At 35.9% G+C, this 71,490-nt stretch overlaps 6 protein-coding genes across 8 annotated transcripts; 3 read left to right on the top strand and 3 right to left on the bottom strand.

Moving 5' to 3' along the window:
- Positions 1 to 13,028: 13,028 nt before the first annotated feature.
- LOC104239643 (uncharacterized) lies at positions 13,029 to 22,761 on the bottom strand. The gene is made up of 14 exons (XM_070157812.1): positions 22,401 to 22,761; positions 20,766 to 21,029; positions 19,982 to 20,218; positions 19,567 to 19,602; positions 19,436 to 19,453; positions 19,299 to 19,331; positions 19,116 to 19,197; positions 17,658 to 18,562; positions 17,324 to 17,542; positions 16,332 to 16,850; positions 15,019 to 15,507; positions 14,264 to 14,711; positions 13,846 to 14,215; positions 13,029 to 13,157 (listed from the first exon to the last, which is right to left on the bottom strand). Exons 1-14 carry the CDS (start codon positions 22,759 to 22,761, stop codon positions 13,029 to 13,031), a joined length of 4,110 nt encoding a protein of 1,369 aa, XP_070013913.1.
- Positions 22,762 to 25,740: 2,979 nt separating this feature from the next.
- On the bottom strand, positions 25,741 to 30,886 carry LOC104248262 (uncharacterized). Its single transcript, XM_070157811.1, has 11 exons — positions 30,862 to 30,886; positions 30,449 to 30,560; positions 28,316 to 28,412; positions 27,697 to 27,967; positions 27,524 to 27,620; positions 27,353 to 27,431; positions 26,680 to 26,837; positions 26,588 to 26,600; positions 26,222 to 26,416; positions 26,071 to 26,121; positions 25,741 to 25,989 (listed from the first exon to the last, which is right to left on the bottom strand). Exons 1-11 carry the CDS (start codon positions 30,884 to 30,886, stop codon positions 25,741 to 25,743), a joined length of 1,347 nt encoding a protein of 448 aa, XP_070013912.1.
- On the top strand, positions 29,665 to 36,251 carry LOC104222662 (uncharacterized). 2 transcript variants are annotated; one of them, XM_009773910.2, is made up of 8 exons: positions 29,665 to 29,974; positions 32,163 to 32,637; positions 33,277 to 33,442; positions 33,532 to 33,582; positions 33,692 to 33,874; positions 34,007 to 34,106; positions 34,769 to 35,544; positions 35,637 to 36,251. In XM_009773910.2, the coding sequence occupies exons 2-8, from the start codon at positions 32,171 to 32,173 to the stop codon at positions 35,991 to 35,993; spliced, it is 2,100 nt and encodes a 699-aa protein (XP_009772212.1). In that variant the 5' UTR covers positions 29,665 to 29,974; positions 32,163 to 32,170; the 3' UTR covers positions 35,994 to 36,251. The 2 variants fall into 2 exon arrangements, with proteins under 2 accessions (XP_009772212.1, XP_009772211.1); XM_009773909.2 differs by having other exon boundaries at positions 29,741 to 29,997.
- A 461-nt stretch (positions 36,252 to 36,712) lies between these two features.
- Positions 36,713 to 39,265, top strand: LOC104222661 (G-type lectin S-receptor-like serine/threonine-protein kinase LECRK4). The gene has a single exon (XM_009773908.2). It carries the CDS (start codon positions 36,713 to 36,715, stop codon positions 39,263 to 39,265), a length of 2,553 nt encoding a protein of 850 aa, XP_009772210.2.
- A 1,340-nt stretch (positions 39,266 to 40,605) lies between these two features.
- Positions 40,606 to 41,769, bottom strand: LOC138878148 (uncharacterized). Its single transcript, XM_070157810.1, has one exon. It carries the CDS (start codon positions 41,767 to 41,769, stop codon positions 40,606 to 40,608), a length of 1,164 nt encoding a protein of 387 aa, XP_070013911.1.
- A 5,174-nt stretch (positions 41,770 to 46,943) lies between these two features.
- Positions 46,944 to 53,365, top strand: LOC104222660 (protein EMSY-LIKE 3-like). Of its 2 annotated transcripts, none has more exons than XM_009773907.2 (10): positions 46,944 to 47,298; positions 48,069 to 48,283; positions 48,370 to 48,479; positions 48,609 to 48,861; positions 48,963 to 49,166; positions 49,262 to 49,330; positions 50,584 to 50,823; positions 50,907 to 50,975; positions 51,057 to 51,120; positions 51,526 to 51,792. In XM_009773907.2, the coding sequence occupies exons 1-10, from the start codon at positions 47,271 to 47,273 to the stop codon at positions 51,528 to 51,530; spliced, it is 1,257 nt and encodes a 418-aa protein (XP_009772209.1). In that variant the 5' UTR covers positions 46,944 to 47,270; the 3' UTR covers positions 51,531 to 51,792. The 2 variants fall into 2 exon arrangements, with proteins under 2 accessions (XP_009772209.1, XP_009772208.1); XM_009773906.2 differs by lacking the exon at positions 51,526 to 51,792 and adding an exon at positions 53,194 to 53,365 and having other exon boundaries at positions 46,999 to 47,298.
- The last annotated feature ends 18,125 nt before the right edge of the window (positions 53,366 to 71,490 follow it).

Below are 71,490 nucleotides of genomic sequence, written 5' to 3'. Positions count from 1 at the left end.
AAACACCTGGCTCAAAAGGTGAAAAAACCACGACCTACTACTCAGTAGGATTTTCCCAAACTTCCACTAAAATCACTGAGCCAAAAACTGCATTTACAAAACTCTTTTGTAAACCTAGGATTAACTCTAATCCCGTTGTGGCACACAGCCTCAACTGCTGCGACAACTTCAAGTTAACTCTAACTTGAACACTCTAGGTACCTAATACAATTGCTTCTATAAAAGTTGAAAGGTACAATGTAAAATCACCTACTACAATTGAACTAGAATAAAAGATAGACACTTGGAACTGGTTCTTCTATCTCGTTCAAGTAGCTTCAGGATTGCACACTTGAATCACACATAAATTGCTTGCAAAATAGCCTTGCTCTTTTGCTCTCAATTTAAGTTTAACTTCTGCTTATGTACATTACCTGTAAAAGAGAACAACACTGTTATTTAATGGGTTAGTAATTAGAGATTGACTAGGATTCAAATACTCTTCTATCGTAGAAGAGTTCTAGTTGATCTCATACTCTAACATTATCTTCTTCCTAAACTGTGTTCTCTTCATGTAAGGAGTCTATCTCTCCTTATCCAATATGCAAGCTTTTGATCAAATTAGGAGATATTACTTCTGATAAGTTAGATTTATCTCTTTCACGTGCATCTCACATGTTTGGGTTGATCATAACTATGCTTCACAAGATAGACCTGATCCATGTCTGAGTTCTTTTGTCAGTCTTCAAAACTTTACCTGTACTTGGACCAACATGGATGATTGGAGAAAGAGATGAAGATGGCTAAGGGGAGAAGAAAGAGTGAAGTTCTTTTCTTGAATGAATCGCCACATATTTATAGGAGAGCAATGGCGGTTCGGAGGCACTAGTGGCCGACCAATGCTGGCATGCATTCAATGTTTTTGGGAAAATGGACCGACGGATTCAGTCACTTCGGACGCTTGCATGATGGGGATGAATTCATCACTAATGACTTCGGGAATCCAAATCGTTTCATATCATTTCATTCTAAGAAACGCGGGGACTATCTGTATACGGCCAAAATCAAGGAGCCCGATTTCGAAATCTTAAATTGGGCTATAGAATATTCTACTTTCCTTTTCTTATTTACCGTGCTCAACAATTGTTCTTCAACTTTATTGTTTTTACTTTATTATTCATATTTCATTGATCTTAGCTGACCTCGAGGCCCCCAAGGAAGTCGAGCTCGAGGTCCTTATTATTCTAGCAACACTAGTTTGGTTCATCAATTCCTCTTACTTAAACTTAATATTACTTGTATATTCACTAGTATTGGAATAAATCACATATTTTTAAAACCACAAATCACATTTAATTGTTACTCCCATTTTTCGAGGTAAACACATGTGTAACTAGTTGCTAACCAAACAACCTCTAAGAGATCGCTAACCTATTTGTAAGCTTTTCGTAAGAAGTATGTTGTTGTGAGTAATTTCCTAAATCACCTTTAGACCTTATATAAAAAAACTTCTCGCTGTATTTTTCTTCTCCTCACCAATGCTCAGTTTTTATCCTCTCAAACATTCCCAAATTGCTTCTCATAAACATAAGTTAGAGATTAGAATCTCATAGAGTCGTAGGTCATCCAACATCATTATAACTAGCTAATTTGCATTTCAATTTATGATTATGAAAGGAACGTGTTTACCTCATTTTAATGCATGTTATATCAAAATTACATAAAAGGAAAGGGAGAAAGATGATGTGAAATATTAATGTCACAGTTAAATCAAATGGCCATTGGATACAGCTTTGTATTTTTGTGGCATGCAAGATGAAAAGCTCCAGAATTCCATTTCCTGACCAACATGGAAGAAGGAAAAGCTGTGAATTTTCCATTTTGAAGAAGATTCCATGAAATTTAAGTCAAGCTTGTGTTTCGATTGTGATAAGAGCAGCAGGTCACAGAAAGAGAGAGAGACAATTTGAGAGTAAGAAAAACGGATCCATCAATCAAAGAATGCAACTTTTATTTCTTCAAAGAAAAATAGAATCTACATACTCAAGTTTCACAAGACCTTAAGTAACAAGTTCCACCAAAAAAAGCAATTTCCAAGCATAATTCTTGCCTGAAATGCAAATTGCACAAACACTATTAACCAGGCCTACAGAGTTATGGGTATTTAAGACAATATGAAGAAAGAACTTCAACTACTAATAATGACCTGACAAAGGAACATTAAGCAATTCTAGAGCAAAACAAAAATCTCTTCATCACAAAGCAATAAAAGGGAGAAAAATTTAGCAAGTTCCAAAAATAAAATACCCAGAAAATCAAAATAGCGTACGATTGATTTTAAAAACAATAAAAATAAATCTTTTTCACGAAACGCACGAATTATGCAAAAAACAGTTACTTACACCTATAGTAGTTGTTTAATTGATATTCAACACGCTTCTCAAGTGCAGTACTGTATCTCACTTTTTAGTAGTGCAGTATAAAAGATGACCTGATAAAAGGAGGTTATCATCAAATTGGGAAAGAGGGAGGACGTGAGTGAGGTACCTTTGGCCGTTATAAGCTGATTCTTCTTCCTACTCCATTACAAAAGGCCTAATTCCTTTGCTTTCAGTTTAACAATGAAGTAATTATGATATCTCTATGGACCAAAAACAATCTCAAATTAAAACACTGTGGCTATGATATTACAACTTGAAAACCAACCATTTATTAAAGATAAAAGCAGTTAAAAGCTTAATTAGCTAAGCTAATCAGCCGAAAGCACCCATAAGCATTCTTATCAGCATAAATATCAGTAATAAAAATCAATCAACTAAGCCTCAATTCCAAACTAGTTATCCTTTCAGTTCTCTCGAGCCCATTTCTTTAAAAGATTCATCTCGATTATTTGCTACGCATTGTGAAGCTAATAGAGCCCAAGTATCAGTATCAACTAGGAATACGCCTCATCAAAATTTTGAGCAGTTCAAATTGTATCAAAAATGAAAATGAAATTAAAAAAGGCCTTTTTCTAATTCAAAAGGAGGACTTACGGTTTGAGAGGCAATAGAGAACTTGAATTTGGGTGCTACTATGATGTCCGGTCAACTGATTGCATTGATCTCTTTGATTAGTATACTACTGCGTATCTTATTTTCCGGTTCACTAAGTAAAAATGGGGAATATGATAGTACTTTTTATTTTCTAATATCTCGTGCACTAGATCATCTAACTTATCTTTCGTCGATTGGTTATTAATTATTATCATAATCATATTTTTATAAAGTCCGGGATCCTAGTAATTTATGGATGGTCTATGTGTTATTTAGAAATTGCTCATTTATTTTTTATAATCTTCTAAGTGATCTATAGTTGATTGTATATTAGTTATTATTGGGATATTTTTCTTATAAAGTGGGAGATCCCGGTGAATCATAAATATATATTATCTAGAAATTGCTTATGTATTATTTATAATCCCGGGGTGATCCCCAGTTGATTTAGTTATGATGAGGATCATTTTTTTTTATAAAATGCGATATCATATTGAAATCTTATATCGCCTATGTATTATTTATGATCACTAAATAATTATCGGTTGATCGCTTGTTAGTTATTAGTATGATTGTTTTTTGACAAAATTACAGAATAATGCACTTCATAAGTTGATCTTGCGCTATTTTAGCCTAGGTGCAAGTTTGCAAATGTATAGCCTTAATAAGATCTTTTCTTCTCTCATTCCCTCTAATTATAACAACCTCATTTATTTTTCCGTCACCTACCTACCCCTATTGTAGCTCTCTCCTCATTTTTCACCCATAAATATTTAATTTAATTAATAAAAAAGAATCATATGCAAACAAAAATGAAAACAAAAATCAGGTCCCCATTTTTATTGTAACCATTGATTGAGATATCCAGTCAACACTCATGCCTTCTTCCATAATCAATACTTCTCCGAATTATTATTTTTCTGATTTTGTATATCTTCAGGTTTATACATACCTATTACAACTACAAAACGCAAAAACAGACGCGAGAAACCTAAAATCTCATCTCTTTTAATGCTAATCTTGTTAAATTTCGATTATGATTTTGTGAGAAATTTGGAATGGGTATTGTTTGAACTTATTAGAAATAGTTTAAGTAGGTTGTATACAAAGTTTGAAGTTATTTGTTGGGGACTAGTTTTATACAAGAATTGCAAGTGAAAACCATATAAAAATTTCGTTAGAGATGCTTATACACTTTTATACAAAGAAGTACATTATGTATATAGTTGTATAAAGATGTATAATCACAGAGTGAAAATATTCTTGATACACTATGTATATAGGTGTATAAGAAGAATAAGAAGAAGAAAATGCGAGAAATTCACCAAATATCTGTAAATAATGTATCAACCTTGTATACAATAGTGTGTAAGAGGTGTTTATACACTATTATACACTATTTATTATACATTATTATACAAGTGAATCCTATCTATGGAGTTTCACGTGTTCTTCTTCTTTCTTGGGCATCCTCTGAAATTTAACTCAAATATAACTTAAATCTACTCTAAATCACTTAAAATTTAAGTTTTGAACTCATCTTGATGATTCCAATCAATTACGACAACACTCATTTCAAACAACTAACAAATCGAAAAGCTCAATTTCTGAAATCGAATCTTTGAACCACCTATAATGGTGACTTTTATTTTTCAAATCCTTAGTTAACCATTGGAATTCGGAAAAGAATTGAAGGAGAAGAACAATAGTAGAGAAATTTTGTGGTGTTAAGGCTGACACGGGAAGAAGAAGAAGAAGAAGAAGAAGAAGAAGAAGAAGAAGAAGAAGAAGAAGAAGAAGAAGAAGAAGAAGAAGAAGAAGAACGAAGAACGAAGAAAAAAAGGGGCGGGCTAACTAGTGGAAAGTAATTTTCAGGTTATGTACAACCTGGGCTACACCTGGGTAAGAGCTTCAAATGTGGGCCATTTTATGATGGCTTTTTTTGGGCCAAGTGATAAGGGATGTAATTCTCCCTTGTTTTTTTATAAAGTGAGAGATACCAGTGAAATCATATATCACTTATGTATTATCTATAAATTGCTCATGTATTATTTATCATCACTAGGGGTGACAAATAGGCGGGTCGGTCGGATATAGGCGGGTCGGCTATGGGTAATGCATATATGGATAAATTATTCGACCCGATCCATATTTAATACGGACAAAAAAGGGCTAATCGGGGATAATATGGATATCCACATTATCCATGGTTTCTTGAATATGATCACTTTTTGAGAGAATTCCTAGTCTCCTAAACTTGAGGAACCTCTAATTTGAGGCTTTACAAATATAAAAGTTAAAGGGAATCTTACAAAAATGTTCCAAATAAGTTCAAACTTACCAGCCTCTAGCTATCAATCATAGACTTACCAAAACTAGCCAAGCACATATAAAAATTAAAAACCCAAAAAAATAAGGCTCTTTCTCTCTAAGAATCACACGCAAAAATCTTCTTCCATATTTTAAGCGTAATCAACAATATCAGATGTAAGACAAGAAAAAAAATCATGGATGAGGTAACAAACAAGGTGATAAAATACAAAAAAATATACAAGATTAAAAAAATCTAAGCAAAAAATGACCTTTTTCAATGGGTATGGTTGAAAATCATTGAAAACATATAGATGAGTCAATATACAAATTTTAAAGAAGATTAGAGGTGATTTGGTAATTCGTAGTTAAAATCGAGTACAAAAAATTCTTATGCGACACATGTATCATGCATGTATACATGTGATATAAATATGATACATATGTGACACACATCATGTTTTTTCATGTTTCATCTTCTACTTCAAATTTTCAATTCAAACCACCTCAAAACTCCGCCAAGTCATCTCAAAACTGAGAGTCAAACTTTTTAAGATATACCCAATCTATTCTAATAACATCCACTCAAAAGAAAGTAAAAAAATTAACTTTTTTTTCTTCTTTACTACAAATAGCTAATTGGCTAATATTAGTAATCTTTTATGAATTGGCCAATTTTTGCAATAAGTTACTTATAAATGGACATAGCTGGTAGTTTCCCAAAATTTATTAGTTATCTATTGGTTATCCATTTTCTAAGTGAATAATATTGTTCTAATCCATATTTGACCCGTTTTTAAAAAGTTCATTATCCAACCTACTTTTTATGGATAATGGTGGATACCATTTTTTTTTAACCATTTTGTCATCACTAATCATCACCTAAGTGATCTCCGAGTAATTGTTTATTTATTATTACCTGGATTATTTTTAAAAAAATGAGAAATCCAGGTAAAATCATAGATTGCGTATTTTCTAAAAATCGTTCATGTATTATTTATGTAATCACCTGAGTGATCTCCGGTTGATTTTTTGTTAGTTATTATAGGATTTGTTTTCGTTGTGAAGTGAAAAATTTGGTGTAAAATCATAGATCACATATATGTTACCTAGAAATCACACATGTATTATTTATGATCGACTTAGTGATCTCGGTAGATCACTTATTATTTTATACATAGATCGTTATTTTATAAAGTGTGAGATCCTGGTGAATTAATAGATCGCCTATGTATTACTTAGAAATTGCTCATGTATTAATTCTGATCGCCTAAGTGATCTTCAGTTTGTCACTTGTTAGTTATTATCATGATCCTTTTTAATAATATGAAAGACCCTAATAAAATCATAGATCACTTATGTGTTATCTAGAAGTAGCTTATGTATTATTTATGGTCACCTAAATAATTTTGGTTGATCACCTATTAGTTATTACAAAATTTGTTATTTTATAAAGTAGGAGATCCTGATGAAATTTTAGATTGCCTATGTGTTATCAGAAATTATTAGATACTATTTGTGATCCCCTGAGTAATCTTCGGTTTGCCGCTTATTATTAGTTACCACCATAATTATTTTAATAAGGTGAGAGACCCTAGTGAAATCATAGACTGCCTTTGTGTTACTTATAAATCGTCCATGTATTACTTATGATTGCCTAAGTGATCGTTTGTTGGTTATTACTCGCCCATATATTATTTATGACCGTCTAAGTGCTCTCTGATTGATCGCTTATTGGTTATTACTAAGATTGCATTTTATAGCATGGGAAATCCTTACAAATTATAGATAGCATGTGTATTATCAAAAAATTGCTCATTATTATCTATAATCGCCTAAGTGATCTTCAGTTGATCGCTTACTAGTCACTACCAAGATCGTTTTATAAAGTGAGAAATCCTGGTAAAATCAGAGATCGTCATTGTATTATTTATCGCCTGGTTGATCGCTTTTTAGTTACTAGTAAACGTACCCGCGCGATGCGCGGCTCATTGCAAATAAAAATAATACAATAAGGCATAATAGAAACCGACGTATATTATAGACTAAATTTACTGATCGCATTCAAAAGAATTAATTAAAAAAATAAATAGATGAACTTTCATCTTATGTACTCATGTAAAAGTGAAGTATAAAAATTGTCTGAAATTTAGAAGAAATTCAATATAAATAATATATAAAAAAAATAAAAATAAAAAAGAGCATTCCTATGTTCCCCATAAAGAGTCTCAATCCAAAAAGCAGCAAAACCTTACCAAGGCCTTAAAAGGGTAAAAATAGGTCTTTAAGCACGATAGGTACATGACTTAGAATGGGCAACAACAAAATTTCAGTTAAATCTAATTTCAGTTAAATCTAATTTCAGTTCCAGTCCCAAACGAAGCTTCATCAAGGCGCCCAACTCGAACAAAATTCTATTTTAAGCATTTCCAACACAAACCGCAAAGTTTTTTTAATCTTGATCATTTTTCATCCTTCAAAGCAGGACTGCCCTGCATGTACCAAATAAAACATGTGCAATGACAAATATAATGACCGAAAAATAGCTTGAAAAAGTCATCCTTGAAAGTATGCTTGAGATCCAAAATAGGGTATTCCCATTTTCTTAAGAAATGAAGTAATAATCAACCAAAAAATATTGCATAATTTCTCGATTTTCTTGGGGACAAATCATCAACCAAGTCTTGAGAGAATCAATAAAATCGTAGCTCAACTCCATCATCCTCTTATTGCACTCGAGCTTACCACGCTAGTCCCACCCAATGAAAATCTCTCAACAGAATAGCATCAAGTAGTCTAATACCAATGAGAATAGTCAGTAGAAAAAATATATATAAAATAATGTATAACCAAAAAAAAAGTGTAACTACTAAAAAATACTCCCAACAACTTTTTTAAAGAAAAATAAGTTTTACCCCTACCGACAATTTTTCGTTATCCTCGATAGAAGCACTTCTCTAAAATATGGAAATGTTAAACCACTAAACCTAAAGTATAAATAAAATGTTTTTTGCCTCATTTTTCGTATTTTCCAAAATTATTCAAAGCTTCAAAGTACTGCACTTACTATGACAATGGAGCACAAGTGAAGCTTAAACTTTTGGCTTAGCAAAATAAATGCGATTCATATATAAACACTTTGATTTTATGAGGAGCAAATTATAGAGCTCAGATAAGTGCAAATATATTTTCAACACTTTCCTTCTAGCATAAGTTTCATATCCTTCTAACAAAGGTTTTAAAGTTACAGTACTAACAAAAATATTCATCGTTTATTTTAACACTTAATTGTACAGTAATACTCTACGGCAAGTATACTTTGGATGAATTAATATTTGTAACTACTTAAATATAGCTAGATTCCTCATTAAATTTTGATTTGAAAATAAGCAAAACAGATTGTAAATTATTACTTGACATGAGGAGTATATATAATCAAGTAAACAGCGTAAACTAATCTGTCTTTTTATGTTAATCCTCTTTTTAACACATTGGATATGTCGTTAAAATTGCATTAGTTGAAGGAATAAGTTACTATTATTCCTTTATGTTCTTTATGTAATACTCTTAAGAAAAAATGAAGAGTAAAATGACAGGTAATGTTGCAAACAAATAACAAAGTTTCATTAATTAAAAAAATTACAAATAGTTGTACAAACGGTTCTCCCACTCAGCTTCAAATTTAAGAACATAAACCCAAAAAGGTTCACTTGGCCAAACCTCGTGATAAACATCAGTTAAAATACTACCTAAAGGTTATCCAAGTGAATCTAGTAATATTGCTAAGGCTTTCCAATCAGATAGTTTATTTTGGTCAATAGCATCAATTAGTGCATCTCGGGTAAACTTATAATTTTCAATATATTTAGCTAGTGAAGCCCTAAGCTCTAGGGGTGGGCATCGGTCGGTTCGGTTCGATTTTGAACATTATCGGTTTTGCCTATCGGTTATCGGTTTACAAATATCATAATCCGATAACCAAACCGATAAGATATTGGTTATCAGTTATATATCGTTATCGGTTCGGTTATCGGTTTACCCGATAACATAAAACAACTAAAAAAATATTGCAATATATAAAACAAAGAAATCAAACTGCCAGAACGTGTAAACTGCCAACTTTTGTTGTTTCTTAACAACAGCACGCTCCCATTTCTGTGTAGTATCTATTGATGTCTGGCGGAGAACTGGTGGTGAGTCTTGCGTCTTGACTCTTGGGGGCTGTGACGGAAACAAGAATGAGAACTGAGAGACAAACGACTGAAGACTGAAGAGTGAAGAGGGAATTAGGAAAATAAATAACCCTAGTATATACTTAAGGATAAATTAGTAAATTACATCATTCTTATTGGGTTATCGGTTTTTACCCAATAACAAAAATGCAAACCGAGCCCGAACCGATAACCCAATAAAAAAAAATTTAACCCGTTACCGAACCGTTAACCCAATAACCCAATACCGATAACCCAATAAAGAATTAACGGTTCGGGTTATCGGTTTTACCCGATATATGCCCACCCCTACTAAGCTCTCTAAATTTCTTTTCTCTTTCCCTTCGTTCAGCCCTTCGATCCCTTAACTTATTTTGTATTGGCCTTGGGAGATTCCTAATGACTTCAGCCTTAGAGTCAGAATCATTATACGAATAAATGCTGCGACGACGTACCCTTCTACGTTGTCCCGTTCCTTGACTTCAAGAAGTCGCAGTTGTAGTAATTGGAAGTTCTCCTTGTTTATTATCTGAAATAGGACAAAGGAAACCATAAGAATAGCTAAAACCGATAAATGTGACAACATATATCACAATTAATTGTAAAAGGATATGACTCCATATTGTAAAAAAAAACAATAATTCCAATAGATTACATAAAATTAACTTAACTAATAACTTATGGAAGTCTACGTTGAACATTGATAGAGCTTTTAAGCCATCCAATATCCATGATAATCAAAAAAGAAAGTAAGAAAACTGAACATTAAGAGAAATTGCACAACTTTGATTGTTGGAACCGTTGTAACTATTTTGGAAATTTGAAACTTGTATGACACAAGTTTATGTGAAAAGAAAGAGTAATACCTAAAAGTCCAGTAATTATGTATACGCCAAATGCAATTCCAATAGCAGCCTAATTCAAGTTAAAGAGTGCAAATTGATAGAGCAACTGCATAGCAAATATCACAGCAACTGAACCGTTATAAACTATATTCAACTGCGTAAAAAAAAGTACATTCCTAGGCTGCTTCACCACTACATAACAAAAGAGAATTCTGTTAAAAGCTTGATTGTTTTAAATTTTATAATATCGACGTCGACGCTGCATTTACAACTGCCATTACTCTTCTGCTAATTCTAACTTTTCCTTCCACTCTATGGCCATTCCACTTGTAATAAAGAATGAGGTTTGTTAATTAGCCCAAGGAAAATCAGAGAAAAATAAACAAAGTAGGAAATATGGAGTATTTGTAAGCATTGAACAAAGAGACCATCTGTAAGCAACAATTATGCAAATCGCAAATCTGTAAACAGTGGATTAAAGTTCATACCGTTGTTATCGGGAGAAAATTTAGACTGTTTCTGCTTTTGTATATCCATTCGATTTTTTCTGCCTTGTTTCTTCTCTTCTTCCATGTTAAATTCAGTCGTAACTGGTGTAGTTGTCACAAGTTGTACAACCATCTATTGAACAGAATTTTGTTGATGATAGAGGCTTGTTAAAAAGTATTTGTATACACTATATTGTAGTAAAATAGAGAAGTATAGTGTAGTCAAATTGAGAAGGCTTTGCAAAGATAATTGTTACCTAATATTATGGGACAAAGCTCTCTTTTTGGTTATTCTCTAATGTTTTCTTCATCTGACCCCTCTATATTTGTGTTCTTTATATAGATAGAAGATAGATGATGGGATTATTATAGTGGGAAAATGGGGATGATTGGGAATGGGACGTGAAGGATATGGTTGGGATGTGAGGAGTGTTGTGTGGGAGTGGGAGATCATGGGAGATATGCGTGAGACAGAATTTTCGGAAAACATAGACTGTGTTTATTCCTTAAATCTACTGTTGAAGAATTTCTCAGATTCGCTACTGGATATTATACCAACTGGAGATTTCGATGCTTTCTTCCATGCAGCAAAGCGTGAATACGGTCTGTTAGTTGTCTGCTATATGGTCCGTTAGTTGTCGTGTATCTTGTTACACCCAAGCTTGCCAAATGCTATTTTTGAGCAAAGCAGATTTTGTCAGATTGCGCATAACGTAAAACGGAAAAGACGTAACAAAGAGTTTCTTGAACTGTATGCTACAGGTGAAACAAAAATGATAATATCATTTTGATTAATATCCAAAATAGTACAGCAGCCTGTTATGACAATTTTTACTGTTGAAGAAGCAAAACTTTCTTAACAAACAGGAAATGATAGCACTATAACGCCATTAAGCTTTAATAACTAAAGGGGGTTATAGATCATTTAGACGAAAAAGAGCAACAGGAAGGGAGTAAAACATATTATAACATTATTGATCCAACACTGTCAAACAAAACATAGTGTTTGATTAACCAAAGTGTTCTTAATATCTCATACAATTTGAGGAATGTCCTGCTCTTTTCTCGTAAGGAACTTATAATCGTCGATCAGTAAATCATCATTGAACCCTGACAATTTTTGAACATATGAAACCGCTTAAATTCCCCTTCATATGTGGTCACTTCAAAATTAGTAATTGCCTCCCTTCTGTTGCACTAAGAAAGTGGAAAAAATAAGCTTCCCATTTTTCTTCCATATTTGTGCATCGCTGCTCCCTTGTATTTTGTGGTTGCTGTCGAGAACTAAAGCTTAGACGTCGAACTATTTGCACAAACTCTGCTTTTCTGAAATTAGACATATACTTACCAAGTCACAAAACAATTATACACATCCAAAATTAGTGATAAGTGTCTACAGATTTTTGCAATTTCGGATATTCAAACGAATAAGTGATCATACACAGTATTTATTAATATGCCAAGACGAAGAACATAAAATATATGGTGTTAATATGGTTTATACATGTTCAGATAGTTCATTTATATATATTATAGAAAGAAACTTGATCGTTTCCAATTAGCATATCCAAATGTTTTCAGAGGGAAGAGATTTATTGACTATCTTGAAATGGAAATCTGGAAGAATGTGTATCACATAGACATGATATATTACAAGTTCCAAGATGTCTTTCCTTTAAATTCAGCTTCAAACATATTTTTTCCCTCTCTGGGTAGCTTAGACTTTCACACTTTCCATTGACAGCTTGTTTTCCTACAAATTGTCAAACTAAATCAATATTTTCTTTCCATTTTACTTCTTCCTTCAGCAAGGAAGTAGCTTAAATTTATATGTTTGTAACATGCTAAACTGGAACTCCTTATCTTTGAGGCAGTGTGTGCTATTAAGATCTAATGCAACCAAAACATAACATTACTATTCTGCACTAATCTCTTTCCTTGTTTATTTTCACCATGAATTCAACAATAAAAAGCAAAGCCTTGACTCCCATGCTTTTTAACAGGAACTAATAGAGAAACGTGCTTAGTTCAGCTAGCAGGGAAAGAAGCAGAGACGTGCAAGTAACATTCTTTCCTAGTTTTCCCAGTGAATTTTATACAGTATCAAGATTTCAAGCGACAAAGACATTTTTCCTATACCAGTTTTCGTGTTTCATAACTTCAAAAACTGAAATGGAAACGAATGAGGAGAACCTGTCCAGATTGGCAATCCCACACTCTTACTATCTTATCTGTACTCCCTGAATAAAGCTTATCCGAGCTTGATGGCAAAGCAATCCCTGTAACGACCTGTTTGCAAAAACCATTTAATTGGTATCTGCACAACTCACTCTCATTTATGTGAATCAGTTCAAAGCCGTAAAACTTAAATATGTTTCTAGTTATTCTCCTATCTCACACACACACAGAAACACAAAAGAAATTCACTTCTGGAACTGCAAGTAACATGATAGTCAACTGGATGCCAAGTTACTCCCTTCGTTCCAATGCATCTGCTATGAGAACCAACAATAAAGCTGATTAATTTGTAAAAAAGTGGATGCTTATCACACTAACTATATTTCAAACCAAAATATTAGTAGACCGATTACCAGTACATTGAAACATCCATAAGTTTATTTAATCCAATTACATTTTATGAAATTTCACAATGTCCGGTTGATGAATTAGCATATTAAAACCAAATTCGTATATGAAATTCATTGCCTCTTCAAAAATGCGATGTAAGAAGTCTGTTAATCCATATTATGGCAAATCATGACATATCTATATTTGTAATATTTTTAAAAAAGTTAATTTATATACAGAATAGAGAAATAGAGAAATATATAAGAAAAGAGCAGAAAAGTAAAGCGTACCTATTACATGCTTCAGATATGTTGTCAACATCTATTGTCGCACTTGGTTAATGAATCTCAGTAACAAAAGTTGTACTTAAAGCTCAAAAAAGATATTGATTATCTTTCGAGTGTTGGACTAAATTTCGAAAAACTTCTTTAAATACAACATTTGTAGCTTCAGTAGTTATATTCCCATCGTCATCACAACCCAATATTTTTAATCCCTTTCTACTCGTCACTCGAGAAAGAGCAACATATAGTTGTTCATGTGTAAAAACTGATTTTTTAAAAAATAATCCCACGTGAGACAATAACTGTCCTTGGGTTTTGTTGATTGTCATGGCAAAAGATACAATGATTGGAAATTGTCTTCGCTGGAACTTGAATGGAATTCTAGCATCAGATGGCGTCAATGTCATTCTTGGAATAAACACTTTTTGTCCAGCCATCTGTCCCGCTAAAACCTTTGCTTCAATAACTTGATTTCCAAGTTTAGTTATGATCAACCTTGTTCTATTACATAATCATGTTGACTAATCAATATTTCTTAATAACATTACTGGAATACCAACCTTTAGCGTAAGAGCATGATTTGGAACTCCAGAATATTTAATTGTATTTAAGAATTCAGGAGTGTGTACATGTTCCAGTGCTGAATAAGTACTGTCAGAGTTGCAGATTGTATCGGAACTCAAATATGATTTCTCAGTACTTTCATTAAGGGAAATCATATATTCGTTGATTGATTCCACCATATCAAGAGTTGGAGTCAGAATGGCTCTTTGTTGTAGGTATCCTATATCATTGCAACGACTGTTGAAATTCGGATACGTACTTTCTACAATTGCAGATGTTGGATTAACGGATTGTTTTATCAAAAGATCATCTGGTATTTGGACTTTTTCATTGCCATCAACAGAAGTACCAACTATACCATCGCCAATTGCCAAAATCCAATCTGAAAAAACTCTCAACTCATCTAGATGTGTCCCTATTTCATTACCTTGCAATCTCATGTTCTTTGTTAACTTTAACAGTTGACAGTGAGGCCACAAATAAGAAGAATTGAGAGAAGCATTAACAATATCTTGCCTACTACCTTTTGGAATAACAGGTAATATTTGTCTGAAGTCACCACCAAGAACAATTATTTTACCCCCAAATGGTCAGTGTAAATTAGATGCATCTTTAAACCTAAGAATATCTCTTAAAGTTTTATCAAGAGCTTCAAAACAATATCTATGCATCATGGGTGCCTCATCCCAGATAATCAACTTTGCCTTAATAATTAAATTTTGCTAAAGGAGTACCTTGCTTTATATTACATGTTGAATCTTCAGTTACATTTAGAGGAATCACAAATCTTGAATGAGCTGTTCGACCACCTGGTAACAACAAAGATGCAATCCCGCTAGATGCAACAGTTAAGACAATATCTCCTCTAGATCTTATGGCAGAAGATAGAGTTCTCCAAATAAAAGTCTTGCCCGTTCCTCCAAAACCATATAAAAAGAAAAACCCACCTTTGTCTTCATTCACATCTCTTATTATTTTTTCATAAACTGACTTTTGCTCATCTGTCAAATTCTTTACTAATTGTTGATGTTCCTCTGCCAAAGCGCGTTTATTATAACGCAATTCATCCCGTATTAATCTATTATTGTTATCAACTTCTTCCGTATTATAAACAGGCCTTGGCATTGTTGGAAAATCCAGAAAACTTCTTCCACAACCTTTCAAAAAAGTTTCAAGCTTTTGCAAACAATGATTTTTCAATTCTTCATCTGTTAGGTGAGCTTCTGAAATAACATTAGAATGTAAAATAATTAAATACAATTAATCCGTATTATAAACAGGCCTTGGCATTGTTGGAAAATCCATAAAAATTCTTCGACAACCTTTCAAAAAAGTTTCAAGCTTTTGCAAACAACGATTTTTCAATTATTCATCTGTTAGGTAAGCTTCTGAAATAACATTATAATGTAAAATAATTAAATACAATTAAATGGTAAAGTTTACTTTAGCCACATGAAATTAAAAATAAAATTAACGAAAAAATATATTGTTCAATAGTAGTGTACATTAATTTTAAACACATTTAACGTACATAGAATTTGAACGAATAATATAGTTCAAACCATGTGGTATTTTAATTTGTAAAAATTATTATTAATTTTATGCATATTATTATTCATAACCTATAAATAAAAAGTAGTATTTGCTATCCTAAAAAAATGAATTGAAATTTTTTCAAATAAAGTAGAGAATGCATAAAAGCGATTATAGCCTTTCCCAAAGTTTTAGGGCATTAAACACAATGCATTAATTTTCTATTACTTTTTATGTCTGGAAAATATATTAATTAGTACCAATATTATTCCTATGATGTAAACACAACGTTATATTAAAAATATATGAAAATAAGAAAATATTGCTTAACGAACCTTAAGTTGTGGAGTGAATTTTGTATGATGTTGAAAAACCAAAAAGAAGAAATAAATGAACAATCAGGTTAATATGAATTAAATAATTAAAAATAAAGCTAAGTAACAAAGTTAAGCAAATCAGCCATTATTCAGAATTGTCATATCATAACTGGAAACTTTAACCATTAAATACATACCCGGGTGATCTAATATTCTTCTTTCTTCATAAAGGATATCTTCTGATAGTAAATGCCATGTTGCTTGCCAAACACTTTCTGGACGTGACATTGAATTTGATAAAAGTAGCATAGCAAATAATTGCCTAAGATATGATGTCATTCCCCAATTACTTACTTCCATGATAGCATCCACGTATTCCTTATCATCATCTAATAAACCCAAAGCATAACATGCATCTCTAAATGTCTCATGATCAGAACCGTTGATTTTTTTTAAATCCTCATAGCCTTTTGGACCTTTAACTATATTTAACAACAATCTAAGGTAATATTGCTCGCCAAAGGAAGGTGGAACAAAGAATATTCTCCCAATAGAAAATGCAGAAGTTTTTCTTTTTTCCCATTTTTTTAGGTTTTGTTTCCACACAAACTTTAGAGAGAATTCTGCATAAGTCAATTCTCTTGCTTCAGCAAAAGTCTTATTAGCTTCAAACCAGCTTACAAACATAGATTCCTTAACGGTTGGTCTATTGACAACTGCATCAATTGGATCATCATCCGAAAATATGACCGTCTAATTATTTGGTAGGTGAAAAGATAGCCTTTCTACAGATGGTTCTCTATGGTGTATTGAGAATTTAAAAATTCTCCAAGTAGCTTCACAAGGTGATATATATCGGCAATCACAATACATATTTATTTCATCAACCACCCCCGAGTCTTCATTATTTACAGTTTGAGAAAAAGCTGTCGTGACACGATCATTACCTTTATTAACATACTTAAATAAGTACTTAATGGATCGTGATTGATTACACCACTCCACTTTAATGTGTGCACCATACTTTAATAATAAAAATCTATTGTGTGGTACAACATACCTATTATCCAACGCAATACCTACTCTATTTGCAGTTCTACCATCATCCCTTCTTCTATAAATTGGATACCCATCTTCATCAATTGTGGTTGATAACATAAATTTTTTTGGAAGTGCTTTGTGCATCTACCATTTTGCATGCAAGGAGAAGATTTTCTAACAGTACCACAAGGACCATGCATCATGAAATTTGTAACAGCATTATAATAATAAGGATCTACTTTTTTATCTAGTAATTCTGCTGAAATTATTCCATCAATATCTCCGACAGTTGGGTATTTATTCACAAGAAAAAGCAAGATGTGTGCATGAGGCAAGCCCCGCTTTTGAAATTCAACCGTATATATCACTGAAGAATAAAGATGTAATTAGATTGTTAAGTTTATATATTAGTTATTTTAATATTAGCATATAAGAAAATGAATGTGCAAACATAATAATTTTGTAGAACATAAAAATTTTACCTGCTTTTACTTCTCCAAAAACCTTATTGTCGCGTAGATCCTTTATCATGCGATCGAGCTTGATTTTGAAAACCCTTGTTAAAATGTCGGGACGATCTTCTGGAGATAAGCCCCTACTCTCCACAAATTTAGTAATCTCAGGCCATTTTGGGTTGCAAGTAAATGTGATGAACAAATCAGGATACCCCGCCCATTTGCAAATTGCCATGGCATCTTGATAATTTTGCAACATGTAACGTGCACCTCCCGTAAAGCTAGAAGAGAGTATAACTCTTTGTCCTTGAGAAGAAGGTTCTATGTCCCCATGTAAAACAGCATCTTGTAACCTATTATAAAAGTGTGCTCTCAATTGTTTTTGATGAAGCCTAATGAACCTCAATCGAGAAGATTCCATCATTGTATAACCATCTACCAAGAATTGTTGAAATAATCTTCTAGCTGACACAATTGAAGGAACTTCATCCTTCCTTTCTTGAATTTTATATGATAAGTACTCACGCGTGCTAACACATTTCCTTCCACCGGCTGAATCATCAATATCATTTAAAGGAATATCTTCTCGGTATCCGTCTTCACCATACGGAAATAATAATGGATATTGCAAACCTAAGTATGCCGCATTTAATTCATTTATCCTTTGTAGTTGTCCAGATTGGCTTTTAACTGTGATATCTCTGTCAGACCTTGTTTGTTCAAAATCTCCAACTATCAAAGCAGCTACCTCTGAAACTGTTGGTAAATTGTATCTTCTTCCATCAGAGCCTCTTTTCCCAATCAATCTAAGTCTAACATTTGAGGTCCCGTCTGTTTGAAATTGATCTCTTACCATTCTAAATGACTTTGCAAGAACATTGTTTTCATCAAGCATTTGCCTCAAGTCATTCACAATTTCAGCATGAAGTTGACTGCTCATTTCACCACGGATGTAAAGGAAAATATTGACTTCAACTAAAAATTTATGTCTTAAAAAAATATAATTTTAAAATATTTTGACTTAGCAATTCTCTATGTTAACCTGATAGCATGAATTCTATTTTCCACCTCATTTTTTGTGTCATAGATATACAATTGTGCAAATTTGGGAGAAGATCCTTCCGGAGGCAATAAGCTTCCAATCTGATGATAATTTTGCCCAGACAATCTGAATATTCTAGGTCCCTTTGTTTTGTTGATAGAGAAATCCACCTTCCCTCCCATTGATGTAAATGCATATATAGAATTATATGTTCGAATGTTCTCTTTGAAATATTTGCTTTTTACACCTTCATGAAATTAGGTTTGGTTAAAGAAGATGTATATATGCAAAAATCATAGTATCGTTGTTTTAATGAAATGAATTTATCTATTAACCTGATCCAAACAATAAATCCTTCAAAATCGAAGGAGGCTCCTTTGGATTTGGTAGCTTGATTTTACCACGACCACAACACAAAGTGAAAATTGGGTTTTTTTTTATACTTCTTCTCAACTCTTTTCTCAAACCAGAAATATGCCCCACAATATTCACATTCATAATTGGCATCTCCTATATCCCAGTATTCTGGTTTTATGAGAGTAAAAAAAACAGATAAAGTTAAAGTACTTATTATATAGAAAGTAAAAGTATGTTGTATATGTAACTTTAAGTTATGTCATACTTACCTTCATTGGTCATCCAGCTCTGTACTTCATCATCTAAAAATAATAATAATTAGTTATTAGAATTTAAAATTTAATATATGTGGAACTGTTAATACATTTTGACACTATGGAACGTTGATAAGTTTATATGTGAATACCTTCAAAAACATCATCATCTTCATTTGCATCATGAATTTGAACACTGGATTGCATTTGACGTTGATGAATAAATTAAAAAGTAGTAAAGTTGTATGTATGAGTATGAGTTGTGCTAAATTCGATGGCATACCTGGTATATCAGCATCAATGTTGTCATCTTCAAATTCTAAACAAAAATATTAATTGTTAGCCTTTTCTCAATTTCATATTGAAGAAAAAGTATTTTGCAAAACTCAATTTGAAATTGTAGGAGTGCATTTAAAATAATGAAAATTGCAAAAGTACAACCCAAAAAACAAAACTCATATAAGTATAATTGTAAAATAGCAAATATGTTGTAGTTGAGAAAATAAAGAGAAGCAAATAAATGGAAGAAAATTAAAGTTTAGTTTTATAAATAATTCTGTTCCTCAACTTTTGCATATAAGTTATATGCTTATAAATTACAAACTTCATTATTTATGTGGACATGTACATAGGGGCAGAAAAAATTTACTTCCTCAAATGTCAAAAATAAGTTAAATAAATTAAACATAAATATTTACCTTGAAATAATGGTATCTCATTTAAATCAGGTAGAAGATGTTCTTTCTGCAAATTTGAACTGGACGAACCATATAGCAAACTATGTTGTTGCATTGATTTTGGATATTGTGGCTGAGAATAACATGATGAAACTTGTCCATAACTCTTTATGGGGGTACTATTAAATTGAGGGAAATTTACACGGTGTGTTATATCCGTTAATGATTGTTTCATTTTCCCTTTTTCAGAAGCATTCCCTGTCATAGTAGTATCAACTAATTCAGTAAACAGTAAAATAAAAAGAAAAAAACTAATTGTTAGAAGTGCAAAAACATAGGAAAGCTATCAAATCAATTTTTATATGATAAATTCTATGTAAACAAACTTAATATATAGCATTTAAAAGATGGCTAACAAATATTCATTTAAAAGTATTGTATATATTACGCCTAATCAACCAAAGAAATATATTTATATAAGAACAAAGTTTAACATCGCAAAACAGAAAATAAATCTCTTAATAAAATTTAAAAAGTAGAACGCCTTTTAGAAAATTCATACAAATTAATAATTCTATATGTATAACAAACATGTCTTACTTAACAAAATAAACAAAAGCAAATAATGGCAGTAAATTTACCTTTTAACTTTTAAGTTATTCTATTGGCCAGTCCATTACGCATATGAGAAAAAAGGAAAAAAGTTAAAAATATTGTATTTTTGTTATTTGATAGAATAGCAACACTTTTATTGACTTCCTCAATTTTTCATTTAAGATATAACCAAAGTTACACAAATATTTACCTTGCAACAATGGTTGGTCATTTAAATCCTGTAACAGATGATCGCTTTGCAATTTTGAAGGTGAAAAATCATATCGAAAATGTTGTTGTTCTGTTGAATTTGGATATTGTGGCTGAGACTGAGATGATGAAACTTGTTCAGAGATCTTTATGGATGCACTACATAATTGAGGGGAATTCAGACGATTTGTTATGTCCGTTAATGATTGTTCTGTTTTTCCATTTTCCATAGCATTCCGTCTGATAGTAGTAGAATGGACAAAGTCTGTAAACCATAAATCGCTTAATAGGTAACTGTTATAACTGGAAAAAGGTCGGGAAACTATCAAAATCCATATAATAAAATAATGTATGGATATTTAAGAACAATAACCATGATTAAAGGGTAGTATAAAGATTTGATATGTTGAATTGAAAAAATAAAAATGTAAAAGTTGAGAGACAATGGCAACTGAAATGTCCAAAATTCATAGAATCCAAAACTATAATTGCGCACAATTCAACCTTTAAAGGTTAATATATAACATTTCATATGCTGATTAGAATAGTGAGTTTTATCTACTTGCAACTGAGTAAAGCAGGTATAAAAGCGACTAATAAAGACGATAAACTTGTACGACTAAACATCAAAAGTACCTAGAACAACCACAAAATTAATCATGATATATATAATGTTAAATGTGTTAAAAATGCATAAGATGTATGGATGGTTAAACATATAAAAAATGATAAACATATGACATAATATATTTTACATTTATGCAATGATATATCAAATAATGCATATTCGGACTAAAGACGATATACAGCATAATAAAAACTACAATGATGTCTGGATCAACATAATATATAGGACACATATTTTTAAAACTTATACTTAAATTTGAGCATGTAATGCATATATGAAAGTGAAGAAATAGTAGAACAAAAACATTTAGTAAGACGCCAAATTTACGTCCAATTGTTTAAAGAACTGCAATATTACTCATGATATATATAATGTTAAATGTTAAATTTCATACCGTTCAACGAAAATTTAGCCTGTTTCTGCTTTTGTATGCATATTCTATTTTTTCTTCCGAGATTTTTCTTTTCTTCCATGTCAAAGTGTCGTAAAAAGTGAATTTGTTGCGAGAAGTTGAAGAGTATTTTGCAAACGTAAAGTTGAATTTTGTACAGCTTCTTCGCAACCCCTCACTCCGTTGATTCGGATGCAAAACAAAGTATATAGAATTCTGAAACTGTAGGTCGAAGGGCAGTATTTCCGAAGCAACCACAACAACCTTGACTACAATAATTTTAGAAGAAAAAGTAATGTAAACAAATGTAAAACCATGAAACCAGGACTACGACATACATATCCAAAAAATTTACTGACCTTGAGGCACGCAGGAGTTGAAAAATTGGGGTGAGAAACTGAATTAGATTTGAAAAGTTGAACAGTCTTCAAACAAAACCTAAAATACAGAGCAGTTGACAAAAAGAGGGCATATGTTATGCGCCTCTTTTTTCCTTCACGTTTTTTTTATCTTTTTTACTGCAGTAGTATGTAAGTGTGATGATGAAGAATTTGAGGAATATATATATCTAAAAATTTTGAAGCAACACTACGACAATATTTTAGAAGAAAAATTACTGTAGATAACGTATAAGCATGAAAGCAGTGGATACATATCAAAAAAACTTATAGAAGTTGAGGTATGCGGTCGTCCGAAAATTGGGGTGAGAAACTGAATTTGGTTTGAGAAGTTGAAGTCATCATCTGCTCCTACTGCTGATTGCTTATTAGCGGATGTAGTCTTCTTGTCATATGTCTTCAAAGGGGATATTTTTGCATTGCAAGCATCTCCATCGTCTAACACTGACGATCCACTTTCTGATACACTTTTCTCTATGAAGTTTGCAAAACAGACTTCAGCTGACTTTCGGCCATAAGATCCTTTGATGGGATTAGAACAGGTGTATCTTAAATAGTTTGGGATTGAGGTGCATTCCATTAAAATTTGTTAATATCCATCCTTGTGAATTTGAAAAGGCTGTTTTTTTTGGCTCATTCTCTATTATGGTTAAATTTCTATTAATGGCAAGGCTCGAGAAAAAAAAGGTAAGATCGAGCAGGTGACATACGATTAGTATGCAACATGCCCTTTTACCTTTCACTTGAACATATCTCCTTCTCAAATCCATAAGTGTATATCCTTTTCCAAGAAAGCAGAAATGGGACAATAAAAAATAGTTTACTATTGAATGTTGAAAGGTTTGTGTGTGTCGAAAACCTCAACCTTTCACTGGGTCTTAGTTTGATGAGTCTCGCTAAAAGGTGATTTGCAGTGCTCTTAGTTTCATGAGTCTCGCCAAAAGGTTAGTCTCACCCATGGATGGAAACCATGGGGAGCATATTGTTTTTCCTTTATTTTTAACTGATCTTCTCAATCATCAAATTTGGAGCAACACATGGCAAAATCAAATTTTGAAACGTTAACTCGAGTATCAGGAATCAGGAATAAGGTTGATGAATTCTGAATCAGGTGAAGTTGCAGGAACTAAAAAGTTGTTACCAAACGATCCTCCCTCCCGGAAAAAATAACTCATCATGGCAAACTTAAGTCTTACAAGCTGTTTCTTGAACTCTGTTCTTTCCAGGTTGGCATCCATCCGATAAAGAAACATAGTCATTTTCCGAATTTCCATTTCAACCATGGAGCTGCATATCCAACAGGGTTAACACTATCAGTCTATATAAGTTGTCATGTTGTTGTTGCTTGTAGTTTGATTGCTATTGGATAATTGCCTCTAATTTTCTTCTCATGATGCAAGTTTTTGATTTTTCTTTGTGTTCTTAGTCAAAATTGTTCCATCAGCTCAATCCAGACTTCTCTCTTTTGAAAGTATTACCTGCACACTTAACATTTGTTGAGAAACCACTGTTTATGAATTGTAGAGAAGAAATTCCAATCGTGGGTGGACTTTCTACTAATTACAGTTTGGTGTGGGTGTAGAGTGAAAGGATTGGCCTGCCTGTTAGGCTATTACTTCTGTCAGCAAACAACTCATGTATTTTATTAGTTCTTTCATCAAGATTGTTCTGTTAATAAACCTAGTTTTCATTCGTGTGAAAGCTGCAGCATATGATTGGGCTATTGTTTTTCTACATGTATTATGGGCATAAGAATGATCTCATTCTTGTCCGGAACATAGCTAGCTACTTGCTTCTTACCTGTGGTGCCATTTACATTATATCAGTAAGTTCACAAAACCATCACGCTGCTACATGGCAATGACTTGTCTGCTAGTGTCCATACTGCTGTAGCTTGTAGTTGATAATTGATATGACACAATACCTCAGAGTATGATGTGCCCATCCTTGCTTCTTTCATTCCAACTCATCTCCTATAGAGGCAGATAAATGTCAATATCATTAGGAGATTGTCTTTACCTTCAGACAGGAGAAGTCGTTTCAAGAATGCAAGCAGTGAGCACTTGGTAGGCTATCGGAAGCTATGCCAACTAATATTCATCTAGTGGTGTTAACCATCATTTATTTGCATGTTCAAGTGCGGATTTAAGTGTGTTCACTTGGCCTCCATGACATATATTGTGCTGTTAAAGATTACTGTTTTTTGTTTGAGCATCTTCATTATGTAGCATTGCTTTTAACTTCAATTATGTCATATGTAAGCATGTTGTGGATGCATACCTCCTATTAGAAGAGTAAGAATATTTCTGCATACCTGCTATAAGAAGATTATTTGAGAAATTCTTTTAGCATTGCTTTTAACTTCAATTATGTCATATTTGTTGAACTATATATGTGTTTGTGCAGTAAAAGCAGCGGATGCGGCCAAATACATTATCACTCATCTGCAGAAGCTAAAAGTTTTAGTAGTATAGTGTGAAGAACTTAGGCAGCTTAATTATATGATTCTTTGTTGTGAAGATCTACATTCCTTATATCCTGATAGGAGGATATTTTGCTGCACAGTATCATTAGTTGGAGATGGGTTGGATAATAACATAACATTGGATGACTCTAACTATATCTACAAAGATGAGTTGACAATTCAGTTAACTGGAGTTCTGGCTCACAACACAACAGTTAATCATAAATTTCACTTAATTAGAATTCCATGGCTCATCATAACTCCGAATCATAAAGAACAAAATCTGAAAGTAAAGACTCTAACTACATATACAAAGAGCAAAAACTTAACGAATAATTTGCATTCAACTGCATACTCAATAAGTAGAACAATTCATATATAATGTAATAATTGTACAAATGAACAGATAATTTTAACGAAAAGAAAATTCCAAAAGTTTAACCATACACAACTTATAAACTTTCTAATATACTTTACATGGCAGAACTAATAATATGTAGAGTCAAAAATAGGATGTTAACGAAAACAAAAAGCTGAAAGCTAAGTGCTGCATTTTGATAGAAGACTGATTGCTCGTTCACCAAGTTGAAGCAAATGCTGATCATCAAATATGATTTTGGCTTCTGAATGTCTTAGTAAGCCACATATGATTGAGGAATGAGGACGTTTTATTTTATGGACAAATAACTGCTCCACCTCTACCTCTTAAAATGCAGCTCTAAAGCCAGCATAGTTGCTCCACACCAGCCATGAATCACCTCTAAGCGTCCATTAAAACCATTGTTAAAGTGCATCGACCCACCACGACAACAAATAAAGAGTATGCATATAAAAAAATCACTTAAAACTGCATAAAAGAAATTCACAAGGCAGCAAAAAGTCATTTGTTAAATTCCAAAAGCCCAACCTATAAATTTGCATCTTACCAACTGCAACACTTAGTTTTTTAACAGAATCGCATCATGATTGATAAAGAAAATATGAAGTTGCATAGGTAGAGTCATTTCACCATATAACATATAAAACGCAGAACATTGAAGCGACAGAAGTACAAAATATATAAGTGCAGAGCAAGACGCATTGCAGTAAGACCAATCAGGGATTCTTTTCTTTCTTTACGACTCTGCGAACCTTGTTGCTAGACAGTTGAGAATTGAAGTCATCATCTGCTGCTACTGCTGATGCCTTATTAGCGTATCTAGTCTTCTTGTCATATGTCTTCAAAGGGGATATTTTTACATTGCAAGCATCTCCATCGTCTAACACCGACGATCCACTTTCTGATACACTTTTTTCAATGGGAGTTTGCAAAACATACTTCAGCTGACTTTCGGCCATAAGATCCTTTGAAAAAACAAAATAATTTAATAGTAGTTGCAGAACCAATAAAAAATGGGGTAAAAGTTTTAATTTCATGAAATTTACCCCGAAAAGCTTATCTCCACTTGAGCTTTGTCCATCCAAAAAATGTGAATCCTGTTAAAGAAAAATAAAAAAGAACGATCATCCTATAAGTGGAAAAGTATTTATACATAAATTATATATGATGAGGTTTATATTTTGTCAAAAATTTTACATTCATATTGTCTTCGAATAAAGTATGGTCGTATTCCTTTAGAAGGTCATCATCATCAGTAAACTTAAGAACTTTGTAGACTTCGACCTGCGACTCAATATTCTCTTGCTTAACAATAACCTTGAACATGAATTTTTTATAAAGAATATCGTCCATTTCACTTGGATAAGAACAGTCAGCATCCGCAAGTGAAGTCTGCACCAAATTTCATAAGTTAAAAATATTTTTATGGTTAATCAAATTAAATTTAGTAGTATACCTCAACTAATCTTTCCTTAAGTTCTTTTGCGGACTTCCTATAAGTTGCATAGCTTCGCGATTCCAAAGCAACAATGAGATAAAAGCGGTTCCATCCATAACACGAACTTGAAGCCTATACCTGCAACTCAATTTTTATTAACCTTATGCATATTTTTTGTAGATATAAGATTTTAAAAATTTCACTAAATAGTACTAACCTGTGAGTAACAGAAGACTCTTCTTCATTGCATTTGGCACAAAAGTATTTATTTCCAACTTTTTCCACCTTTCGACTACACTTGTTGCATGCCAAGTATGACCATCCCCGGTCAAGTTCCAAATTAACCAATTTTGCCGCAATCCAATAGCTGGATTCCTATTGAGTAAAAAATAAACAATTATTGTAAATGCAAAACAGATAACATAAGGTAAATATAATTGAGAAAGTAAATTAAACTCACTTGCGTGCACTGAACTAAATCCCTAATAGTTTTAAACAGTACAAATCCTTTGTCTAACTCATCTCTAACAGAGTAACTTTGTTGAGAACTTGTTCGAGTGATTCACTCAATGTTTGATTGACGTGCTGCAAGTAATCTGCATAAGTCAAAAATTGTAATTTATAAATACTATTGTTATATTTTCTGTACATATAGAAAAGGATTATACACTTCACAAACCTGGATTTAAATTCAATAGACTGCGGCAACGTAGAATTTATCCATATCTTTGTCTGATACCAACAGCTACGCACTGAGTAATTACTTGTGTGTCAAATGAAATATGAATAAAAATTTGAAATTTAAAATTATTTATACAGTAAAATAAAAAAATACATGTAATTTATGGTAAACCTCGATATTTTTGAGGTTTCATATGCTAGAAAACAACAATCAAAGGCTCATCGGCAGATTCATTCAAGTGATGTTGAATTTGATCCACAAGTTCACTCCATAATGTTGCCATAATCCTGTTCCTCATATACGTTTCATGGTAAGGTTAATAAACACATATATATGTAATCTATCAATAAAGTATTTTTTCTATTTTAAAAGTACTTACTGATCATCTTCGAGTACAACATTAATAAGGAAACTTTGGTCGTCTCCCTGATTGTAGGTCTTAACATCTTCATAGGTCACAACCTGATCAACAACATCTATAAACATAAAAGTTAGTGACATACTTTAAGAAATAACATTTTTAACTTCATTTAAAATTTTAAAAAATATTACCGAGTAATTCTGTCTCATCGACATCATGTTCATTTGTTAGTTGGTGAAAAGGGCGCAAGTTAAAGATGTTCATATGAAATGAATGATCATTTGTTTCCTCGACAAATGTCTTTTGAGTAAATGTCAGCTTCAACTTGTGTGTCGTAGTCCTCAACTTCAAATTATTTGGTCCGACTACAAAGTAGTTCATACGATATAAGCGAAGATCATGTATCTTGTTCCTAAAAAACTTAAGAACATACTTTCCGATTGTAGCATGTATACGATCACCCTGCAAATTCAGATTCATTATTAGTGCACAATTATGAAGCCAACAATTGTAAGCGCGTATATACTTTCATCACTGTGTAAAGTTGTTAAAAGATGTAATGTCAAAAACCAGAATGCTACAGTTGTTGTATATCAATTATGAAGGCAACATTAGCAGAAACAAAGCTGAAAATTGCATATATAAACGTAGTTTGTATATGTTCATCCAATGATCGTGTAACCAAGGGAAGCAGTAGCTAATAATATTTGCCGAACTTATATATTTTGAACAATACTTCTTTAATAGCAGAACAATTCCTCTGTTATTTTGAACAATAAATCTATTATTATGTACAAAGATGCAACTTACCTGATTGTTAATATAAGGACAATCACTATGTAAAGGTATACTCAACATTCGAAGTGAAAAACGAAATGGCACAATGGATTCCAGATCAGTTAAAGATCTGTTGATATGGAAGTCGAATTATTTAAGTAATGCATCAGAAAGAATTTTCATATGGAATGCGACTACATTAGTAAGTTTAAAACTATGAGAAAGTTGAATATGTTACCTTAGAATCATGTAAAACCAATTCAATTGAAAACGGTATTTGCGGGTTAAAGCGATCCGGAATTATCCACATTCGAACCACTCTAACTTTGAGATTCCATTGCATCGAGTTGGATGATATTTGTTTGATATCATGAATTTGTGTGGTCATACTTGCAAAGTAATTGCAATCAGACTGTAGTAGATGAAATATGAAGTTGAAAAGGTTTTGAAAATATAAAGCACATAAATCATGGAGCTATAGATGTGTATATAAATTTGGGATTTTTCAGTTGGAAGAGCACGTTTGAGACCACGAGCAGTCGTGGGATAATGGAGATTGTTTTGCGTTTGAGATGCCGATTGTTTTGTTGGAATAACTGATATTATTCCTCCTTTTTTTTTAAAAAAATGTAGGTATTAAAAATTTAAAAAAAGTAATTGCAAATTGTGGATGGTAGTTACAGAGTAAAACACGGGAACTTACAAAGTGGAGGAATCTTTTCCTTGATTTTAATAACATCAAGTTTAATTAAAGGGAACAAATTCTGGAAACCAAAAATCGTGGGATGAATGTGGGAGTATTAACTGTTCTGATTTTGCTGATTTATAGAGATGCATGTTGTTTTGTTTTTAATAACAACCACGTTAATTAAGGGGAGGAAATACCGGAAAGCTAAAATCGTGGGAGGATTGGCAAAGATGTGAGTATTGGCTGGTTATTTCGATTTTTTGCTGATTTAGCTGATTTGTAGGTAGAAGAAAAAAACTCCAACTTTTTTGGAGAGTTGTCTTAATTTGTTACATGTGTTACCATGATGGGTGTTCCACTTGGCAGCCTAATATTGTTTTGTTTGTGTTATTCTATATAGATAGATTATTATGACTATTTTTTAAAAGTGGGAGATACTCCTAAAATCATAGATTTCCTTAAATGTCTATTTTTAAATGTCTTTAAAATCATAAATTGAGACAACCAAAATATTTTTAAAATAATAATAAAACCACTTCGATAAAGTGAATAAAAATTACGTAATGATTTGCTCTATCAGTCTACTACTATTTCCTTTTCCCCGCTTTGAATACAAAAAAGATGAGAAAAGGGAAAAACACACGTCTTGATAGAGTAAAAAACAGGAAAAAGAATAGTGATAGGAAGCAGATGAAACATCACCACTGAAAAGAAGGAAAAAAAATAAAAAAGAAGCTCACCACTTATGTGGAAAAACAAATTGTTGCCTTAGAATAAAAAGCCATAGGAGCCTTGGCCAAAAACGCGATCTATCGAAACCCCTCCCGAATATTACTATACACTTTTCTTAGATCTCAATAGCAATCCCAAGAACCCAAATCCTTGTTCCCAGATCTCACCAATTTTACATCAAAAGCTGCTGCTTAAATGCAGTTTCTTTAGGAAATTTTCTCTGTTTTCTTGATCTGGAGTGGCTTGTTTTCTTGATAACATACTTGATCAAGGTAGATTTTTTACACCAATTTTGGTAAGTTCTTGGATTTACTGCAATTGGGTAGTGTTCAGTTTTTTCAGATAAGTTGATTGATTCTTGGACTATCAATGTTTTACTACTGCAGATTATGTTTATTCATTCTCAATTGGTTCGTGTAGAATACTATGAAATCTGCGTTTGATTGTTTATATGAATGGCCTGATTTATTTGCTTGACCAAAATTTGATATCGTGGAGCTGTTCTTGGGTGCAAATGGATCTGCTAGTTTACTATTTTGGTTAAAGATAAAGAATCTTTTTAGGGAAGTTTGGATCCATTGCCTGAGGTGAAGCATACAAGTTATATCTACATTTTTGGTATTTCATGTTGTCAATGAGAAATGTCCCGCAGTTTTGAAAGCATGCAGGGGTTAGTGCTACGAATGTTTTCTTAAGACGTAGTGTGGTGCTAAAGTTTTAGTAGATGGTCAGGATTGAAAGCTTACTGCATCCGAGAGTACACTGAAACAGCATTTATTTTGCCTTGATCTGTAGTTTGTGCAATTAAGCAGGAACCATTAGGATTTAACAGTTTGCAGCAGCTTGAATTCGTTGGACCTGTGAAAAAGAATAAAAATCTAGACAAGCAAAGATTGTATTCTTATGAAAACAAATCTTATGAAATTAATCCTGGAGAAAGTAAAATAACAAAGAAATTCACTAATTGTGAAAAACTTCGATACAAGTGTAGTACTATAACCTTGAAGTTTATCTATGTTTTTATGTGATTGACTTTAATCTGCACGGAAATGGCATGTTTGTGTGTGTTTGGAGGCTAATTGGGTGCTATAGAGGCAAATTTATGCTAGAAATGGCATGTTTGTGTACTCATTAATTTTGATATGTTTCTCTTCATTACTTGCAAAATAATCAGGTTTAGACATCTCTTCTGACAGTTATTGCCATTTAATGACCTTTTTTATCTACTTATTCAGAAAAGAAGAAAGAAGAAAACTACCATTTTGATCACGCTTGGTACATTCAATAGACTACACCTGAACTCCAGAAAAACAAGGACATAGGCAAACCAATCAGGGTGATAATAATAGTAACACATAGGTTATACGGGATAGAGTGGGTGTCATTGTATTTCATGAGTCTCTGTACTGTCTTTAATGTTGGAGTTCCACCATTCATTGTGGCAGTCCAGTGCATTAATTGAACACTAAAAAGCTGCTTGTTTTCTGTCTTTATGTCATAGTGGTCCTAAACAAAATCTTTCAGGCATATGATGGAGCTCAGAATCTATTGGTTGATTAGTGGATAGATTCCTTGATTATCTTTCTATGATAATGTTCTTTTACCATAAATATCTCTTTACATTAAAGTTTATTTTTGGTATTGGATAAACCTTCCGACATTTGTCAGCAATAATACAGTGTAGCAGGGCCTTATAGACAATAGTATATATTAGTGAAGCAGGTCTCTTTTCTGATCGGTTAAGGCTCTTGAGTTTTCCTATGTGTCATCAGAAATTTTTATCTGATTCAAAGACCTGCAGCTCCTGTGCATGCCTATTTCATTTATCTGGTTAGCTTATGAAACATGGTCTAAATTTGTAATTATACTAGTTTGTTATTCCTGATTTTATGGAAGTTTACATTTTGACCACTTTCCTCCCCCTCCTCATGCCAAAAGAAGAAAATATCCATCTCTGGAAAATGTCCAACAACTTTTTGTTGCATTTGTAGGAGTGAAGTTTTTGTGGTAATCTCGTTGTTTGTGCCTCTCTAATGTAAATATCTGCAGTGTTATCGATATCCATTTTAGGATGATCAAAACTTTGTAAGGTGGCGTTTCTTTGAGGTTTTCCAAAACTTGAGTTTGCAAACTCAGCTTAGGCCCTTGAGAAAAGTGTTTGTTTGGGTGCGTTTGCAAAAACTGAGAGATTTTGGAAAACTCAGTTTGGAAATCTTCACATAAAGTTATATTTGTTCTAGAAACAAGTCAAAGGAACACTTTTTCCAAAACTCAACCTGGGTTTGCAAACTCAGTTTTTGGAAGAACTCCAAACACCACCAAAAGTACATGTGCTATTTTGTTTTTCATATTGGTTGTACAGCTGGTTCACTTTACTGCGAAAATTTTTTAATTTGACTGTTTATTTAGCTAAATCTCTTATCTTTTTCATGATTCTTAGTGGTTTTTTCTTTTTGATAGAATTGTTTATGATGTGGAGATTCAAACCTTTTATGCCCAAGGAACAGGCTGGGCTTGAAGGTCGCACCATTGATATTGGCAGTCTCAAAGTTCATGTGCGCAATGCAATTGCAGAGGGCGGATTCTCTTGTGTTTATTTAGCCCGAGATGTACTACATGGTTCAAAGCAGTATGCATTAAAGCATATTATTGTTAATGATGAAGAATCACTTGATCTAGTACTGAAAGAGATTTCAGTGATGAAATCGCTCAAGGGTCATCCTAATATTGTCACACTAAATGCGCATACCTTCTTGGATATGGGTCGTACAAAGGAAGCTCTCCTTGTTATGGAATATTGTGAGAAATCCTTGGTCAGTGTCCTTGAGAACCGAGGAGCTGGCTTCTTTGAGGAGAAACAAGTCCTCTTAATATTCAGGGATGTATGCAATGCTGTCTTTGCTATGCACTGCCAGTCCCCATCCATAGCTCACAGGTAAAGTCGGACACTCTTAGCCCGAATAGTCTTTGAAATTCTGATGATGAATGTTCTTAGTAATTTCAGTTGAGCTTAGGCTTTGTTTATGGTAGTCTTCAAAATGTTTCATCTGTTTAGTGATTTAGGGCTTCATAATTCCTTTCTTTGCTTGTAATACTTCAATAGTTTGTATGTTAAATATGTTGTCATGTAATTCATATTTGCTTCCAGCTTAATTTTGTTCGTGCCTTTGATTTTTCTGCCATTCTATGGTTTCTGTTGATGATACTGATATATTGTCTCTTTTTGTCTTCTTGAGCCGACGGTCTATCTGAAACAACCTCTCTACTCCCTCGGGTAGGGGTAAGGTCTGCGAACACACTACCCTCCCCAAACCCCACTTGTGGGATTTTACCGGGTCGTTGTTGTTGTTGCCTTTGATTTTCTGCCAGTTATGCTTTCCCTTGTTTGTGGTTATAACTACTGAATGACTGCTTTAATGGTTCTGTTGATTTAGAAATTTAAATGCACAAAATGAACAGTTAAGAGATCCAATTCATTGCGAAGTCGTCACCCTTCAACACTGAATTTATTCACATCATTTTCTCTTGTGATTTTGTTGTTTTGTTATTCAGTACTGTGTTTCCTGTTCTACAGAGATTTGAAGGCTGAGAACCTTTTGCTGGGTGCTGATGGATTATGGAAGTTGTGTGATTTTGGCAGTACATCAACCAACCACAAGCGTTTTGAGAAACCTGAGGAAATGGGAATCGAGGAGGACAATATAAGGAAACACACTACACCTGCATACAGAGCTCCTGAGGTTGATTGAGGACTTGTTATTGATTATTGTTATCGTCAGTGGTATTGATTGCTGACTTCTATCTTATCTCACTTCTTTTCTTGCCTTAGATGTGGGATTTGTATCGGAGAGAAATTATAAATGAGAAGGTAGACATATGGGTAAGTTTAGCAGCGTGAAGATACTGTAAGATGATTTTGGAAACAGAAAATTCTTTTACCTAGATTTTAAGAGGTTATCTTAGAACACAGTGACACTTTTGTCTTGCAGGCCCTTGGCTGTCTACTCTTTCGGATATGCTACTTCAAGTCTGCATTTGATGGTGAATCAAAACTTCAAGTTTTAAATGGCAATTACCGGATTCCAGAATTACCAAAATATAGCACTTCCATTGTAGACCTAATAAGAGATATGCTTCAGTCTTCACCAGATGCCAGACCAGATATCACGCAGGCAAGCGCTTTGCTTGATTGGCCATTCATCTGCATAAACTTAGGTTAGTTGTAGAGTGGTGCTGCCCATAGCAATCATAAGGGCTGACCCTACTCTAAAGCTTTCTAACTCATTCATTTTGTTTTATGGCAGGTATGGTTCCGTGTTAATGGTATGCTGCCAGATGAGCTTCAGAAGTCATTACCCGACAGACCCCCTGAAATGAAGCAACAGGGTATTGATGGGCAGGAAGGTGAGGACTTTTTTTTCCAGACCTTTTGTTTTTATTGTGAGCTACTTCCAGGAAAGTTGTGATTGATTAATATTTTATCCATGAAGTTTGTAGGATGATAACTTTGGATAAATTACTGCACTCAGGCAATTTACTCATTTAACCCACTATTTTATACGCAATAAAGAACTAATTTCCCTCATCTGAATTCATTCCATCAGTTTTATAAAATCTGAAGTCTCCTTTTCCGGTTCTGGTTTGAAGTCATCTGAAGTTTTTAGTAGGTGTTGGGGACAATATTTGGTTGAAGTTGAGAAAAAAAAAGGTATTTGAAGTCCAAGATGAAAAAACATTTTTGGAAGTTGTTATAGAATTGGAAAAGCAATGCAACTGATGAAAGGTAAGGAGATGCTTTTGAGGAATGATACCCTCAAATCTATACAAAGAGATTAGCTGTTTATATGCTTCCATATTTACTGTACAATTGAAATATTTGAGTGATGCTTGTAATATAACATGCAAATACACATCTTTCCTCTGTTGGGGGTTTCGGGAGGGGGAGGAGGTGAGGTGAGGAGCTTGTCATATGGATGTGACACCTCTACTACGTTGTGACTGTAGACATTACGAAGACACAAAATTGTGGGCCCACTTCAAGGAATCTAATACCTGCTGATTTTCAGGATTTCCAAGAGCTACAGGTAAGACTAGTCCAATGCCTCGCAGAAATCCTCCACCACCTCCTTCGGCTGCAGAATCTAATCAGAATGTGTCTCCTTCATCACATAATTCAAAAGCTGGTGGAACTACTGGTCCAATCGGTGCATTTTGGAATACTCAGCATGCAGCAACTGCCTCTGGTTCAGAGGAAACATCCAGACCCAAATTTGACGAAGAGATTAGGCACAATTCTTCAAGCCATGATAAGAGTCATCCCAATAAGGTTCCAGCCTCTTATAAAACTAGCCCCTCAAAAGAGGAAAGTCTCAGTTCCCATCCAATACAAAATAATGTGCGAGCAAAACCGGCTAATAGAGCAGGGGAAGCCTCATCAAAGGATTTTGAAATAAACTTTTTCCAGGATGAATGTCAGAGTGTTGGGAGTGATAAATCTTCAAAGTTAGAGGGGTCAACTGTCACCCAGGGTGAAGCACTCAATGCTTTTGTTGCAGAATTCTCTACCAATAAACCTAGCCCTAGAAATAACACGAAACAACCAGAGAAGAAAGAGCTCTTGGAAGCAGAGGTTGAGAAGCTGAAGGAACAACTGTCACGTGCCAACATGGAGAAGGCTGAAATAACGTCAAAATTTGAAAAGCTATCTGCAATATGCCGGTCACAGCGACAAGAGATACAAGAGCTTAAGCAAGCTCTTGCTGTCAGTACTCCATCACCAAATCGAGACACCTCGAGGGATCAAGCTTCTCCTGGAAGTCAACCATCCAGTGTTCCACCACCGGTATATCCTTTGCTATTAAACTCTCATTGTTAGTACTAATATTTATAACTGATTTTCAATAATTTTCAGTTCAAAATAATTTTTTGATGCAGAGAAAAGATAACATTGAGGGAACAGTATGGGAACTTGAGCAAGGATTATTTGGCGGGAGTCAAGTGAGCCCAGATTCAAAGCCCTGGCAAGCATTTGCTGATGATGATCCAAAGCAACAACCTACTTCAGTTAATGCTAATCCTAGATCAGTCAGGACAAAAAATGGCCACCAGAACAGACAGACATCTGAAACAAATACATCAGGATTTGGAACAGATAGCTTTAGGGCTGTGCCAGCTTCCAGCTCTCAGATAAAGGCTACTTTCAACGAGTCCAAAAATTATCAGCGTTTTGGTGAACCAAAGAATGTAAATAGCAAATCAGCTTCCCAACCTGCTGGATGGGCAGGTTTCTAGAAGATGATATAGCTAAAACTTAGACCGGCAAGGTAGTCAGTTTAACGATTTCCTTTACAAGATCCTCTTCCTATTATAGAAGAATGTGTTTCGGGAAGAATGAATACGAGAAAATGAGTTGAGGGGATGTAAAACAAACACTGGTCCGATTGTTTTGCTCTGTTGATTGTTTGTGTAGATTTTGAACCTATTATCATATCCATTAGCTTATTTGTTATCCCCATTTGATTATTATAAATTATTTTGCTGTGTTGCTCATCTTCTTGTTCTGTTACAAAGGAGATTATTGTTTGCTGGAATCAGAGGAAATTCAATCAAGCATGATGCATGCTAGCAGATAAATTTAGAGTTAAGAGAATAAGGCTGTATATGCCACCTAAAGGTAATGGCCTAATGGTCGATGAAGTGGGAGAAAAACACGACCGACCAAGGTTCAAATTCAGTAGATACCAGGTACCCGGTGAACTAGTCGAGGTGCGCGCAAGCTTGCTTGACACCATCATCATTTTTAAAAAAATAAAGGGAATAATGATGTATCAGTCCCTCTTGTAGGTGGAAGGGTATTTCTATAGGGTAGACGTATGTGGATCCTTAATGGAAGACTAGTCAGTTGAAAATTCAAAGGCTTTGTTTTCTTCCCGAAAGAATCATGAGATTAGTCTAGGAGTAATTTCCTGAAAATGACTCCATTTTCTGGAAATAAATAGGAAGACCAACAAATGCCGTGGTTTTTGGTTCGTTCAACCAAATGCTCTGTCAATGTAGGAATAACGCGTTACAAGGCAATACATAATGTAGACTGGGTAAACCTCTATCAGTTACTCACTTGTACTTGTCAAAACTTTGATGATCTAAAACCCCATATGGGAAACCATCTTCTTGGCTTTCTTCTTCTTTTCCTAACAACATCATTGGTTGCATTTGCGCAGGCTTCTAATTCTAGTAGCAATAGAAACATCACTTTTGGGTCGTCCATTGTTGCATCAGTTAATTCTCTAGCATGGCAATCACCTTCTGGTGACTTTGCCTTTGGCTTTCGCCAAATAGAAGGTCAAAAACTTTACTTGCTCGCTATCTGGTTCAACAAAATACCAAACAAAACATTGGTTTGGTATGCAAATGGAGATAAGCTAGCCCCAGAAGGATCTAAACTTGAGCTTAAAACAGATGGTGAACTCATTCTTGAGAATCCAGATGGTAAAGTCCTCTGGAGACCAAGTCTTATTAGCGTTTCTTATGCTTCGTTGTTGGATACAGGGAATTTCATCCTTGCTAGCAGCGATTCTAGTCTTGTGTGGCAAAGTTTTGACCACCCTTGTGATACAATCTTGCCTACACAAATAGTTGACACTAAAAAGTCATTGTCTTCTAGGACAGCAGAGAATAACTTCTCGAGGGGGCATTTTGAGCTTCGTTTGATACCCGATGGCAATCTTGTGCTCAACACCTTTGCATTGCCAACAGGAAATGCATACGAGGCATACTTTTGGAGTGACACGGTTGATACAAAATATCCTAATGTGACAGGAAACAGGCTAATCTTTAATGAGTCTGGTTACCTTTATATTATTATGACCAGCAGTAGGATTGTGAATATAACTTCTGGAAATATTGTTCCAGCAAGAGACTACTATTACAGGCTTATTCTTGAATATGATGGTGTGTTAACCCAATATGCTCATCCCAGGGCGCCAAGAAACGGAAAGTGGGAGGGGAGCTGGTTCAGAGTTTGGTCTAAACCAGATGATATCTGCTCGGCCATTCAGGGTCAATTTGGTATAGGAACTTGTGGTTTCAATAGCTATTGCATGCTTAACTCAAATGGAAGGCCAAATTGTAACTGTCTTCCCGGATTTAACCTTTCTGATCCAAGCAATGAGTTCAGGGGTTGTGAACGCGATCCAATCCAAAGATGCAATTTGGATGATACTAATCCGGAAGATCTGTATGATATGTATCCTTTAGATAACATATTTTGGCCTAATTCTGCAAACTATGAGATAATGGACTCCCTTAATCAAGATGAATGCCAGAAGTTTTGTTTGTATGACTGTAATTGTGTGGTTGCAGTAGAAAAAAAGGGAACCTGTTATAAAAAGAAGATGCCAGTTTCTAATGGAAGGAGGGAAGAGGTTGACGGCAAGGGTTTTGTTAAAGTGTTGATATCTAGTATCCCCTCCGGTGATTTCCCATATTCGCCATCACAAAGGGGAAATGGGAAGAAAGATAAATCAGCATTTTCCATCTTGGGATCAGTTCTCCTTGGCACCTCTGCCTTTTTTAACTTTGCTCTTTTGGCATCCCTCTTTGCGTTATATGTTTACCGTAGAAGACCACGATGTGTTGGTTCATCAAGCATCCCGGAGACAAATTTGAGAAACTTTACTTTCCAAGAGCTTAAGGTAGCAACAAATGGTTTCAAGCTAGAACTTGGGAGGGGTGCTTTCGGCACAGTTTATAAAGGAGAGTTGCCATCTTCTAATTCAAGAACAGTTGTAGCAGTCAAGAAACTAGACAAGCTAGCAAATGATGGTGAGAACGAATTCAAAACAGAAGCCAGTGTAATAGCCAGGACTCATCACAAGAATTTGGTGAGATTGGTTGGATTCTGTGATGAAGGACCAGAAAATAAGCTTTTGGTTTACGAGTTTATGAGCCATAGCTCCTTGGCAGACTTCCTTTTCGGTCAGTCAAGGCAAGAATGGAACAAAAGAATCAGAATTGCATATGGGGTTGCAAGAGGAATCTTGTATTTGCACGAGGAGTGCAGCACACAGATCATCCATTGCGATATAAAGCCTCAAAACATCCTGCTGGATGATTCATTTGAAGCAAGGATCTCTGATTTCGGATTGGCAAAACTTTTGATGAAGGATCAAACTCGGACACTAACGGGGATTAGAGGGACCAGAGGCTATGTTGCACCAGAATGGTTCAGGAACACAGCTGTGACTGCCAAAGTGGATGTTTATAGCTATGGCATTGTTTTGCTAGAAACCATTTGTTGCAGGAGGTGTATGGACATCGCTATGGAGAATGAAGAGGAAATACTACTGATCGAGTGGGTGTATGATTGTATCCACTCGAGAATGCTGCATAAGCTAGTACAAGACGATGAAGAGGCAGTAAGCGACATGAAGCAGCTAGAGAAGCTTGTAAAAGTAGCGATTTGGTGCATTCAAGAGGATCCAAATATCAGGCCCTCCATGAGAGGGGTAGTACATATGTTGGAAGGGGTTGTTGAAATCCCCATGCCTCCATTTCCTAATTGAACTTATGACTAATTGTAAGAGCACTCCCTTATAAGTACTATTCTTGTAGCTTCAATGTGCTTCATGTTGTTTCATTAACTAAAATAACCAATAAATTGTCATAGTTTGCTCAAAAACTTCATATATATTCAGCTGTTAGCTTTGATGATATATGTGTACCTTTTTCTTTTTTAGTTAAATCGAGTAGTTTGGCATGGGCATCTACCAGTATATGTATACAAAAAAGTTAAAACATGAAAGAGGACGTAAAATCTTACCTCCTTATATCCTAATGTAAGGAAATACAGGTCCATCATTTTACATTTTGACATATTAGAAGACTAATAATTTCTCAATGGAACACGCTCCTTATAAGAAACATGCTTCGAAGAAGGATTCCCCTGTATTTGATGTAGTATGAACAAACCTAAGGATTTTTTCTTCTTCTTGATTTTCCTGCAATTCATTCATTAGTTGCTTCAACTTAACTTCATTTTGGAATTGCTACTTGGACAATACTGCCTAATTATGAAATTATTACTGCAGTTTTAAGTGCATGCCATCATTTTATTCTTCGGATCCTTCCATATTGAACTTAAGTATTAAACACATGTTGAAACAGGACATTAAAGTAAGAAAATCAGTTTATTTTTATTTCTCCTGGGGACGAGTATTTGTTGCTTCTTATGTGCTAGCAAAAGTGATGGAACCTTTAAACTTAACCTATTAGGATAAGCAGTGCTAATGTACTACAGTCATATACTTCTTACTCAAAAATCTTGAAGGCTTTCAACTGACCTGAAATTGAAAGGAATGTCTTCTGAGTAGCATGTATGCGTAAAACGACTAGTAAATAGTGCAGCTCTGTGCTTATTTAAGGCTGGAACATTTGAATTTATGTAGCTTAGCAGATTCAAATCTCATCCTGATTGTATGCACCAGTGTAAGTGAAAGCAGGACCAAACTAAGAGTTAGATGATAATGCACATTAAATATTTCTGATTTTTCCACTAATAATCAGTTTAAAAGATGAAAATAATATATTTAAAGCATTAACCCACAACAAAAAAGCCTTTAAAGTAGTAGAAGCATTAATAAAATCCTAGCCATAGTTAGTAACTGAATAATCTGAGCAGGTAATGAATAATAGATCTGTCAAGCATTTTGAACAGCACTATTTTTGAAACTGTAATTAACTATTATTTCATTGATTTGATATTAGTTTACATATATAAAGGGCATATACCTAGGACTACTTGTAAAATAGTCAAGTGAATTATAATTCTGTCTACAATTTAAAGACAAAACAGAAGAAACAAGATTCTCATGATAGGGAATTTACAACAAAACGAATCAGAATCTCAAGACCTCCTCCTCCTATCCCAGCAGCGTTTGGGAGCAGAAGGATCTTTAGCTGGTTTCGGCATATCATGAAAGTCCACCATTATGATCCTTCTCTTGGCATTTTTTTGCTCAGCAACCCTTTCCTCAAATTTTCTTTTACTTGATTCAAACTTCATTCCCGAACTCTTCATATCGTTGATGCTTTGTGTTGTTTTTTCCATTAATGGTCTTGCAACTGTAGTGCTTTGTGTTACTTTTTGCACTGGTCTTCCAACTGTAGAGCTTTGTGTTACTTTTTGCATTGTTCTTCCAACTGTAGAGCTTTGTGCTGGTTTTTCCATTGGTGTTGCAACTGTAGAGCTTTGTGCTGGTTTTTGCATTGGTCTTGCTACTGTAGAGCTGTGTGGTGTTTTCTGATTTGGTCTTGTAATTGCACTGCAGTTTCTCTGTTTCTGTAACTGCCCTCCTCCCTCAATCCTCCTCTTGATCTTCTGTGAGGAACAATCTTGTTTTTCTTCTACGTGGTTGATATCCTTGTTCATCTTCCTTAAACCTCCAGGAGAATTCTTGGTTGCCGATCCCGTGACACAACTCATGTTCTTGCTTTCTGTACTGTCGGACAGACACTTCCCTACTTCTGTCTTCTTTTCTTTATCACTATCAACATGTTTGTGTTGAAGCTTGTCGTCAATGTCCCGAGTCTTGTTTAAACTTAGTCTTACTTTCAATAGAGTAGATTTGGCCTTACTGACGTTGTAGTTCCCTTCTCGCCCAAGAATTTGGCCTGTTTCTTGATCAGTTTCTTGAAACCTAGAAGAAGAATTCTTCTCCGTCTGGTGGAGATCATCAACAGAGAACTCAACACCACCACTGTCGATTTCTTCATCTTCCTTTTCATCGCCAACACTGTCGATTTCTTCATCTTGTTCTTCATCACTAGCACTGTCGATAACTTCATCTTCTTCTTCATCAGTACTAGCACTGTCGATTTCATCACCGATTCCTGGTTTTTCCGGATTCAGCAACATCATCAGTATTTCATCTTTGTGCTTCTTAAACCTTGTAGGGTACTTCCATGTACCAACGTGAATGGCTGCTTTAATCAAGTTAAAAATATTTGGCGTCTTCTCTATGGCAAAATGGTTTAGAAAGAGTGATTCTAAATCCATGCCTAAACTCATCGATAAAAAAGAAACTAAGGAGAACAAAGTCGTGGGCTTGAGTTCTTGAAACTACAAGAGACAGAATATTAACGGCTTAACAAGGAACAACCTGATAAGAGTATAAATATATGGATTTTCGCTGAGGGAAACCCATTTTGTTTTGGAAAAGGTTTTAAGTTGGTAATATTTCCTGAATGCCTTTTGCCCATTTACTATATTGACGTATTTTCTTTTGGAAATCATAATCTAACTAAAGAAAGCGGGTACGCTTTTACTCATTGTTCTTTTAGCACTTTAGATTGGAGCGCAATTTGATATGACAATGTAAAAAAAAAACTATAAGACCACCTACGTAGATTAACTTCACTTCTTCAAAAGTATTATGGTCACTTTAGAATTGATTAAATGTAATGCGCACGTTTGAATTTATTGAAATCTACATTAATATTAAAGATAAACAAAAGAACAAAACAGATAAAATATCCGATATAGAGCTTCTTGGCATAGAAAAACTCTGGACCAATCATAGTCCCACAAATGTACATAGACGGAGACATATGAGATGAAGCTCTTTGGCTATTAAGCATGTATCGATCTCATTCAAGATCACAAATTAGAATATATCTGTTGTATTTTTGTAAAGCTCAACCTCTATTTTTTTTTTTTTTTGCCTCATTTGTTTTTCATTCTAGCCTCGGTGTTTTTGGTCATCTCTTTCTGCACTCAACTTGAATCTCTACCTTGTTGGGTTTTGTTAGAAATAACAAAAGAGGAGTGGATGGAAAATGGTGGGAAAAGAAATAGAGGGAAGTGAAATTTTGAATTAGTTCACTTTACTAATGCACTTTGTCCTTGTAGAAGGAAAGAAAATCTTTGTGTATATATAGTGAAGCTCATCTTTTAGCTCTTAAAGAGTTAAAGAAGAAGGCAAGCCTCGCGCTATCGTCGCTCGGCTTCGGTTTTAATTAATTAATTAACGAAAATTCAATCCAAATAACCCGCGACCCTGGTGTGATCCGTTTTCTTTCCTGAATTATTTTAAATCCAGCAACAACTATGGCTATTCTAAAAGGTTGCAAACCTTTTCAGAATCAATGCCAAATGGTCTATAAATATTCCTTCAATCCCAGAACTTTTACTTACGAAATTTTCTGATCTTCTTCTTCTTCTTCTGCACTTAAAAATTCCAATGTGTTTTACAGTCTTCGAGTGGTTCGCTATTCATCGGCGTTTTTTGGTACCAACACTCCGGTGAGTTAAATTGTTCTATCCTGGGAGGATATATTCCAGAACCACGGGTACTTGAGAGAATAATTTCCTTAATGACACACTGTGTATTCAGTGGGCTCGATTTATTCTTATACTGTTTTTCAGAATTTATTTTGAAGTTCCTATACCGTTTTCAGAATTTATTTTGACGTTCTAGTTCTACTAACTTTCTGACAGAAAATTTATTGTTTTATTAATTTTACAGCAATACAGATTGAATAACATACCTTCTTAGTATTGACACTACTTGTTCCTCTTCATTTCTCTAACGCTTGAAGTTATTTAAACGTTAAGTATAGCTGTTCACGTATTCTCAATTCTTTGATAGCAAGAAAAAATTTATTGCTCGGTGTGAGGAAAAAAATATTTGATAGAATTTATGAAGTGATGTTGTTGGTTATTAATACATAACATAAAAATTGAAGAAATAAGTACAAAGTTAAAATTGAACATGAAAATGGCAAGAAGTGAATGAGATGCAACTGCATTATTAGGAATATATGGAGCGATTTTCCTAACGTTTCTATACATTAGTATATTTGGTTTGAAGGTCATGAAGGAATAACATTATTTTTGAAGGGTATTATTATCACTTAATGTTACAAGGTTTTTTTAGTCTTTAAATTTTATAGTAAAGGCAATATATATATGTGTATGTATGTATGTGTGCGCGCTAATTTCTTTTCTTATTTGATTATGTTTTATCCAATTCACTTTAGTTATATTTGTCACGCAGAGTACATATTCGATAAGGTAATATTGTGGCCTTGAGATCCAATTATACGAATCACACAAGACTATAATGATGTATGGTGATTGGACAAATGTGTAGAAGATCACATATTAACTTCTCGAGTGAGGAATTAAATTATTTCAATTGGACCAAGTTTTCCATTTCTAAAGTATGCTCGGGATAATATTTAAAAACGTTTGATACTGTGGGCATATAAATTTTATTAAAATTAAATCCGTAAAATAATTTGGACTATATTTTAAATTCAAAATACATTGGTCCAAATATATGTTATGAGCTAATATAATTGAATTAAGGAATTTTTACCTCCTATGGCAAATGTTAACACCTTATTTATTTTAAATAAATACCATTTAAAAAAAATTATATTCTATAGATACCTTTTAAGATTTATAGCAAAATATTTAATTTTGGTTTCCTCCTAGCCCTAAGCCACTAAATACGCTAATCAGTTACACTTTTTTCTTTCTCTCTCTAATTTGATACATCCCATTCTCCCAAAATTTCGTGGACCTCTTCCTCTAATATCAACTCTCTTTTCTCCCAAAGTTTCGTGGATCTCTTCCTCTAATTACTCTTTCTTTTTTCCAAAATTCTCATCTTTGATCAAAGAAAGAAGATATGAAGAAGAACAATGCATACGAGAATTCATGGGCTGATCAGTGGGACTACAATAATACAGAACCATATTCCAAAGACACCAAAAAAAGTAATTCCGGTGGCGGCGGAGTACCTCCTCAATATCTCTTTTAGCAGCAGCCATGGTTGAAATTTAACACGACGACTATCTCTGTTCGACAGTATATTAAACAAATTCTTCCCTAACTCAAACGACACAAAAGCATCAATAGCACCATATTCAACTTGTTCATAGGACAAATCCTCTGCATTCCAACTCAAAGTATTATTCAATTGCTTCTCCCTGACTTTCCCAAGTACTGCTTTCGCCATTCTCTTCAAATCCAGTTTTCCATAGATTTCTTCGAATACCCGTTTTCACTACCGGCTTCCGGTGAACGGAGGATTCGCCGGAAATTAGGGTTTGTTCTTGAACAAAGACGATGGAGTTTGGGGCCGAGCAACTTGATTTTGTGTTAATATATTTCAATGTATTCATTGTCTTTTTTTTCATTGTAATTCAATGTATCTCGTTGTATTCCATGTATTTCATTTTATTCACTATCTTTTTTCTCATTGTATTTCAATGTATCCCGATGTATTCTATGTATTTCATTGTATTCACTGTCTCGCTATATGCCATGAATGTATTCATAATTTTTTTAATTAATATAATTTATGTATTCAGATGTATTATATAATTTCTGTGAAAATTGCTATATTTTTTTGGGGTATTTTTCGGTTGAGAATCTTTTTTATAACTGAAAATACAAAATTTGTCCAGTTGAATACAATAATCTGTCCAGTTGTAATCTCATATTTCACTCCATGAATACAGTCGAATACAACAACTGATTAGCTGGACTTCCCTGATTCACGCCTATTTTTGCTACTGTATTCATGAATACAATAGTTTAAATACATTAAATACATCTTATAACTACATAAAAGATATCTATAATCCGTAATATAACAAATGGTATCTATAGATGGCTAATTACTACTAAAAGATAGTGCTTTATGAAAATTTCTCTTGAATTAATTATATAAATCCAATATGAATAGATTAAATAAATAAGTCTTAATCCATTGGGTTAGCCCATTTAATTGGGCTAAAGTGATGAGCCCACTTCATTAAGCCCAGATTGTCATCTTCCTAGAGGCCCAGTTCCATGCCACGTGTCAAATGATGTGGCGCGCCAAGTCAAGCGAAAGAGCCAATAGGACCATGCCACGTGTCAAAATGACAAGGCATGTCCAGTCACACTAAAAGGCCAATGAAATCGCGCCACGTTGCAAGTGACATGTTCTGGCCAATCAAATGTAGCCATGTCATGCTTCAATTTGATTGGTCGGAAAGAGTACGTTCTTATCACAACTCCTCTCTTCCACAACTATAAATAAGGGTCTTCATAACTCAGAAAAGACACCAAAAGTTATAACAAGAAGCAAGAAAGAGCTCGTGGATCAAACGCCGCAAATTTCTCTACAAGTTTCAAGCTTCAAGCAATCAAGTTCAAGTTCAAGAAATCAAGTTCAAGCTCAAGAACGAAGAACAATTCAAGTATTCAAGATCAAGACAATGAAGCTCAAGCTCAAGAACAAGATCATCGTTCGTGGAAACAAATATAGATTCAAGATCAAGTTCAAAGGCCCTTGAGTTTATATTGAAAAGAAGAATCAGAGGATTCATAGAGATTGTACACTCAAATATTCGAAAGAAAATACTACGATTGTTGCGATATTTACGGTCTTGATTTTATTTTCTTGACGCAAATTTATTGTCTACAAATACCATGCCAGACAGTATATTTACATTTATTACTTTGAATTATTGTAATAACGTCAAGATGTTCTTTAACTTATGAACTTAAGCTCATTTGTTGTAGCTAAGTCATTACTAGAGAAAGCAATGTCATTCATATAAAACTTCGAAGGACAATACCGGATCTAATTAAACTATCCAATCTAATTATTAATTTACTAATAAGATCGTTTATATATATACTATCATACCTATATGATTTTTTTCTCTCGATATATTCATATTTAAATTTTTTATCTTCATACACACAGCTACTTTGATCAACATAAGGAAAGCACACAAATAAATATGGAAGCGGAAAAATATTATACGAGCTTAGTTTATACTTTATATACATAAATATTGAAAAGAAATTTGTATGCTATTAGCTCACCCGAAAAATATTTTAAAGTAACTTTTTATTATAAAGTTATCTTCTCTATCATATAACGATACCTTAATAGTTAAAATTTTTCTTTACATTAAAAATGCATTACTCCATAAGTTAAACTCGAAATATTTACTAATAATATTTTTTTTAACTAAACGACATCTCAATTTTCACAGACATGTTATACTTTGTTAGTTCAAGTGGAACAACGACTTTAACTCAAGTTACTTTTAAAGTCAAATTTAAAGAGGTCAAAATGCTTTGAAATTTCAAAGGCAAACAAAAATTCCCAAATCTCTTGTGTCTGTCCGCGACCCGTCCGAGTTAAGACAAACCAGAACGAGTCAACTCAACCCAGGAAGCGGAACTCAAACCTTCCAATAAACCAAAATCTATAGACCTATTTCACGTCCGTTTTCCCCCTTTGCTGGGTTCTCCTCCTCCTTTTCGCCTTCAATTCTTTCATAATCACACAATCGATTCCTTGGTTTTCTAATCGTAACCCTAAAAAGAGTACCCTCACAAACCCAATTGCCTTTTTGGTTTTTGCTTAATTTTCTAAATACCTAGTTCTTTGGGGCTTCAATATTATTGTCCTTATTTGGTTCTCAAAAAGCACCCTCTGAAGCCTTGATTTGGTTTTTTTCCTAATCTGGGGGTTTGGTTAAGTTTGCAAACTGGCTATGGACTACGAACCGTACGACAGCAGTGGTTAGTGTTTTCAAGTTTTCATTTTTTTTCTTTAGTTTTGTGGATTTGTAATTTAATTAGGGTACAAGGCTAGTGAAATTAGCGTCTGCATTGTGAAAGTTGGGATCTTTTTATCTCCTATTTTTGTTAGATTGGAATTTTGAGCTGTTTGCACTTTGTATGTGGGCAATTGCGGTACTTGGTATGTTTAGTTTGAGGCAAAAATTTAATCTTTTTTGCTTTTTCCTTTAGAATTATGGTTTATATGATTATGGGTGGTGTTAATATGTGTTTAATTTTTCAGTGAGAAGTTTAAAGTGATATTATTGTGAGAATTATTGGTTTTATTATGAAATAATGAAAACTTGCCTGCAAAAACTGTTAAGTTGTTATAGAAAAGAAAATGTAAAGTGGAGTTGGTAGTTGAATTGTTGTCCTATGTGCAGCTTTGTGACAGTCTTCGAATGCTTGTAGTTCTGCCACAAGATCTTGATACTGAATAAAAGTTTAAATCTCATTTTGGAACCTTTAAAATTGTTACTCCAGCTGTAGTTTGGCTTTTAGTTTTATACTGGAAATGGTATATTGAGAATTTCTTTTGTTGGATTGAAATCCACACTGCTTCTTGCTCCTTAGCTTGAAGTGAAAGTTCGTGCAATGTAGTTTTCCTCATATGTTCATATGCCTTTATTAATCACACAGTACTGATATGGATAATTCTCATGTGTTGTATTGTATTATGATTACACCTAGTGTTTCAATTTTCTGACAACCTGATGGAATGATTGCAGGAACGGATGATGATCTTCCTCCATCACATCAAAATAGGATTCCAAGAGGTGGTGGCCGCATGAATGGAAATGGGAGATCTGCTGTCATGGCATCTGTACCCTACCAAAGGATGTATGGTGAAACTGACATGGAGGCCCAAATTCACCAGCTCGAGCAAGAAGCATACAGTTCGGTTCTAAGAGCCTTTAAAGCTCAAGCTGATGCCATTACTTGGGTACCTTTTGTCATACTCATGAAATCTAATATGTTCATTTGTTTGATCAGGTTTAAATGACTGCTCAATGAATATATTTTATTCAGGAGAAAGAAAGTTTGATAACGGAGTTAAGAAAAGAGTTAAGATTGTCCAATGAAGAACATCGAGAACTTCTTGGTAGAGTTAATGCTGATGATGTCATCCGAAGAATAAGGTTAGCTCTATTGTTAACTTTGGTAGAGAACTTCTTGGTGTATTTATCGAGAACTTTATTCAGTGAAGTTTCTGTATTCTAGAGTTTGTCACAGTTCTAAAGGCTGGCCTTTGATTATCGCTTTTATAGGGAGTGGAGGCAGTCGGGGGCTCATCAACCTGGTATGCTTGGCACCGCTCAAGCTATTCACGACCCATTACCTAGCCCTTCTGTCTCAGCTTCACGGAAGAAACAGAAGATAGCGCCATCTTTACCGTCACAGTCCTTTGCTGGACCATCTCCTACTTTTCACCCACCTGCTATGGCTGCTGCAAGTCAGCCGTCTTCATCCGCTGCCAAGAGAGGGCCTATAATGGGGCCTAAGGGCAAAAAGAGTAAATCTGTAAGTCTGATACTTTATGCTTTCTTCTGTGCAGTTGAGCAATGCATGGTTTAACTATTCTCTTAGTTCTGAGTATTTTCCTGCTATGCATCTATTCATAGGGCCAGATGATGCCTGGTGCATCTTCAATGAAAATGCTGTACCCTTCCTCTGGTCCTTTTGGAAGAGGCCAACTAGGCAATCGGGTCTCTGAACCTGCTGAAGCAGGATCATTTGATCCATTGATTGGAAGGAAAGTGAGGACTAGATGGCCTGATGACAATAATTTTTATGAGGCAGTCATTACTGACTATAACAAAGCTGAGGTACACCTGATTTTATTGCGCGAAGCTTTGCTTCTTTTTTTTTTCTTTTTCCTTTTTGTGGTTGAATGCGTGAATCTTGTGATGCGCTTTTTCAGGGTAGACATGCCCTTGTTTATGACATTGGCACTACAAATGAGACATGGGAATGGGTCAACCTTAAAGAGGTAATAGATCCTATGTTCTGATGGCATGCTTTGATAAACTGTTTGACTGTCCTGCAGGCAAATCTTTTTCTTATTGGTTTATGTGGTTGGCCATATCAAGAAAAATATCTGTTGTATGATTCAGAAAATTGTATGATCTGTATTCCGTTACTTGTGATGTAACCAAGCATGCTCTAAAGTATTCACTAGAAGTTTCCATTTATTACGGAAGCAAAAAAAAGGGAAAAAAAGGGAATTTTGGATTTCAAGTTCAGGATTCTAAATATAGAGTCTGAACCATTTCCCTTGGGAACTGCTAGGTAGAGGGCAAAAATCTCTGTAAAGGTGACTTCACCATATTTTCTCTTGAAGGTATAATTTCCATGTGTCTGATGTGCAACTATATGTGTTTTATGTGGGACCTATTTTCCGTAAATGGTAGATAGCTGTAACTTTTTGAGCATCCCAAGTCCAACATTTTATGGCATGTGCCTTTAAGAATACTTTATAGTCTTCTGTACTAAATTCAATGAAGTTTACACCATGCATTTGGGAGATTGTTGGTCCATTCTCAAGTCTTCTGGAATATGCACTTATCGAAAGATTCCACCATGTACCAAAATTGGAGCATAAATCTTTAGTATATCAAGAAAGAAGTAGAGAAATCAATAGCAGTTTGCTTATTTCTAATATTTAACTACTGTGAGAGTGCTCTGACATATAATATGTGGTGTATTTGACCTCAAGATGGGTGACAATCAAGATTATTGGTAGTTCAAGTCCTTATAGTATTCTCTCTAAGGTGCGATCTTGTGAAATTTCTTTTTCGTCATCCATATTTATCAGTTCAAGTCCTTACATTCAATAAATGATTGTCGGAGTTGCACTAATTGAATAGGAAAACCTTCGTTTGGTGTTGGTGATGGGTGAATGACTTGCCCTGTAGATTGCCAAAGTATATAAAAAACATATCAATGTTTGATTCTGGAAATAAAATGTGACATTCAGGGGTGGAGATTTGATCGCAAGAACCTTTTAAATTCATTATGCAGGCTGTTATTAGCATTATATTCATCTCCAATGTTTAGAAGAGTCATAAAAATGCCTCTTTGACACATGCCTGGTGTCCAGTATGAACTACAGGCTGCCTGACAACCTACTCTGTACCCAGCTCATTATTCATTTTTATTCTTAGTTGCATCATGTGGTTATCAGTGTTCTTTTGTAGTTTTCTTGAAGAGCTTCTTCAAAGGTCAAATTTTCCTCTCTGACAGATTTCTCCAGAGGATATTCAGTGGGAAGGTGAAGACCCAGGAATTTCTCGTCATGGAAATTATGGTGGATCAGGCCGTGGCATGAATAGGCCTGTCGGGCGTGATAGCGCTCCAGGTGCAGGCAGGGGAAGGGGGTTGACTAAACCACAGTCCAGAAAAGGCTTTCCACCATCACAGAATGGAGGAAAGAAGGGATCTGATGATATCCAGTTACTTCAGACGGAAACACTGATTAAGGAGGTTAGCAACAGTAATTTAATCTCTGTTGCGCATTGAGATGTCGCATTTTCTTTATTTGTTCATAGACTGGCAAATGTCATCAGGTGGAGAGGGTCTTTGGCTCCAGTCATCCAGACCCTTTGGAGATCGAAAAGGCAAAAAAAGTGCTAAAGGTAAGAGACACCACCTGTCTGGTAGTGGTTACTGCTCGCTCATTTATGGCAAAGGAAAAAATTAAGTTTGTTACTGTGCAGGAGCATGAGCAAGCACTTCTGGAGGCCATCTCAAAGCTCGGAGAGATCTCTGATGGCGAGAGTGGTATGACTATGCCAAAATATTCCTGCATTTGCTTTTCATTTTAGCATCACGATAAGTGCATGGGATTGGAGAGTTTTTAACTCTATGATCCTCAACTTATTTTTTTTTTTTTAAAGTAGAAACTTTATGATCTTTTTCAAAGTCTGAGTTCCTATCAAGTCCTAGAAGTTTACTTGTTTGGCTTTGTCTTATTTCAATTTGCGGTCAAATTTACCTCCAAAAGCACAATGTTTACCTCCCATCATCTAAATCAGGACGTTCTGGAAAAATATCTTCAAGACAGAAAATAAAAGCTTGGTAGATCTTCACCAATGCTTCTTCTCTTTTACTTTATAGACTTTGGGACAATCTTTTTCTTGATACCTTTAATACCATAATGTCAGCTGGAACTTTTACTTTTGGTAGGATAAGTGGCCTAAAATCAATACAAGGAGTGAAGGAGTGATGATGTCAAACAAGCATAACTTGAAGGACTTAGACAAGATCCTTGTTTAGGAATAACAGTACACTTCCAAAATTAGGGACATTTGATGCTATTTCCTCTTAAGTTTTCTTATTTTTGAATGATGTTGGACAAGTTCCTTGCTGGCAGACGGCAGTAATGGCATAATTTATCCTTATAAAAAAAAAGTAACTGTGTAATTTATATCGAAGTACTCCTATGCTTCTAAATTGTGTTCTTGGAGTGAATGGAAGTTGAAGTACCCTGCAGGACATATTTGTGCTTTTGCTTCTCTATGATACTTATATTTTCTTGTTGTTTCATGTCAAACTACTTTCTTTGGAAAAATAAGTTTCATGTGAAGTTGTTTTGAACCATCCTAGGAAGCATAGTGAATCATAGAGTTAATATAAATTGTCCATCCCTTTGACATTTATGTCACTGGGAAATACCTGAAATCATATCATTTTGTTTCATTCCTCTATTCAGAAAGGAATACATGTTTTTTTTTTTTTTTTTGAGAAAGAATAAAGGAATACATGTTTTAAGAACAAAAAGATGTGTATCTGACCATCTGGTAAATTTTTATTCCATGTAGAGGTAGAAGTCACTAAGTTCAAGTTACCACTTCTATATTGATACACATTGACAGAGAAACATGTTAATTCTCATGACAAAGAACATATAATGAAATAAATGACATGGCCAAAATACATAAAAGCGAGATACTAGTTACTACTGCTCAATTGTGATGTAACAGGAGCAATAGAAATGTGAAACAGTTAAAGTTGAAGCCTGATGTGTTAGATGGTATTATAATTAGAGTGAATACTATTAACTGGAAGTAGCATAACACCCAACCTGACACTTCCACCGTCATCAGCTCAATCGTTTGCTGCTGCCATCTTCACTACTAGGTCCAGCTCAGTACACACACACACACACACTCTTACCAGCTTTTGGCACATAGCACAGAACACCGCTTAATTTCATCAGATCGTTATGGATTACTGGCCCATTTCTTTTGTATGAAGTCCTTCCCAGTTTGAATTGGAAACAAAAAATTTCCCTGCTAAAGGTGTAATAATTTTTAAGAAGAAGGTTCTGGTTGACAGGATTTATTATGTAATGGATTTTTGGAGAATGAGAAGTGTAAAATGGAGGGTAGGGAGCAAAAAGGCATCTCTGTATTATGTGGGAATGCATGGATGAGGACTTGTCCACCTTCATTTTGTTGTTGTTTGTAGCTTTTCTTAGTGAAGCATGTAAGCATGTCATGTGAGTGTTTGTAGCTTTTCTTAGTGAAGCATGTAAGCATGTCATGTGAGTGTTTGTATCTTTTCTTAATGAAACATGAAGCATGTAAGTATGTGAGTGTTGTGTGTTTCCACCAAGGTTACCCGGAAAAGAGTCTGCAATCACTAGTGAAGTAGGTTATGCAAGCTTCTATCTGATCTCCGAGTCCATCAGGCGTTGCAACACTTCTTGATTGTAAAAAAATTAACAGATCTCTTCTGATTGCAACTGATCATGTCATAATAACAACAATCAAGTTTTAATGGGAAAAAAGGAATGAAGACCAATGTTCTTCCATTTCCTACTGATTTGTGTCTCTATCCGTACTGCTGCAGATGAACATTTCATGCAAGCTATGAATCGGGAATGACAGGGATACCAATGATGGTAACTGAGTGGTATCCAGAAGCTGTGGCCTGAGCCACTGAAATAACAGCTAGAATGGAGCAAGATACATATGGTCTAAATGGTTGCCAATGTGTTGAAACAACAGAATGATTTTAGGTGTGTTGTATAATGCCGTGTTCAAGGAAAGCTTTGCTAACATTATATCACTGTAGTCTAGTCTGTTTTTTTTTGGGGGGGGGGGGGCGCTTAGGCCTATTTATAGCCGGATTACTGTTTCCTGTAGTGGCAGGTTAGTGTTCTTGTAAAATTAGACGGTAGCAGTTTAATGTGTGATCATGTAAAAAGGATCTATTGATATAGTGGTGCTAGAATTGGGAAAATGAACAGCTTAGTTATTCTTTTGCCATTTATTTCATTGCTAATTTAGGTTCTAGTGGCCAACATTGTATACTAGTTATTTTCCGTTTCAAGGATGTTGGATTTAAAATATAAGTAACTTGTACTATTTGAACAGTCTAGACATGAGTAAAGTTGTAGAGGAACTTTAAAGCTCGATTAGGCACTAGTCTTTTTCAGTTATTAGAATGAGGATAAAGATGTCGAGAAAAGATATTTGATATAAAAAGGAAGCTGAACTTTATTTTTGGTTCACTGGTTCAGATAGGACTTGGATTTTTTTTGAAGACACTTTTGTTGTGGGATGTAGACTGAAACTCCAAGTCACCTTTGGATCTCCAACTAGGACCGGCACGGACAAAAAAAAAAATCTGACAAATAAGTCAACTTTGCATGTTTTGTTATCAAAAATATTTTTTTTACTATTAAATAGGGGAATGTGACTACCCTCACGAGTCATCTTCCTTTACGATTCTTCTAAGTTCTAATTCTTCTTGTATCACTCTTCCAACCAACATTTAAATTAATACTCAAAAATTTCATGGTATTTTTGCATGAATTAGGATCTTAATACCTATTAAATCTTGACCATTCAACTTGGTAATATACATAAAAAATAAAAATAAAAAAAAATTGTTGCACCTAAGGTCTAAGGATTACTGTTCCAAAGAAATGCGCGGCTATTTGGCCAAGCTTCTCTAGAGGTCAAAAGTGTTTTTTTCCTTTTCTTTTCAAAAGTACTTTTTTCTCAATTTAAGGTGTTTGACCAAGCTTTTTTAAGGAAAAAAAGTGCTTTGAGAATAAGCATAATCAGTTTCTAAGAAGCAGAAAAAGTAGTTTTTTCCCAAAAGCAGAAGCAGTTTTAACTATTTTTCTTACCAAAAATACCCTTAACAAAATATAATATATACCAAAATAATGTTACTTATTTTAAACCTAATACTTAGGATATTAATATATAAGTATTTCTTCTCATTTTTAGGATAGTTTTCTAATATATAGTGACTTCAGGGGTGAATGCTTTTATATTTACCGAATGATTTCTTAATATATTTAAATCATTTTAAAAGAATTAAAATATTTTTAATTTTATTTAAATAAAGTGAAAAGATTTCATTATTGTCTTTAATAACAAAAATTTGAGATTATTTGCTTACTTATAATATTAACTATTAAGTAAACACTTCATGTCCTTATTCGTAATTTGATATTAAGAAACACTTTTTGAAAAGCTTGGCCAAACACAAATTATTGCTTAAAAATACTTTTCAGATTGATTAGTCAAGCTTCTTTCCAAAAGTACTTTTTTGAAAAGCGCTTTTAAAAAATACTTTTGAAAATAAGCTGATTTTTCTAATTTGTCCAAACAGGCTATTACTATTTAGGATTACCTATACATACGTGCCTGTATTTTCTTTTTTAGTTTTTTAGTTGAAGTCTTATGCACTTGGTGTCAAAATGTTTTAGGCTATTAAATTATTTTTAAGGTAATCATAGATAAGCTTTATTAATAACCATTAATTGACAACATGAAAAACAATAATAAAATATGTTATCACATGTTAAATTATGTGATAGTGTAAAACTGTGTGTTTGTATAAGGTAAATCATCTTTTAACTTACATGGATATACACGCTCAGACCAACTGAGAAAGTGATTTTCTTCCTAAAAATGCAACATGTCAAACGTGAGACAAAATGACCTTAGAAAAGGAGGTATGTTGGGACATCAAGGAGGCACTCATTTTGAAACATCCAAGGTGTGTTTGCCTATTTGTGTGTAATACAAGGGGATTACAGAAAGTACAAAATAATAAAGTAAAATGACATATTTTTACATTAATTATTTAGAAGTATATGATGAAGTTAAACGGCTCATCTCCTGCACAACCTATTGAAATAATTAAGCAAATTCTTGAATGGTTTTTTTTGAACTGGATATATATATATATATGTATATATCAAAAATAGTTACAATATTGTTTGGAAGCTGATACCAATGTCTTGTCCCGCACAAATGTTTACTCTTACATTGCGGACAAATACAGTTCCTAGGATGACTGCCCCCTAGTGGCTTGTTTATAAACACCGGAGGAACTGTCAAAACTTCTATTCTATCAAAAGCCTTTTTCCCTTCTCCTTCCTTTGCGAGGAGGTCCGCCACCTGATTTTGTTTCTTGAATTTATGCTCCAGTGCTGGATTCTCCAGCTGCTCCATCAAGGACATGCATCCATGAATAATAGAGTTAAAATACAAATTTTCTTCCTTTATCAATCTGATAACATGTTCTGAGTCAGTGGAGATTATTATAGGGGTGTGAGCTTGTGCTGTAGTGCTACTGTTAGCCCTTGCTAAAGGGCTGTTGTATGGGGTAGGCCTCTCATGTAGCCCATAACCCAGTTGCCCATACTATTCCTAAATACCCCCCAATTCTCCCTACTCGAGATATTGGGCATGCTGCCTCATCAATGTTGAGTTTGTATGTGCCATTAGGGGGTGGCCTCCATTTGATATGGATGTCATTTTTTTCAGTCCTAGCCTTATGTTGCACTGCAACATGATAGTATTCAGTGGCTCTAGCAATGGTCTATTTGACTGGGACAATGTTCTTTTTGTTTTCAAAAAGGCTGTTGTTCCTAGTTAGCCATAGTCCCTAGAAGCAAAATGGTAGCAGAGATTTCCAGGTGATAGCACTGTTGAACTACATGTTCTTGATTCTGTGCCAAGTATCTTCCCACTGTGACATTGAGAAATGAAGGTGTGTGTGGGAGGATTTATCGGTACATTCCATAGTTAGAGAGTTCCAGAATGCCTTAGCATTGGTGCATTCGAAGAAGATGCAATTGATATCTTCCCCAACAGAGGAGCAGAAATGGCAAAATGGGTTGACATTTAATCCTATGTTTTTTAAGTACATGACAGTGGGGAGTCTATTATGTTGTATCATCCATGTGAAGAATTTAATCTTGTTAGGGACTCTTAGCTTCCAGATCCAGCTAAAGGTATCATCATGGTTAGAATTGGGGGTGGTTTCGGAACTAATCAGGTTGTATGCTGTTTTGAGCTGAAAAGCCCGTTGTTGGTGAGGTTCTAGATGAGCTGGTCCTCGGAGATGGAGGATATGGGAATGAAAGTAGATTGGATCACATGAAGGGTGTTGCATTCGTAGTTGGAGAGAGGGTATTACTCAGGGTTTCACCCATGAAGGGTGTGATGAGGTTCAGAAATAATGCAAGTTGAGCATTAGGTATATCAGACCTTTTGAGAATCTTCAGATAATGGGTGAGGTGGCTTACAAGCTCGCATTTCCACCTAGTTTATCAGCAGTCCATCAGGTGTTCCATGTTTTTATGCTCTGGAAGTATCACAGTGATCCTTCACATGTGTTAGATTTCAGTTCAGTCTAGTTGGACAGGGATTTGACTTATGAAGAGGAGTCGGTGTCTTTTCTAGCCCGGCAGGTTCGTTAGTTGAGGTCAAAGAGTTATCCTTCAGTTCGAGTATAGTGGAGAGGTCAGCCCATTGAGTCTGCTACTTAGGAGTCCGAGTCGAACATGCGGAGTAGATATCCATATCTCTTCACCAATCCAGGTACTTTTCTATGTCCGTTCGAGGACAAATGGTTGTTTTAGAGGTGGAGAATGTGATGATCCAATAGGTCATCTAGAGTTTTAAACCTTAAATCTGCATTTTGAAGCCTCCGATAGCTTCTTTAAGCCTTCCTCGATTTACGTGCATAGTCCGGGTATTTTTTCGAAAGGCATTTATGTTAAAAATAATAAAATATGAAATTTTGGCTCAAAAATCCATTTGAGTTGACTTCAGTCAACATTTTGAGAAAACAGACCCAGATCTGTGTTTTCACAATCCCGATGGGTCTGTATCGTGATTTGGGACCTGAGTGTATGCCCAAAATCGAATTCGGAGATCCCTAGCTCGAGTTATCACTTTTTGTCAAAAATTGAAAGTTTAAAGGTTTAATGACTTTAGAGATTTGACTTTATTGATACTGGGTCTGTATTTTGATTCTGAAACTCAGTATAGGTCCATTACTATATTTATAACTTGTCTGCCAAATTTGGTGAGAAACCAGAGTTAGTTTGACGTGATTCGGATGTTCGGTTGTTAAAATAGAAGTTCTAAAGTTTTCTTGAAAATTCTATTTGATTTGGTGTCTAATTCGTAGTTCGAGGTATTATTTTGGTGTTTTGACCGCGCGAGCGAGTTCGTATGAGGTTTTTTGACTTGTGTGTGTCGCGCCCTGTTTTCTCGCGAAATCGGGCTTCGACGTGTGAAAACTCTTTTAAATGAGGTATTAAAAGAGAAGTCGCCACCTAACGATTTTTAAGGTGCGTTAGGGTACCTATTTGCAAGTAACTCTGTTTGATTAGTCTATGTCACCAAAGATCGGGTAAGGGATCAAATTACCTCGAAGAGAAGGTGTTAGCCACTCTTCGAGGTCCACAACTGTGGGTCTCGACGAACATAAGACTATGTAGATTGTAATTAGGTTAGGTGATCAAGTAATCAAAAAGGTATAAAATAAATCGAAGAGTTTTATTATAACACCTGTGAATTGGTACAAACTTTAATGATTGCATAAATCTATACTAGATAACTAAGTGTGGCAATAAGTATGTGAAAGAAAAGACAGATGGGGGTCCTAAGTTTTTTAGCCTAAAGGATCACCCCGTGCAACATAAATAATATTTCGCAAACTCCCTTAAAATAAGGGGATTGCTCATATTATTCAGCGGGCACATACTATCATCTCCTGCTACCTAATTACTATGTTAAAGTTGTTTACCTGAAGCCTTCTAATTCAATTCTAAACTATTTCCTATGCGTGCACTACCCGTCCCATGCCTATGGTCCCAGAGGCGTTGGACCTCTATTTGGGTGGTTCTAGACTTTACATTGGTTGCTCAAAAATGTTAAAACTAAGCGACATTCAAAACAAGTAGGACTTCACGTAAAGATAATTAAAGGCCCAGATTAGCCTCCACACATAGACAACAAATGCATACGAGCAGATTCTATATTATGTATAGGCAATTCCAGGTTCAAGATGTCGTTTTAAAACTATAAACATGGTTTCTAAGTGACTACACTGTTCAAGAAAAGTCTCATGGCAATGCTTCTTTTCAGGTTATCGCGATTATAAAACCTTTAAACATGATCTCTAAGTGGTCTACGCGAGGGAACAATGATAGCCATTGAAAAACTCAGAATAACTCTCGTTTGATCCTATTGGCATGCTTTATAAGCGAGTAGCAGTGTTTGCAGCTGGGTTCTAATAATTGGCAAATTTGTCACTTATCCCTATAGCTATGTTATTTAGGTAGGCAGAGTAATAAGACAACAGAAATAGTTGATTAGTTAATCAATTAAAGCCCTAGAGACATGGTATCTAGATGAGGATTAGTAAAGCATAAATTAACATAATCCTATAGGCATGTTATCAATTAAGTAACTGCAATTGCACAAATTGAGTGAATAGTTATTGACACTTGATCGCTATAGGCATGCTATGTAATAACGCATAGCAGGAGACATGGGAACAAGTAAAGTACTTAAGCTCATGCTTTTGATAGTAAACAGTTTGTGTCTGATTCTTTATAGGCATGGTTCCTACTAATGTACAATACCTAAAAGCCAAAACAACAAGTAGAACACATAGGTCCTATAGGCATGCTTTCTACCCATTTGTATGAGAATTAGAATACCCTACCCTTTTTTACTAATCTCCCCATCTGTTCAATTACAAAATTATTACAGACCCAAAATTAATGTAATACAAGTACGAATTCCACATATTAAAAGATTACAGGCTCAATACACATAGCAGACCCAAAGACTATAGCCCAGTAAAGTCTGGGCCTTCAACAGGCTCTTCCCTCATACGTGCAACAAACCCAAGTCCAAATACACCCCAAACCTTAGAGTATATTAATTGCTCAACTCAAACTCACATAAGAATCCACACTAGGCCCAAAGGGAAGATCTTCTTACCCAGCAACAACAGATGCACAACTTAACCATACCAATTAACAAACTATGCATGACAATCAAGTAAACAACTCTGAAACCTACTAACAGTGGTTTTAGGACATGGATACAGAATCATAAACATTGACAGGACTCACACAAGGCACATTAGAACTTATATTTTAGAAACAAAAGGGGATTTTGAACATAAGGACCAGGAGAATCAATAAAGCTCTTAAAAGGGTGAGTTTGACATAGAAAAATAATAATATAAGTTCATAATCGAGTAATTATTCAACAGAGAAAAGGATGTAGCATGCTGAACTCATTAAAAAGGTTAAGGAAGACAAGTTTAAAGGACAAACATACACATACTGATTCCCAGCAATCAAGACATTAACCAGCATGGGTCAGAGATGGATTCTAAACAAGTGAGTCTTATATTGATCAGTTATTGTCAGAGAGATTTGCAGTTCCCTATGAGAGTGATCACGGGCAGCATGGCAACACTAATAGCAATGGCTTACTAAAAACCTCAGCAGTGTCATAACTTAGGAGATCATGCAACATTTAAAAAGGGAATGAGACAAGCAAGCCTAACTATTTGCATCCAGTTGCCTAGAAGCAGAAAGGACTAAGATAGAAATTTTTATCCTAGAATTCATCCTAAACCAAACATGCAACAGAGCTTGATTGGAAATGTGCTTCAGCTAATCAACATAGTCTCATAGGTCTATCTTATTGGACAAAAGACTTCACAAAGTCTAGAATACCAATATAGAAATGTGGGGTGTAGCAAAGAACACACATTAATCTAAATCAAACTAAGAAAAGCTGACATCCATTCCAGTAATGAAAGCATTTTCACATACGCTGGAATCTAATGAATTCAACTAACAATGAACATGGAATTACAGGGAATTGTAGAACAATATCATGACAGTATAACAACAGGGACTCATAAATAACGAAGAAACTGAATCATGCTTATAGGATCAAACATCACTAACACATAGAACACATAGAACACATAGAGAAAAGCAGAAGGAGCACAAGTAACATTGGAAGAGTTAAGGAAACTAACTAGTAATGAAATTAAATGAGCAAAAGAATAATAAGGAGGTTAGAATACTGGTAGCAAGCCTTTGGAAAGAACCGTGGCATTAAGAAAACCAAAGGCTTATTGAAAGCACCAAAAACAAAAAGCTACGAGCCTATCTAAGAAGCTAAAAACGAGGAATTTTTACAAAAATAGAAAATAGAATGAATATGTACAATAGGGGATTTGAATATACAACAAGGGATGAATATATACAATAATGTAACTTTATATACAGATCAAAGGGAAGATAAAAATGCAATAAAAGTAGCTAAATGTAAAGTTATATACAGACCAATAGAACATCAAAAAGACATAAAATGTAACAATATATACAGTCATCCAAAAATGTAGGGCGCACCTCCTCAAATAAAAGCTGGCATTGCCCCCAATACCAACTAAACAAATAAGCACCAAAAAGTATAAGGAAAGGATATGGGAACTCCCTAAGCCGTGTCCGTCTGCATGGGATCATCAATGGTCCCCGGGTCCTCTGTATGCGAGGGAACCTCAAACTGGTTCAAAGTCTCCTACTGCTCAGCTGCTGGGACTGGGGCTTGGACCTGGACGGGCTGAATATCAGGAACATCCTGTGGCTGACTGGAGGAAGCCTCCGGTGGGTCCGCCAAATGGATGATTGCCTTATCTGCACTAGGGAGCTTCCTCTTCTTCTTAGGAAGCCTCTGTGTTTGCTCCTGTTGTGGCTCTTCTACTGGTACTGCTGCTGGAGCTAGGTCCTCAAATAGAAAATCTAAAGGCAGCTGGTCTGCCTTCAGTTTGTCCACATCCACTCTAAGCTCCTTCACAGACTCCTTGGAAGCCCGTATTTTTCGCAGCTTCTTGTGCTCCCTGGCAAGCTCCTTCAGGGCCTTGCCATGTGAATCCACTGTCTTAGCTAAGGCATCCTGAGAATCAAGGATCTTCTGCTGGTTGGCAAGAATCTCCTTAAGTGAATCCTCGATAGACTGGGCACCTGCACTGGCTGTGGTACCGACTGAGTCGCAATGGTGGAGGTAAATGTAGACAACTTGGACGAAGCAGTCGCCATCCAGTTGTTCAAGCTATGAAGTGTCTGGCTCAACTGGTGGGCGGTGATAGGATGGTCCCGGGAAGATGGAATCCCCGGGTCAGCTGAAGTAGAGGGGCCAGCAGTAGTGGAAGGTCCGGGAGGCATATCAGCAACTGTGGAGGCAGGCTCAGTGGAGAGCTCCATAGCAACCGGCTCTTCAGACTGGATAGTTGGGGCAGAAGCAGGCGGCTTGTAATTCTTGTCCTTGGGGTTGTCTGACCCTTTTAAACTATACCACGAAAAGGGAGCCACAAGTTTGACCTTGATGTCAAAAGGTCTCTTCTCCACCTCCAGGTCCCGGAAATACATAGTGAGGGTGCTGGGAAAAGGGTAGTTCCGGTCATGCTCAACCTCCACTGCAGAAATGACGCGGGATATCACATTGCCCACGTTGATTGGGTATCTTGCCATAATAGATGCAACAAGAACAACTCGGGCAAGTGGAATAGTCTGATCATGGGTAGTGGGGTCGAGCCAACTACACATAAAAGTCAACCACCCCGTAGCCTCAAAGTTAAATGTCCTCCAAAGTATTTTTACCCCTGCTTGCAACCACTCCAGAACCGTACCCGGGATTACCAGGTATGAAGCTAACCACGGACGAACCTCCTCGCCAATTGCCAACTTTTCATTGTAAAGAGACTCATCTTCTTCATTGAACCCCAAGTATTCATTTAGTGCCTTCCCGGTAAATACCACATTTTTGTTTCGCACTTTGGTCACTTTAGTGCCCTTCAAGATGTGGGCCACATTGCTATAAAATTCCTTGACCATGTGCTCATTTTCCTTCACATAATTATCTTTAAAGTGCTCCCAACCCACTCGAGCTCAAAGCTGTCTATGTACATTGGGGTGTAGGGGTAGAAGATCTCTGTCAATGAAGCTCCTCTCAAAAATCAACTTTCGTGCCGGCCACCATTCCCTAAACTTGTGGAACGCCACCTGGCTAACGAATCTATCTTCCCAAACAATGGGATTTCTAGTCCGGTCAATACCTCCAACCTAAGTCACACCACCCCCAGGTAACTCCCCATCTCCCTCATCACCTCTAGCACCCTCTCCAGATATTGAAGTTGTTGGAGAGGAAGAGTATTCATCCCCACTACCTGTTGCTGAGCCCTCAGACGACCCAGAAGAAATGTTGATTGAAGCTTGAGCATCGGGGGACGAGGGAGGAGTGTCTATATGTATGGCCTTCTCCGGATACGGGATGTATAGTGGAACTGAATCTGAAGAGATCTCCCGGGAGGGCTCGTACTCACTCCCCGAGTTGTCAATGGCTCTGTCAGCCACTTTTATGGCCTTCCTCATGTCTTTGATGTTTTTTCTAGTCTAGGGAGTGTGTTTTACCATCCTTTTCTTCCCTCCCCAGGACGAATCACCTTGGCCGGGTTGTTTCGAGCCTTTGCCTCGTTGTTTAACCATTGTCTGCAAGCACAAACATCTAGCTTTGTTAGTATCAGCACAGGTAGTGAATCAGTTGTGGAAAATGAATTGCAGAACAAAAGCCCAAAAATTACATAAGATGTTGCAGACACAGTGCACCGCGGACCGCACTGAAGGCATCGCGGACCGCATAAAAGAAATCGCGGTCCACATTGGGGTAAGGGCAAAAAATTCATCCTCTAAATCTCACCACCGCGGTCCGCACAAAGTGGCATCGCGGCCGCGGTAGGCGAGCGCGAACCGCACAAAATGTAGTGTGGCCGCGCTGGGCAATAAGTCAACCTTTCATAACATAAGCACTGCGGTCCGCACAAAGTGGTACCACAGACCGTATCAGAGCAATGCGGACCGCACAAAAGGGACCGCGGTCCGCGAAGGGTGCTTAGTCAAGGCACTGAGTTAGGGTTCATGGGTTTTGCCTTTTTGTTCAAGTTTTCACCTAACTTTGTCCCTACTCAATTTACCCAGCTAATAATACTCCTCAGGTACACAAAATTGTAATAGTTAAACTAAACTATCATCAAAATTGAAGAATTACGGGGGGAAGAAGTCTACAAAGTTAATAGAAAAGGCTATAAAATGAAATTAAATAATTAAAATAACAAGAAGTGGTTGAATTGTTACCAGGTATTTGAGAAGAAGTGAAGAAACACAATGCAAACAAGCTATTACGAAGAAGAGGGAAGATGAAAAGTAGTTGTTAGGTTTCTGAGAATCAATTTTTCGAAAAGGATAACCGGTGACCCCTGAGGTTTATTTATAGAAAAATTTGTGGGACCCGGTCATACCTGCCAGTGAGGCTGCACAAAACGGACCGTGGACCGCACTGGGTTTGTTCAGAAGAAGCTTGAGAGGCAACCTCCGTGGTCCGCACAAAACAGACCGCGACCGCGGAGGTCCACCGCGGTCCGCACTAAATGGAATGCAGCAGCGGTGGCAATCTTCAGAGAGTACCTCACTTGGCATTCACCAGTGCGGACCGAACAAAGTGCAATGCGGCCGCGCTGGCAACTTCAGAGACTGTTCAATTTTTCCAAAATGTTTTGCACTGTATCAACACAATCCCGACAACATCTGACAACCAATTAGCTCAAAAATCAATCCTACACTACAAAGAAAATCAAACAAAACAAGAAGAAAAAGACATGGGTTGCCTCCCAAGAAGTGCCTGATTTAATGTCATGGCACCACGCATGTTACCATCACATCACTTTAGATGAAGAAGTGCTACCACGTGGCTGTCATCAAATTTTCCAAGATAATGCTTGACCCAGTGCCCATTAACTCTAAAAACTTCACCATTTTTGTTCCTTAGATCAAGAGCACCAAATGGGGTCACAAACACCACTTCAAATGGCCCACTCCACTTTGACTTGAGCTTACCCAAAAACAGACGTAACTGGGAACTGAACAAGAGAACCATATCTCAAACCTTGAACTCCTTACCCCGAGCATATTTGTCGTGAAGTTACTTCATTTTGTCCTTATACAAGGATGAACTTGAGTAGGCATGGAATCTAAACTCATCGAGCTCATGGAGTTGTTCAACACGAAGATTTGCCGCAACATCCCATTCAAAATTCAACTTCCTCAAAGCCCACATGGCCTTGTGCTCTAACTCAACCGGAAGATGACAAGCTTTTCCAAACACCAACCGATACGGAGACATACCAATCGGAGTTTTGTAAGCCATCCGATAAGCCCATAGAGCGTCATCCAACTTTTTCGACCAATCGGTCCTATTATCATTGACAATTTTTGACAAGATGGTCTTAATTTCTATGTTGGAGACTTCCACTTTACCACTAGCTTGAGGATGATAAGGGGTAGAAACCTTATGATTGACACCGTACTTGGAAAGCAACATGTCGAAAGCCTTGTTGCAAAAGTGAGACCCCCCATCACTATTAATCGCACGAGGAGTGCCAAACCTTGTGAAGATACTCTTTTTAAGAAATGCCACAACACTCCGGGCTTCATTATTAGGCAAAACCACGTCTTCAACCCAGTTTGAGACATAGTCAACTACCACAAGAATGTAAGTATTCCCACAAGAGCTAACAAATGGACCCATGAAATTGATGCCCCCAACATCAAAGATATCCACTTCTAGAATCCTATTGAGAGGCATCTCATCCCTTTTTGAAATTATGCCCGTTCTTTGGCACTCATCACACCTCTTCACCACATCGCCCGCATCTTTGAACACGGTGGGCCAATAGAATCCACAACTAAGAACTTTCGAGGCAGTCCTTACCCCACCATGATGGCCACCATAGGGTGAAGAATGGCAAGCCTCTAAGATACTCAATTGTTCTTCCTTAGGGACACATCTACGAATCACACTATCTGTGCAAATCTTGAACAAGTATGGCTCATCCCAATAGAAATTCAAACTATCCCGCTTGAGCTTCTTCCTTTGGTTAGAAGAGAGCTCACACGGGATTATTTCGATCACAAGGTAATTGGCAACATCGACAAACCATGACATATCCTTCATTGACACCGCAAGGAGTTGCTCGTCGGGAAATGAATCATTGATCTCAAGGCCGTCACATGGCCTCCCCTCCTCTTCCAAACGGGACAAGTGGTCCGCCACTTGATTCTCACTCCCCTTCCGGTCAACAATTTCTAGATCAAACTCTTAAAGAAGTAACACCCATCTCATCAATCTCGCCTTGGAGTCTTTCTTGGTCATCAAATACCTAAGGTAAGCATGATCGGCGTACACTATAACTTTGGCTCCCATAAAGTAAGGTCGAAACTTTTCCAAGCAAACACAATAGCCAACAACTCTTTCTCGATGACTGTATAGTTCCTTTAAGCCTCATTCATGGTCTTGCTTGTGTAGTACACCAGGTGAAACATTTTGTTGATTCTTTGGCCCAAAACAGCCCCAACCGCAACGTCACTAGCATCACACATGAGCTTGAAAGGAAAGCTCCAATTTGGTGCGGTAATGATGGGGGTAGAAGTTAACTTGAGCTTGAGAAGCTCGAATGCTTGCATACAACTCTCATCGAACAAAAACTTTTCATCTTTCTCTAGCAACTTGCACAAAGGGTGTACCACTTTGGAAAAATCTTTTATGAACCTCCGGTAAAAACCCGCGTACCCAAGAAAACTCCTCACTCCTTTGACAGAAATAGGGGGAGGAAGCCTTGAAATCACCTCTATCTTGGCTTTGTCAACCTCAATTCCTCACTTCGAGATTTTGTGACCCAACACTATACCCTCTTCAACCATGAAATGGCATTTTTCCCAATTGAGTACGAGGTTTGTGTCTTCACACTGGGCCAATACTCTATCCAAATTTTTCAGACACTCATCAAAAGAATTCCCAACCACACTGAAATCATCCATGAAAACCTCCAATATATCTTCCACCATGTCGGTTAAAATAGCCATCATGCAACGTTGGAAGGTTGCCGGAGCATTACACAATCCGAACGACATTCGAGAGAAAGCGAATGTGCCGCAAGGACATGTAAAAGTAGTCTTCTCTTGATCCTCTAGGGCAATTAAAATTTGATTGTACCCCGAGTAACCATCCAAGAAGCAATAGAAAGCATGCCCCGCAAGACGATCTAGTATTTGGTCAAGTAATGTCAATGGGAAATGATCTTTTCGGGTCACCTTGTTTAGCTTCCGGTAATCCATACATACTCCACCCGGTGACCGTGCGAGTAGGGATGAATTCATTGTTGTCATTGGACACCACAGTCATACCACCCTTCTTCGGCGCACATTGCACCGAAGAAGTCCAAGAACTGTCAGAAATAGGATAAACCACACCGGCGTCTAACCACTTGATAACTTCTTTCTTCACCACTTCTTACATCGCCTCATTTAATCTTCTTTGATGCTCCAAGGACGGCTTTGCATCCTCCTCCAAGATGATTTTGTGCATGCAAAATGCGGGGCTTATTCCCCGAATATCAGTTAGAGTCCATCCAATTGCCCTTTTTTGCTTTTGAAGCACCGCCAAAGTGGCCTCAACCTGCATATTAGTAAGACAAGAGGAAAGAATAACTGGTAAAGTAGAATTTGAACCCAAGAATTCATACCTGAGGTGTGGAGGAAGGGGCTTCAACTCCAACACCTGCGGCTTCTCAATTGATGTCTTTGTTGGTGGAGTTTTCTGATTTTCAAGATCCAAAGATAGCTTCCGCGGCTCATAATAATAAGAGCCCATCCCATGTAGGGCATTGACACATTCCACTCTACTGGCATCATCATTGACATCCATGTTCAAGAGCACTACTTCAAGAGGATCTTCCACGTTGATCATAGCACTGGCATCATTCACAATCACTATTGTGACAAGGTCTACAAATGAGCACACCTCAGTGCTATTGGGCTGCTTCATAGATTTGCAAACGTGGAAAATGACCTTTTCATCTCCCACTCGAAAAGTGAGCTCACCTCCTTCAACATCAACCAATGCATTCCCCGTTACAAGGAAAGGTCTGCCCAAGATAATAGGAACCTCATAGTCCACCTCACAATCCAAAATCACAAAGTTGGCCGGCAATATGAATTTGTCTACCCGGACAAGCACATCATCAATAATGCCCAAAGGTCGCTTCATCGATCGATCCGCCATTTGAAGTCTCATTGAAGTTGGCCTAGGTTGCCCGATACCCAAAGTTTTGAAAACCGAGTAGGGCATCAAATTGATACTAGATCCCAAGTCACAAAGAGCTTTGGCAAAATCCGCACTTCCAATGGTGAAGGAATGGTGAAAGCACCGGGATCTTCAAGCTTCGAGGCCATTGAATATACTATGTCACTAACTTGGTGAGTCATCTTTATAGTTTCACAGTCCATAGAACGCTTCTTTGTAACCAAGTCCTTTATGAATTTTACATAACCCGACATTTGTTCAAGTGCCTCCACCAGAGGCACATTAATAGATAAGATCTTCATCATGTCAATGAACTTTTTTAACTGATTATCATTCTTCTACTTTGCGAGCCTTTGAGGATAATGTGGAGGTGGCCTGGCAGAGGAGCCTTGGCTTTTGACACAACCAGCTTGGGCATGTCAATCACGTGTTCCCTAGACAGGTTCACGACATCTTGGGTTTCTACCTCAGCCTCACCAATATCAATCCTCACATCATTGTTCACATTCTCTTCAACCACATCTTCAACAATCAGAGGTACATCATCATCCTGCAACTCAACATCTTCATCCACAACTTGCTTTTGCTTTGAGGCATTCATATCACCGCCTCTCCCACTTCTTGTTGTAACCACCATCACATGATTGTTATTTCCACCCTTCGGGTTCACTATCGTATCACTTGGTAGAGCACCCTTCGGGCGAGTATTCAATAACTGAGAGATTTGGCCTAATTGCACCTCCAAGTTTCGGATAGAGGTGTTGTGAGAAGCTAACTGTGCATCCGAATCTGCATTCCTCTTCATCATCTGCTCAAACATCATTTCAATTCTACCCATATCATTACCAGAGGAACTAGGACCTTGAGAAGGGAAAATGGGTGGATTGTTCGGTTGTTGGTACATTGGGGGCCTTTGAAAGCCTTGCCCCTAGTTGCCTTGGTTTCCATTATTGTTCCACTCGCCTTGATTGTTGTTGTTGCCCCAGTTGTTGTTATTTCCATTCAAGTTGCCTTGGTTGTTGTTCTGACTACCCCAGTTGTTGTTTTGGTTGTTGTTCCAATTGCCACCACTTTGTTGTTGATTGCCCCAATTTCCTTGGGGTCGCCATTGTTGGTTTGAAGAGTTTCCTCTATTGCCTTGATAGTTGTTGACATATTGTACCTCTTTGCTTTGGTCATCATAACCATCATTTTGACACCCATCATATTCATCAACAAATTGCTCAGAATTTCCTTGATTTTGTTGCCTCTTTTGCCTTCTCTTGTTGACAAGCATACCAACACCCTCCATGGCATTCACTTGGCAAGGATTCTGAGCTTGTTGCAACTGTGCCTTAGCCAATTGATTCATTGTAGTGGTAAGTTCAGCTATCGCTTGCCCGTGATCATGTTATTCCTTGTGCAAATGGATAACCGTAGGGTCACCTTGAGGCACATTTGCTCTACTCTGCCATGCTGAAGAAGTGTCCGCCATTTCATCAAGTACATCACATGCCTCCTCATCGGAAAGTTGCATAAAATTGCCCCCGGCCAATTGGTTAACAATGCATTGATTTGTAGTATTTATGCCCCGGTAGAAGATTTGTTGGATCATGGCCTTGGTCATATCATTATTTGGGCACTCTTTCACCATCGTTCTATACCGCTCCCAAATCTCATGCAAAGGTTCTGTTGGCTCTTGCTTAAAGGCTAGTATTTCATCTCGAAGTGCCGACATATGACTAGGAGAGAAGAATTTGGCAATAAACTTATCCGCCAACTCATCCCAAGTTGTGATGGAATGGTTGGGGAGTCTCTCAATCCAATCCAATGCCTTTCCCCGAAGTGAGAACGGGAAAAGTCTCAATCTCAATGCATTCTCGGACACATTCGTCTGTTTGCTCCCCCAGCATGTATCTTCGAACCCCTTGAGATGTTTGTAGGCATTTTGATTTGCAGTGCCCGTGAAGTACCCACGTTGCTCAAGTAAGGTCAACATCACATTGGTTATCTGAAAGTTGCCCGCCCAGATTCGGGGTGGGACAATAGCACTTGCGCAGCCCTAGTTCGGTAATACTCTGGGAGCCACTCTTGGAGGAACCAGGGGAGGGTCTGGAATATTGTCATTTGGATTAGCATTGGCATTCCAGCCTCTCTTTTGACCTTGAGGTGCAAGAGGCACCTCATCTTGCTCAAGATCATCTACCTCATCCCCCCCTATCACGTTTCCAAGAGGATCATTACCGTTGTTTAAAGCCATGTTGGTACCGGAGTAATGACACAAACAAGTAAGTAACAAAGAAGGAAAGAAGAACAATAAACAAAACTAACTAAATAGATAGCCAAAATCGTTAGCTCCCCGGCAACGGCGCCAAAAAGTGATCGCTGCCAACTCCAAACTACTAAAAGGTAGGAAGAAAGGGTCGCAATAGCTTTTACCCGATATGAGGGTCAGGATCGATTTCCACAGAGAGCTAGGAATGGAGTCGAGTATATATCTAGACTAGAGTTGTGTATTTGTTCCTAATGTCACTTCCATACATTTTTGTTTTTTTTTTTATTATAAACTATTGTTATCAATCTATTAATTGAAACTATATTATGCTACGAGATAATTGCTAAGTTGTATCTAATGGGAAGAAAGGCACTAGGGTCATGACATTACCTAGGTGGCTAATTGACGGGTAGATGTTACTAAGGTTCGATTGACATAATTAGGGCTTATGCTATAACTGTTGTACAATTTTACCCACTCTCACACTTCTCGGTAGAGAGAGTGATTTTGCCCAATGGACTCTCTCGAGACCAAACGGGTAGGCAAATTAGCTCAAGCAACTAGGGTTCAATTTGGGTAATTACTCCCTCGAGGTTTAACCCTTTAATTGGGACTATCAATTCTCTTGAGTCCATCCCAATTCCTTGTTGGGTCAATTTTGGAGACTTAAGCTCTCTTTCTCAAGAAGAGCCAAGTCAACTTAGCACAAAACAGTGTTTGCAACCACCAATTCATAGATTAAACCATAAAATTAACCCAAATAACAAACACCCATAGTCAATCTAATAATAGATGGCAACACCCATCAATTACTCACACTAGGGTTGAGCCACAACCCTAGCTAATGGGTTTAGTTACTCATGCTTGAAGGAGAAAATAGAGAAATAGATGAAGAACAAGGTATATTAATTAAATGCTAAATTAAAATACAAGAATCTATCGTTAATTTGAAGCTAAGATGCCAAAAATGGCTACAGATGAAGTTCCCACAAGCGCAACTATGTTCTGGATATATCTGATGACCTAAAAATGGTAAAATATTCTATTTATACTAAGCTAGAAAAACTAGACAAAAATACCCCTGCGGGGTCAGCGCGGGCCGCATAAAATGGACCGCGGCCACACTAGGCTCTTAGACTTCAATTCTGGGCTCTCTGACTTGGGCTCCGCGGACCGCGTAGAATGGACCGCGGCCGCGGAGGCAGCTATCGCGGTCCGCACAACCATGACCACGGACCGCATTGGCATTTTCCATCTCTCTGAATATCTCTTCCGCGGACCGCACAAAAAAAGTAGTGCGGTCGTGGAACCTTTACCGCGGACCGTGCAATGTGTACCGCAGCCGCATTGCCTAAAGCCTGGTTTTTTGTCATCTCTCTGAATCTCTCTTCCGCGGACCGCACA

Source organism: Nicotiana sylvestris, chromosome 9, assembly GCF_000393655.2.
Source record: "Nicotiana sylvestris chromosome 9, ASM39365v2, whole genome shotgun sequence".
NCBI classification, from domain to species: domain Eukaryota; kingdom Viridiplantae; phylum Streptophyta; class Magnoliopsida; order Solanales; family Solanaceae; genus Nicotiana; species Nicotiana sylvestris.
This window is presented reverse-complemented; position numbering and strand designations above follow the sequence as displayed.

What these genes read in the sequence shown, in the direction of transcription:
- LOC104239643 (XM_070157812.1), bottom strand. Translation starts at nt 22,761, where the DNA reads ATGGAATGCACCTCAATCCCAAACTATTTAAGATACACCTGTTCTAAT. An exon ending in TGACCAACCATTGTTGCAAG is followed by an intron (nt 20,219 to 20,765) that starts GTAAATATTTGT and finishes CTACTATGACAG; the next exon opens with GGAATGCTTCTGAAAAAGGG. An exon ending in AAGAATATTAGATCACCCGG is followed by an intron (nt 15,508 to 16,331) that starts GTATGTATTTAA and finishes ATGTTATTTCAG; the next exon opens with AAGCTCACCTAACAGATGAA.
- LOC104248262 (XM_070157811.1), bottom strand. Translation starts at nt 30,886, where the DNA reads ATGTCTAAACCTGATTATTTTGCAA. An exon ending in TAAACCTGATTATTTTGCAA is followed by an intron (nt 30,561 to 30,861) that starts GTAATGAAGAGA and finishes TCTTTTTCACAG; the next exon opens with GTCCAACGAATTCAAGCTGC. An exon ending in CGATGAGACAGAATTACTCG is followed by an intron (nt 27,621 to 27,696) that starts GTAATATTTTTT and finishes TTATGTTTATAG; the next exon opens with ATGTTGTTGATCAGGTTGTG.
- LOC104222662 (XM_009773910.2), top strand. Translation starts at nt 32,171, where the DNA reads ATGATGTGGAGATTCAAACCTTTTATGCCCAAGGAACAGGCTGGGCTT. An exon ending in ATGAGAAGGTAGACATATGG is followed by an intron (nt 33,583 to 33,691) that starts GTAAGTTTAGCA and finishes TTTGTCTTGCAG; the next exon opens with GCCCTTGGCTGTCTACTCTT. An exon ending in GGGTATTGATGGGCAGGAAG is followed by an intron (nt 34,107 to 34,768) that starts GTGAGGACTTTT and finishes GCTGATTTTCAG; the next exon opens with GATTTCCAAGAGCTACAGGT.
- LOC104222661 (XM_009773908.2), top strand. Translation starts at nt 36,713, where the DNA reads ATGCCGTGGTTTTTGGTTCGTTCAACCAAATGCTCTGTCAATGTAGGA.
- LOC138878148 (XM_070157810.1), bottom strand. Translation starts at nt 41,769, where the DNA reads ATGAGTTTAGGCATGGATTTAGAATCACTCTTTCTAAACCATTTTGCC.
- LOC104222660 (XM_009773906.2), top strand. Translation starts at nt 47,271, where the DNA reads ATGGACTACGAACCGTACGACAGCAGTG. An exon ending in AAGCTGATGCCATTACTTGG is followed by an intron (nt 48,284 to 48,369) that starts GTACCTTTTGTC and finishes TATTTTATTCAG; the next exon opens with GAGAAAGAAAGTTTGATAAC. An exon ending in GATGTCATCCGAAGAATAAG is followed by an intron (nt 48,480 to 48,608) that starts GTTAGCTCTATT and finishes TCGCTTTTATAG; the next exon opens with GGAGTGGAGGCAGTCGGGGG.